At 39.7% G+C, this 72,089-nt stretch overlaps 3 protein-coding genes across 3 annotated transcripts in view; 1 reads left to right on the top strand and 2 right to left on the bottom strand.

Moving 5' to 3' along the window:
- igsf10 (immunoglobulin superfamily, member 10) overlaps nucleotides 1-7,751 on the bottom strand; it is an 11,943-nt gene extending 4,192 nt beyond the window's left edge. The window contains exons 1-6 of the mRNA XM_054604549.1: nucleotides 7,549-7,751; nucleotides 6,492-6,621; nucleotides 5,583-5,973; nucleotides 4,293-5,060; nucleotides 2,301-4,166; nucleotides 542-2,161 (exon numbers count right to left, since the gene is read on the bottom strand). Coding sequence (XP_054460524.1) covers nucleotides 542-2,161; nucleotides 2,301-4,166; nucleotides 4,293-5,060; nucleotides 5,583-5,973; nucleotides 6,492-6,621; nucleotides 7,549-7,751 — 4,978 coding nt within the window. The remainder of the gene's footprint in view (nucleotides 1-541; nucleotides 2,162-2,300; nucleotides 4,167-4,292; nucleotides 5,061-5,582; nucleotides 5,974-6,491; nucleotides 6,622-7,548) is intronic.
- A 20,367-nt stretch (nucleotides 7,752-28,118) lies between these two features.
- On the top strand, nucleotides 28,119-36,840 carry aadac (arylacetamide deacetylase). Its single transcript, XM_054601761.1, has 5 exons — nucleotides 28,119-28,259; nucleotides 30,341-30,569; nucleotides 31,102-31,171; nucleotides 32,219-32,390; nucleotides 36,138-36,840. Exons 1-5 carry the CDS (start codon nucleotides 28,119-28,121, stop codon nucleotides 36,756-36,758), a joined length of 1,233 nt encoding a protein of 410 aa, XP_054457736.1. The 3' UTR covers nucleotides 36,759-36,840.
- Nucleotides 36,841-42,095: 5,255 nt separating this feature from the next.
- On the bottom strand, nucleotides 42,096-43,370 carry LOC129095952 (succinate receptor 1-like). Its single transcript, XM_054604573.1, has 2 exons — nucleotides 43,295-43,370; nucleotides 42,096-43,046 (listed from the first exon to the last, which is right to left on the bottom strand). The coding sequence occupies exons 1-2, from the start codon at nucleotides 43,343-43,345 to the stop codon at nucleotides 42,096-42,098; spliced, it is 1,002 nt and encodes a 333-aa protein (XP_054460548.1). The 5' UTR covers nucleotides 43,346-43,370.
- Nucleotides 43,371-72,089: the final 28,719 nt, after the last annotated feature.

Below are 72,089 nucleotides of genomic sequence, written 5' to 3' on the forward strand. Positions count from 1 at the left end.
GCACATACTGCTGAGTACCTCTCAGTTGCTGTTCTGCAGCCAGAGACACAGTGGAGGAAAACAGTTTGCACACTTTTATTGTTTTGGACGGCTTGTTTGGCTAACAGCTAACAGCTAACTAAGTACACATACTTTTGGCTTAGCCAATTGTTGGTTGTATTCATTTAATCACATAATACATCACCGGTTGATGCAGATACACCTGGCGAAGATCTAAACTCTAGTCAGTGAACCTTTCTAGTTGTTTGTGTTGTTACTATGTTATTAAACACACACAATAAATGATTAAAGTTTATAATAACTCAGAAGAGTAAACAAAATAGCTCTAAGACAATGTCACAACGACATACAGTATTTCAGAACCTCTTTGTTAAATTAAAATCTGAAAAAACATAACAGTTGCCTCCCTGAAATTTCATTAACTTTACATAATCATTCCTATATTTTAATATAAAATGAAAAGATGCATTTTTCACAATGCTTTTGGGTTGTCTTTGTTTAGTTTTTCTAAATGATAAAAAAATTAAAAATGTTTTTTTACCTGTGGTTGATGAGAAGCGCTTCCAGGTTATAGCTGGCTGAGGGTTTCCAACAGCCTCACATGGCAGGAAAGCATCTGAGTTGGATAACACGGTGAAGCTGGCTGCATTGCCCCCAACTATCTTTGGTTTGCTTGTCATGGCCTTTGTGGTGAGTTCAAAGCCAGCAGTATTGGCACTTGTAGCTTCATTGCCAGCCTCATGGTTATATACACTAGAGATGGCATTGTGTGTGCCTATGTTGTTGTATGGGGCAGCGGTGTTGGTGTATCCCTGCACAGCTGTAACCATAGTCACTGTGTCAAGGCCTTTATCTGCACTGTCTGTGGCACCACTTATCTGCACAGTAGGTCTGATTCTCCTCACTGGTGGCCTACGAGTGGTGTGATCAGTGTTCCTCTGTGTTGGCGGTCTTATGTTGCTGTGGACTTTAGTCCGAGCTGTTTGGTAAGGCCCTTTTTTGGTGGTTGGCATGAATGTGGTGGTGGGGTAAAATGTGGTTGAAGAGATCAACGGTGTCTTGGTTGTGGCATAGGCTGGTAAACCGCTAGATGGGCTCCAGTCAAATTCCTCATTTATGTCAGTCTCCTCCTGTGACGTTTGGTCAGTGGCAACAACTATTGGAGTTCTGTCCTCTTGCCTAGATGATGTGTAAAGGGGCTTGTAGAGTAAAACAGTCCTTTGTGGTAGTGTGGTTATCGCCATTGTAGTTTCCATAGTTGTGGTTGAAGCCTCAGTTGTGGTAGCAGGCCGTAATCTATTGATTGCAGGTTTCTTGAAGGGTCTCCTGCCTCGTAAGGGCCTCCTTCTCCGCCCTTGTCGTCCTCTTGACCCATCAGGCCTCTGTCTGATTACCAACCAATTATCAGGTAGTCTCCCAGACCCAGATGATAAATCTTCATCTGGATTTTCAATTGAATGTGGTTTGACAGTAGGTGGGGAAGGTAGAGTCTGTGATTCTGGTGGTGTTTCAGCAGTGGTGGCAGACTTGGAGTAATAGGATGGGCTGCTCGTAGCTAATTGGTGAAAGCTGGGTCGCAGTGTTGTGAACTCAAAATCTGCAGAGGAAAAATATCCATTGTCATCATCTAATGAACCCTCTTTGCTCCCTGTGTGCCTCGATGGGGACAGAGTCTCAGGTTCAGAAAGTGAGTTTGCGGTGATGGTGGGCATAGCTGTCTTGGTGGTGGTTGGGGTCATTGTTGTTGGAGGGGTGGTGGTGATGGTGGGCTCCCTCAGCCTGCCTGGTATCTTTTCTTTATCTCTGCCACCAAACAGCCTATTCCATGGAATTCTTTCCCTAATAACCTTAGAGACGGTTGTAGTTGTGGTTGTGGTCGAGATTGATGGTTCTTTAGTTGTGGTCAAAAGTGGATCAATGGTAGGGTCAAACTCAGGGGCATCAGCAGAAGTTATGTAGCCACTGGAAACATCTTGCCTTGACTCTGTATGGGTGAAGGCGGCAGTTGAAGTGATGTAATATGTTGTGGTAGAAGTTGCAGTATTTGGTGTAGAGGCAGGTCTCTCTGTTTTGTGTAAAGATGAACTGGAGTAAGCTGTTGGTTTGACTGGCTGCAGATCAGTAGTTGCTGTCTTCTTTTTGTCTTCACCCCAGTCACAGTCTGAGGGGAAAAATGAGAAAAAAAGGAAAAAGGAAGCTCAGATGTACAAAAATATCATATAAGGTAGCACAAACTAAACAATGAAGCAACCAACCAAATTAGCAATGGATCTATTTGCTTACAAGACAAACTGGCTTACCTGTGGTCAGTTCAATTCTATAAGGCACCGTGGCATTCCCTTCCTTCTTTGATGAGGGCTGTTTAAGTTTATTGATGAAGGACTGTATGTCAGTGATCCTGTTGGGTTTAATGATTCTCCTGCGGCCTTGGAAGGTTCTCCTTCGGCCCCCTCCTCTGCTGTTTTTTCCCGGGATAATATGGATCTGCTGCTGGGAGATAATAGTCGATCCTGCAGGCAGACGTGGGGATTTGATTGTTTGGGTAGTGTGGAAGGTTATCTCATCTCGTTTTCTCTCTGTGGTGGTGACAGCTGTGAATGTGGTCTGGCTTTCTGAGTCTGTGGATGTGTGAACAACTAGCTCCACTGGGCTTGGGCCATCCCTCATTGGAGTGACATGGGGGTCCGTGGGAAATGATAGCGCCACCCCAGTGGACGTCTCTGGCTCTGCAGGTTGTTCTCCCGAGAACTGGAGCTGAGTTTCTTGTGATGTGTCTGTCACAGTAAGCTGGAGAGTGACTGGGCGACTGTTTGAGCCTGGCTTGGTAGTTCTTTCCAGCGCATAAAAATCTGTGGTCTCATCAAAACTAGAGAGGCCTGCGTTGCGTGAAATTGTGTGGTATGGTGTTACTGCATCACTTTGACTTTCCTTCCTTTCTGTTGGATGGTGTGTGAATGTGGACATTATTGGTGTTGAATCTGATTGCATAAATGACCCTGGTGTATATGGGTTTTCTGTCACTTTACTGAATTCAAAAAGTTTTCCGAATGTGGTTTCAAAGCCAACAGTTTGATCTGCCCCTGTTGTTGCTACGTTACTACCATGACCTGTCTGTGTGGTTGTTATAGTTTCAGGCTGCCTGTTCTCTTGTTTGAATAGTCTACCTTTTTGTAGATTGTCTGTTGTTGGTTTGACTATTATTGGCACAATGTGATGATCTTCAGGATGATCCTCACCAGAGCCGATTTCACTATCACCAGAAAGACCAGTGTTTGAGTGTTGATATTTTCCCCCCTCTTTCTCTGTGCCAGTCCTTATTCTTGATCCATCTTGAGCCTTTTTCATAAATTCAGCAAACCGCAGTGGGTCCACTTTCCTGGAAGCTTTATCAAACACCCTATTACTCCAGATGCGTCTGTTGGTGATTGGCCCCCTCCTTCTGTGTCCAAGTCTACCTCCAGCACCACCTCTACCCTGCGACCCGAGTCTGGGGTAAGGTCGATCCGAGGTGATGGTCCTAGATTCCTGTCTAGTTCTGTCAGAGAGGGTGACTGTCTTTTCAGTCAAGCTAGGTTCAAAATTGTCTTCCATTTCTACCCCTGATCCCTCACTGTCCAAATCTGTCACCTTCTCAGGTGTTTCGCCAGTCACTGTCACCTGAGACACAAGCAGATCGACTCCCAGGTAATTAGAGACCAAACACCTATAAAATCCTCTGTCCCTCGCTGTGAGACCCTGAATCAGCAACGTTCCATTCTCAAACACTTTCCTTTTCCCACGAGACTTGTCCAGTATAGAATGGTCAGGGAGTACCCACTGGATTGAGACCTCAGGACTTCCTGTGGCGCTACAATCAAAAAACAGATTTTCATCTAGTGGCTTTGAGAGTTGGACACCGTTGACTTCAGCTTCTTCCACATCAGGTGACAGGACTGTCACTCGAAAGGCAAGGATATCTGCATCCAGGTAGTTTGTGGTGATGCACCGGTAGAGACCAGTGTCTGAAGCATCCGCACCCCGTAAAGTGAGCTTCCCTTCAGCAGTGATTATTAGCCTCCTGTCCTCACTGGAGTAAGGAGCTCTGACCTTACTTCCATCTGGTAAAATCCACTCCAACAAAGGCTTTGGCTCACCCCGGATTTGACAGCTCAATTGCACCACACCACCTGTGTTAAAAATAAAATAAACATTTTATTACAGAAATTCTTGTCTTGTTAAGAGTTTAATTATAGGTACATGTAAACTGAAGTGAAGGTAAAATCAGCAATTAAGCCTTGATCTCTAATTCCTACCTGTAAGTACAGTGTGCTCAGTCTTGGTCTGATTATCGCGCTTGATCATCGTCCAGGAATAGCGACCTCTCTTAGGTGATGTGTTTTCCAAACGTAGGTTGACCACAGACTGGTACTTAATGTGCAGAGTAGAGAAAGTGGTAGTAGTGCGGTCAAGCTGGAAGCTTATCTCTCCCTGCATTAACCATTCAGGGGAGGCTTTAATCTCAGCCTCAATGTTTGTGTGAATTCCTTCCTCTCCTTCCTTTGTTTTTATCTGACTATACCTGTAAACCATTTCTGGGCTTCTAGACAGCATTAAGCCTCTTTCAAGTGTCATGGGAGAGTCACTGTAGGTGGCCAAGATCTGCCACAGCTGATGTATGTGCTCATGGTCAATATTACACACCAAATATGTAGTTATGCCAGAGGTTAGCACAGTAACATTGTTTCCCTCCTCCTTCTCCAAGGTTTGTGTAAGGTTTTCAAAAGAAGACGGCCTCTGGACAGTGCAGGATAGACTGGCATCACTGTGAAACTGGTCAGTCAGTTTAATTTCTATCGATCCTAAAGGGGCAATGAAGTCCTTAGGGGAAACTGGGGTAAAGTCGCCCTCATCCAGGCTGATGTTTTTCTGCTTTAGATGGGGTTGGATCCAGGGTTTGATACATGTGAAGGCATCACCGGAGAGGAGGGATAGAGGTTTCTTTTGGTAAGGGGCAGGGGTTTCACAAACAGGACACAGCTGGCCCCTCGGATATCGCCTGTCTCGCTTGCATTTCAGCACACCTGGAAACATTTAAACCAAGTGGTGTAGAGTTCAGTTGGTTGCATGTAAGAAAAGAGCATTTACAATTTCCACATTACGGGCCAGCCAAACCAAAACAGATCAGTAAAACCTGTGAACCAGAAAATATCATCGTCATCCAGAACTGTAATTTATGAGTTGTCTTTTACATTAGCCAAGTCATGAATGGAAGGTATAACTTTTGTTCTTCTGTGTCTCTAGTGTTTTCTGTAGCCCTCAAGATGAGAAGATTCCTGCCTCCAGTGATGTCTCTGCAAAGATTTGTATGTTTCCCTCATTGGGCATGCCTTTCTTGCTTTGGATTCAAATCCAAGCACTATTACCTCACAGGAGAAAAACATACCACTTAAGTACATTCCCCTTTCAAAGTACTATTACAGTTACCGACCAGTTACCAGATGTGTCGTATTAAAGCTTCTAACAAATGCAGCATTTATTTGCATGTACGCACACAAAAATGTTTATATTGAGAAATGGGTGGTTCTCTCACACACACTCCTCACCTGCGTTCCTCTGTGCCCACACTGAGAACCACTTCATACGACAATCACAGGTCCATGGGTTGCCATGAAGGAAGAGGTTCTCCAACTGGCTGCAGCCTGAGAAGATATCTTCAGGCAGAATGGTGAGAAGGTTTTCCGACAGGTGGATGTTTCTCACGGAGGACACCTTGAATACCTGGCTGTGTCTCAGTGTTATGAATGTGTCTGGGTGGAGCTGCTGGAGGTGGTTACCCTCCAGGTGGACCAGCTGTAGTTTGGTTAGACCGTAGAAAGCCTCTGGGCTGATGAACTCAATGTTGTTGTGGTCCATGTGGAGTCTCAGCAGATTGTCCAAGCCTTTGAATGTCTCTTTCTCGATTTCCTTTACTTTATTAAAGGACATCTTCAGGACCTGTGAGAAAGTGATTGAGAAGTTGGAGATGTTTTCAAAAGACTGTTGACTTGGGATTCTCAAAAATGATTTACTATATATTATTATAACACCAAACCTCGCATCATTTATACCATAAAATGTTGACAGGAGAATCATTTGAAAATGTTACTGGGATAAAATGCAACCCATTATTAAAGTCCACAATAATGCTCTCTTTGTGAAGCTTGTGGTGTTCGATTTATATGAGGATTGTGCAAGACAGAAGTAGAAGTAGCTCCAAAATTTTTGTAGCTTGTGGTGCTGATCTACCGTGATTGCTGTTATACTGTACTAATGTTTTGTCCATCAGTAAATGTTCAGTTATTTGAACATCAAATATCAGTGGAAGTAGAATTGCACATTTGTGTGTCATGCATGTGCAAGTATTGAACTGAACCATTGTGTACTCTATACGCTTTTGATATTCCCGTACAGGAAACTTAACAAAAGAGAGGCTGAAGTTTGGTTATAAGAGACAGACAAATACATGATTTTACCTGTAAGGACTTGAGGTCTTGGAAGGCTCTGTCGTAAATACTGTGGATGGTGTTGCTATGCAGCATCAACAACTCTAAATTCTCAAGTCCTGAAAGATCATTTTCTCTCAAGACAGTAATACTGTTGTACCTAAAGGCAGAGAAATAAAAAACAGACTTCAGTTTATCAGATCAAGTGTACCAGATACTATTTTATGGATTTTAAAAAAAATCTAGAGCACATTTAGATCCCTGTACACCGAAACAAGTGTTCCAGATTAGACCTCTGCTCAGGTTGAATATGAGAGAGCTATGCTGGTATATGACTGATGATGACAGGTGATGACACCTTAATGGATGTTCTTACACGAAACATTCACAACTTTAAGCTGTTCAGCCCTAACAGGTGAAAATGTTTGGGGGAACTCAACTAAGGGCATTCTATAAATGCAAATACATACAATCATGAGAGGTGAACAGTTGTGTATAACCTTTAATATTGGGTATCAGTGTGGGTTTTTACACTTGTTAATATTTAGTACTTTACTCTATTTATTAATCTTTTTTTCTGTATAAGGATCCATCATAACCAGTATCCAACTAGTAATTATGATAGTGTGTTAATTAAAAGTGCCTCTAAGAGGATTTGTTTTGGACTATGGAGCTGTTTGCACTCATTGCACTCCCACATAGGTGTTTTGAGATGAACTAACTGATTAGACATCTCCTCAGGTTTAACTTTACGATCGGATTTAGGCGAAGTCCCCACAGTTAAAGTACAAATAAAAATGATAAAAAAATGATATCACAGAAACAAGCTAAAGGTAAAAATCTAAAGTAAGGTTGGCCTATATGGTAATGGTCATTTAAATTTGTATTTCAATTTGGACAGTTACTTACTTATTTTACTACCAGTGATGGCTTGTAGCTTTGTTAGTTTAAACTCTGAAAAGGCAGTACCTGACATTAGTTTATTTGCAATGTTGTTCCTGCTTATACAGTCAGTGGTTTAAATCAATCAATACAATCCTCCCCTAGAGTAAATTACCTACACTATCCCATCAATTGAAAAGCTCACCCGAGGTTAATTCTTTCCACAGCTGGCTGGATGTGGTCAGGTATTGCGGTCAGGTATCTGAAGGTGCAATGCACTTCAGTGGGAACATTGCAGACGCATGATTTGGGGCAGTCACCGCTCGTCGGCAGCACAGCAGCCAAGAACAACAGAGCCTTAAACAGCCACCTCCGCTGGTGCGAGGCGCTGCAGACACACGCACTCATTGTGCACGGGGAAGGGGCTTCGCTGCACGGAGAGGGGGGGTAGATTTAGTCCTGAACCATTAATGAAACCCACATGGAAAGAGATGCAGATAGATAGATAGATAGATAGATAGATAGATAGATAGATAGATAGATAGATAGATAGATAGATAGATAGATAGATAGATAGATAGATAGATAGATAGATAGATAGATAGATAGATAGATAGATAGATAGATAGATAGATAGATAGATAGATAGATAGATAGATAGATAGATAGATAGATAGATAGATAGATAGATAGATAGATAGATAGATAGATAGATAGATAGATAGATAGATAGATAGATAGATAGATAGATAGATAGATAGATAGATAGATAGATGGATAGATAGATAGATAGATAGATAGATAGATAGATAGATAGATAGATAGATAGATAGATAGATAGATGGATAGATAGATAGATAGATAGATAGATAGATAGATAGATAGATAGATAGATAGATAGATAGATAGATAGATAGATAGATAGATAGATAGATATTTATATAGATAGATAGATAGATAGATAGATAGATAGATAGATAGATAGATAGATAGATAGATAGATAGATAGATAGATAGATAGATAGATAGATAGATAGAGATAATGAGATAGATAGATAGATAGATAGATAGATAGATAGATAGATAGATAGATAGATAGATAGATAGATAGATAGATAGATAGATAGATAGATAGATAGATAGATAGATAGATAGATAGATAGATAGATAGATAGATAGATAGATAGATAGATAGATAGATAGATAGATAGATAGATAGATAGATAGATAGATAGATAGATAGATAGATAGATAGATAGATAGATAGATAGATAGATAGATAGATAGATATTTATATAGATAGATAGATAGATAGATAGATAGATAGATAGATAGATAGATAGATAGATAGATAGATAGATAGATAGATAGATAGATAGATAGATAGATAGATAGATAGATAGAGATAATGAGATAGATAGATAGATAGATAGATAGATAGATAGATAGATAGATAGATAGATAGATAGATAGATAGATAGATAGATAGATAGATAGATAGATAGATAGATAGATATGGATAGATAGATAGATAGATAGATAGATAGATAGATAGATAGATAGATAGATAGATAGATAGATAGATAGATAGATAGATAGATAGATAGATAGATAGATAGATAGATAGATAGATAGATAGATAGATAGATAGATAGATAGATGGATAGATAGAATTATACAAAGTTGAATATCCCGATGAAGGCAACATTAGCACAATTTCTTTCTATAACTTTGCATCATGTCACTCAACCTTTGCATCATTTTTTTTTTTTTTTTTTTTACAGTTCGTATGTTTTCATATTCATATATATTCATATTTATATGAATTCAATAGGTATTTTGATACAGTGAGAACACACACAGTTAAAGTGGTAATTACGTGAAACAAGAAATGTGACATCCTAAATTTTATGGAAATATGAGAACATATTCTCTCTCTCTAGGCTATTGCAAATGTCCCCGCTGCGGGACTAATAAAGGATTATCTTATCTTATCTTATCTTATCTTACCAATTGTAGCGTATTGTATTGATAATACAAGGGGAGCAAAAAATATACCTACGGTTTCCTTCACTGCTCTTGAACATCTGTAGAAAACTGCTGCGCTGGCAACTGGTGTAAATATCCCGAGTGGAGTGTAAAAGGTGCCCATTCGGTTTACAGTAATTCTTCAGTGTGGTTCCACAGATGAGTGAGCTGTGTGTGAGCTGTGTGTGAGCTGTGTGTGTGAGCTGTGTGTGAGCTGTGTGTGAGCTGTGTGTGTGAGCTCTGTGTGTGTGAGCTGTGTGTGAGCTGTGCTGGGCAGGTTGAGCACTTTGGTCTCCTCCGCCCCCCCTCTGATCTGCTCCAATGTTCTCCCAGAGTAACTGCGACCATGAAATACTCAGAGAAGTGGTCTGATTGGAAAAACCTGTAAATATTCCATCCATATCGTTTTTCCACCTGTTCAAAAATACGCTGTCTTTATACTATAGGATAAGTTGTGCATCTCCATAATGACATCTGTATAATTATGTCTAATGACTTTATTACTTAATGATATCACTGCCATCAATTGCTTTTCTATAACCTATGACAGACTAATCCATATTCATGCTCTGTTTGAGTATGACATCCTGATTTTGTATGGCTTATTATTACATTACATCACATTACAGTCATTTAGAGACGCTTTTATCCAAAGCGACTTACAATAAGTGTATTCAACATAGGTATTCAAGAGAACTACTAGTCACAGAAGTCATAAGTGCATCTCCTTTCTTAAACAAGCATCTTAAAGCATAAACCAGAGCAAAAGTATAGTGCAGAGGCAGATTACTACGAAATTATTTCTTTTTTCTTTTCTTGTCATATTTTGTGTTGTTGTTGCACAACCAACTCTGCTCCCAGCAGACCACATGACCACATGACAATAATAACATGACAATAAAAACCTGTGCAATACATTACACATTACACATTACACTGTGCAATAATAGTTAAAAAAGTTAAAAAAGTTAAAATAGTTGTTGTTTTTTTCTCTGTCTGTAAATATAATATTTCAGTTATTGTTGTTTTTTCTACTGTTTTTTTTTTTATTTTTTATTGCTTATTTACAATACTTTTTTTTTTTTTTTTTTTTTTTTTTTTTAGCTTGTCTTCTTCTTCTTGTGTCTCTTTGTGTGCACTTTACGCTGTTGTAAGTCTGCAAATTTCCCCGCTGCGGGACTAATAAAGGATTATCTTATCTTATCTTATCTTATCTCTTTTTTTATTTTGTTAAATGTTTTGTCTTACTGTGCTTGTACTATATAATTGTCGTTGAGAACAAGATGGTACATCTCAAGGGGTATTCCTAAAAATACATTTCCATAAAAAAATAATTAAAAAAAAATACCACTAATCTGATTGACTGGTAAACATCATCAAAAAAACAAAGTCCTTCCTCAACTGAATGGCTGGGGAAAAGCCTATGAATGCAACTCTATTGATCTATGTAATGTGATCAAGTTTAAGAAGTAGTTCAGTAAATTGTTTTGTACAGAAGCATATTTCAGAAAAAAAATATGTATGCTTGATCTTAGCTGTTTTTGATAATAATACATGATTTAATTTGGACATGGAATTAAAAGTGCCACAAGATTGTCTACGCCACAAACTGTTAAACTCTTTGTGTCAGATGAAGGCACCATGTGTAACAGATTTGGTGAGTAAGCATTTTACTTTCTTCTTTGCCACAAAATGGGCCATTTGAATCTCTTGTTTTTATTTGTGTGTTTTGCTTATGATAAAAACAACAAATTAACCACCATTCCAGGAATACTGTGGTCAGTTTCTTTTTTGTCTTTTTTTAATATCCAATCCTTTTGACTGGTTTGCAGATTTCCAAGAGTCCCTCTGAGCCCGAGGCGAGGGCTTTTCCTTTGCATGCTTCTGTTAGTGGTATGTTCAGTAACGTCTCAGATATGTTAGAGGGCAAGTCTGTCTATTTTTGACTTTTACATCCAAGACCTTTAAGTTAATTTGTATAAATAATGGCAAATTCAAAGCCGTAAATCTGAATTATTTTGATATGGTGTCATAAAGCACCCCAAAATCTTAAATTTGCTGATAAAATGTTTAAATTTCAACAACTGACTGATATCCAGCTCAAATTCTGCATTTCTTTCTCTGTGGGTGAATCACATTGATTGCAGTTGCCATCAGCATTTCTGAGTCATTCACTTGTAAATAGTATTCATGAAACAAACAGCTCAAGCTCTTTAAATCATACAATGTGTGTTTTGACCGCAAAATACTACGTTCATTCTAGCAAAACTGCTGGTTCACCACACCCTGCATCCTTACCATTAAACATCAACAAACAAACACACAGTTTGGACACTGATGCATGCATACACAGACCCACGCACACAAGTGTTAATGGACCTAAACTTTGCATAGAATGGGGATTACTGGGATCCCTTTCATCAGTTATATCGGGTCACAGGCTTGTTTACTTGAACATCTGGACAACACACCAACACATGTGGAAAACAACACGTCTTCTCTTCCTCACTGATGCCTGAATCAGATTTTCGCCTCGACGTGTCATGGTTCTCAGCCAGAAACCAAGGAGTACAATTGGTTAGCTCTAGCCATTGCTACTCTTTTTTGTGAAGAGTAATGCAACAGTCCCTGGGGGTAAGACATTCTCCTAAACCTGGTACTCTTGATTTACCAACAGTGATGTCAGAAGACTATTAAGCCTATATTGTCAGAGGCTTGTTGACAGCCACACACATGATTCAGTTACCAACTTTCAGAACCGTTGGTGTCAGGGATTCTCTGTTCTCCTCACCAAGATAATCTTAATACAAACAAGATCTAATTCAATTATGCCGGATTTCATGCTTATTTTCTAAATCCCAATCAAAGTGGATTCGTTCTGCTATTAGAGCAGCGTCTTAGGACGGCACATACTAGAGTTCATTTTGTTCAGCCAAGTCATCATTAAAATTGAGGACTTACACCTCCTCTTAGAGTTGTCAAATTGGCAGTGACAAGAGGCTCAAAGGTACCAGGAGATGGTGGGACAAGCATAGCTTGCAAGAGGTTTTGTGTGATGAGTTTGCATGTGCATTTGCAGCCAGTTGAAAATGATTTGCTTGTTTGTGATTCTGCTGATCACAAAGTTGAATCAGGTCCAACATTCTTTCTTGCCAAGGAAACTGTTTCTCCCTTGGCTTTTGTTTACTCCAGATGATGGACTACTACAAGGGCAGCTGTGTTATTCTTCAAGCTACAATGCTGAAAAGTTTCTGGGGATAAAATTGGGATTTCCAGGTACTGCATCATGTTGTTTGATAGTGGGAAATGCTAAACTGACATTGCTCTCTTCTTCTCTACCGTCAGTGTTGTCTAAAGGGAGTGTGGAGGAACAGGGCGGCTGTTAAAAGTCACAGCTTGCTGGTAGGCTCTGAGGAATCTGTAGACACATACAGCATTGGCCTCAGCTCCTCACACTCACTACTGGGTTATGACTGGGGGCCCACTTCTGTGGGAGGCAAATGACAGGAATAGTGTGGTTTGGAAAAATATCGCCTTACATGAGACCCTCTTTCAACATCCTCGACATGTTTTTCCTCATGTGTGGAATTCTCTCTTAATATTTCAGCACATCTAATGTTCTTCTCTTTCTTTCCTTCACATTTATTAATATTTCTGATCCGACACATATAAGTATTTGTAATCTACAGAAACTAGTTTTTCTTTATATTCAAAGTACTTTTGTGGATGTTGTGAAAAAAAAAGTAACTAAGTAACAAAACTGACACGTCATTGAAGTTTAAGCATCTAAACATCCATTTTAGGGAAGCAGCAGTGGTAAAAACAGAGAATAAATATTTAACAGTTTGGATAGGGGAAGAATAAGCATCAAACTTAATAAACAGTACATGAAGGGTGTTTATTTTGTAAGACCACATTTAGTTGCGAAACAAGTCCTTGTAACATGAACGATGCAGGAGAAAATGGCAGCAACAGTTTGGTTTGTCATCTTTTCAGTAAACCATTCTAGGCCTGGGCTGGAAGCTGTCCATCCACCATTTCATCCAAATGACAAGAGTTTATTTGCCTTTTCTCTACACTTTGCAGCATACATTGGCGAGGTAACTATTTCTTTTGATGATGTAACATCTGATTTGGTAGAGACAAAAATAGATGCAAAATTCCATGTCTGTGTGATTTCGGGAGTTGTTCAATAGATTCAACTGTTGTTCAACATGTGCTACTCTCACTGCAGTAGACTAATATACTACAATAGCATGGAAAAGGTTTGTTGTTTGTGGTTATAGCCACGTGTCAAATCAATTATGTGGATTCACATCATCTTTGTCCGGAGGGTGGTTATGAAGTCCTAAACTTATAGAATGGCTCTCGATGACTCTGCATTCACAAAAAAAGTACTGCACGTGTTTATGTTTGGAAATAAAATCAGATATAGTCTGTCTTTGATTTTATCAGTAGTGTGTGTGAGTGTGTGAGTTCTAGAGCAATCTACTTCCTAGAATTCACTTCCAGTGACCTCACTCTGGCTCACACTCTGAATCAGGTTTCATAGACTTTCAACAGTACTGATGAAAAGGAGCCCAGGTCTCTTCACACGTCTGATCAATGTGACATTAGTCAAACATGTCAACAGCTGTTTGTCATGAGTCAGATGTGACCTTTGGCCTTTTAAGCTCATGCCATGACTATTGTGAGACAGGGAGGCAACAGAAGCTCACAATATATCAATCCCTGTCAAAGAGTTGAAAATGTTGTGTACTTCTTTTTGCCTTAGTCCGCTATCATTTTGCTTTCCTAAAACTTCACTTAATGAAAAAATAATACTATTAATGCAATTTTTGCCGATAGGTGCCAAGATTAATGATACGATGTTAAGTCTTGCAACATTAAACAAGGTCACATTTGGTTTCTGAAGCAGTTCAGGCTTAGTGGCTTGAGCAAAGATACCTCAACAGCTGCATTTCGTTTGTTTGCATTACTCATCTCAAAAACATATGCCTCATATTATTTATTGACAAACAATACGCAGATCCCAACTTAATAAGTTGCTTAATAAGCAAATTAATAAGAACTTATTCACACCAATGACTGTGAAAAGTGAAATGATGTTTTAAATAACTTGCAATTTCCATTGATTGTTACCCTCACAGATTTAAAAATAACTTAACAGTAGTTAAAATAATTCCAAACAGAGCAAGTGAACTTCAGTTTTATCTAAGAAATGCTTTGATATACCAGTTTGGAATCAAACAAACAAACAACCAAATGACAATCATAGTCTGTTCCAGTTAACACATCCTTATTCCTCTTGTGAATATGTGAGTGTGTGTGTGTGTGTGTGTTTGTGCATGCTTTTGCATGATGAGGCTTTGCAATCAAAATCAATCGAAAAATGTATGTGCCCTCTTGGTTTGTTTGCATGCATGTACTGTATATTTGTGCGTGTGTATGGCTTTGAGCCTCGGACTGCAGGCCAGAAACGTTGACGTGAAGTTTGCTTTATAGTGTTAAACAAATTACAGTACTGAGGAAGCTGCTCATTCTATTAATATTTTATTATGTATGTGAGAACAAGTTAATTTCAAAAAGGACTTTCTCACAATCATTTTACCCATACATTCTAGTGATTGATTGATTAAATGATCAGCCAGTATCTCCAGGCTATATATATATATATCCCCTTAGATTACTTTATGAGTCTCATATCTATCTTTGTATCATGGACTCACAAATCCGTCAATGGCCATGGTACTGCAGTATGTCATGCAGAGTGTATGGATACCATTTTACAGCTTGAGTCTAACTCAGGGATATCTGCTGAGCCATAGTTCCACATGGCTGTTTGGCATTGAACTAGTCATTGCTGATTTACAAACATATCACTGACTGCCATCTGTGTCAGCGAGCATTTAAATCACAGTTATGGTGGGAAATAGTTTTGGCTACACAGAGGATGCTCATGAAATCGAACAAATGCTGGAGATTCTGTGCAGGCTGCTCGATGAGTTTAACATGGATCTTTGGAGTTTTCCAGCTCTGAGATCAGCGGGATATTCTCATTTTAATGACTGTAATGTCAATGTCGACTGTGTGTTACAGGGTATATTTTGGTCTACAAGACTAAGACAAAACAAAAGCATATGATTGGATTTTGGCTTTGGGACTATACAAAAGAACAGATGTTACCAAAGACTACAATGAGAACAACAAAAGTAATTTATTTCCTATACGGACTTGTAAAATCTCAGTTTGGCTCTGGCTTCAGTTATCAGCGTCTTTAGCTTTCTGTTTTTCAGATTAAACAACCTTTTGCTACTCAGTGTTGAGGTGAATTACTACTGCTCTGCTGAACTGTGATGAACTTTATCATGTTTCTTATATCCCTCACCCAACCTTTCCTTAATCTGGATTTGAGTCTGCAGCATTGACTAATTACAGTTTGCATGTATGTGTGTGTATTTATCAGTCAGGGCAGATAATAATCCAGCGTGCTGTTATTAACGACACGGAAAGATGTAAACAATACTTTTTTCCCGGTATGCCATGCTTAACTATCAATTTGCCTTCCACTTAAAGTCTGCTTATAAACCTACACAGTGTAAGACCTGTGTTTGTTATTCCTACTTGTAAACCTGAGAAACATAGTCAGTGTATTAAGATGTAACTGTTATAGGTGCCCATGATTGTTTGTGGGATTTATACTATGTCCACAGTGGAATGATAAACTGAGAAATTTACATGTTTTTAATGGGTAAATATGTTTTTGGTTGAATGCAGATCAACATCAAAGATAGCTGACAATTCTCATTACATCAGTCTTTTAATATTTCGGCCACATTGCAAATCTCTACAGATTGCATAAATGTAGTCAGCTCACTGGCTAAACCAGAACTACTCCAAGACTAAAAGCTTTCTGAAGAGGCTCTGCATCTTACATTTGAACTTTGAACTCACTATGATAAGCATTTCATGGTTATTGAGTGCAGTGAAAACCTTCTGTTACTCAGATATATTGGTTACTGGCATCGAATGCTGCACTTTGGTTTCACACAGACTGGCCTCAACTCTGGAGTAGGTCCAGTCTGATCTGTTTGAGGTTGTCTAAAATAGACAATATGGTCTTTGTGTGAGAAAATAAAAAGAGAGTAAAGGAAAACCAGACAGAGTGAGAAAAGTTTTTGCTAAGCCAAACATTTCAGGGATGTTAAAGACATTAAATAGCACATTTAGACATTCAAATTCTTTTTTTTTCTGTCATGCCAAGAAGGTGTTTGATCAGTCACACATTATTAGTGAGGTTGTGAGCCATTTGCTTGATTTGATCAGCGAATGTGATAATGAGATCAGATCAGAACACTCAGATCAATATGTGTTGTGTGTAGTGTGTGTGCACAAATAGCCTGTATTTCCTAATAAAGATTGGAGAGGTTATAACTTCTGCACACAATACAGTTGAACATATCAAGTCACTTAAGCATTCAGCATCAATGCACCCTCTGCTCTGTATGTATTTTCCGTGCATGCATGCTGATCTGTGCTCATCATCTTTAGATCTAGCTCGTAAATAATGCACTTGCTTAACATGCTCAACCGACTCTCTTTAGGGTCCACATTCAGCAAAGCACAGGAGGACACAGTGCGAGGCTCAAACTTACTCACGTAGCAACTGTTTGTTCTCTCCCCCTTCTTTTTCCCTCTGTCTTTTTTCATGTATCCCTTATTTACTGCTGCCTGGAACTTGTGAGTCAGTTTCTGTTCAACTGCAAGTTATTTTGACTGCCAGGGAGAAGAAAGCAGACCAGCAACTCTTTCATATTTTCCATCCACTTTCTTTTCTTTATCTTTGACCATTGTTTTACCCTTGTATGTCATCATTTTGATGTTGTTGTTTGAGACTCGTGAAAGAGGACTGCTGTATTTGTGTCTGTGCCCATTAGTTGAGGTGCAGTTGTAAGCACGAGCATGTAAGTGCATGTGAATCTGACCTCACTCTTGATATGTTCAAACATGCCAGGAAAAAAACGTGTCATTCTAGAGAGTTGTAAACTCATTTGTTGACTGTTTTGTTTACCCCCCTGATTACATTGATCAGGTTACCATGGTAACCATATTCAACAGCGCAACAATTTTTGCCATGACAACCAAAAACACATGCAGTGATACAAGTTGAAAATCTATTGATACAAATATCATTGACATGTGCCAGATGTGAAATTTGGCTGTAAATATACATTTTCAGAGCAATTGAGCCATTCGGTTGTGTAACATTGTTTACTAGAATCATTTAGCATCAATCTAAAGCAAGACAGAATAAAGAATAAATTGTTCTAATATCAATAAGAGAAACCTGCAGACCAAAACATAATTTCAGTTTGAGGTACTAATTTCAATCACTTGATTGGATGAAGATATTGCTTTACAACTGTAATTACCCAGCAGGCTTGTGATCTGGCTGGTGTAGCAGGTCTCAGCGGTGCACATTATCTGCCTCTTTCTGTAAGGGCTGAGTTATTCTGACATACAGAAGCACCGAGCACATCTGTGTGCTCTGAGCTTCCTGTCATATTTAGTGATTCTAGAGGTTACAGCCATGGGCCTCACTCACTGAACACGAAGAAAACATGACAACATATGTTTCTGATCAGGAAGACCCAGGACCCTGAAAATAAAAGGATCCCCTGCTGCCTTTCTTTATACCAACCCAGTGGTATAAAGACCCAGTGGTCCTCTGGGCCCTAATGGCCCCAATAAAAACAGTACATTCCAGTAGAGCCTTAAGAGGATATCAAGGTCCTGCTGGAAGTCCTGGAAGTCCTGCTCTCAGTTTATCACCATTCTCTTTCATCTGCACATACATAAAATCACCATATTGAACACATGTGTAGATCATTTGTTGTAGTAGAATGAAACTAATGAAAAATGGCTTTCTCTTAGTTGCATGAAATAATGAAAATGATTGTGTGAGAATGTCATAAACATGAATAAGTATTTATTAACTCATAGTAGTAAAAGTAGATAATTAAAAGAATGCTACAGGACGAATATTGAGTTGAAAAAACGTTTTGGAACAATTCCATCGTGATAATCATTTCATTGCTAATGGAATAACAAAGACGATGTGGACTTCCCGACCAACATAAATTATAGGCTTTAATGACAGAAGATATGTGACTGATCTCTCTTGTAGCACCACAACAGTAAATGAATTCCAGGACATTCCAATCAACCCCTGCTGTACATATGCAAGCATGATGTGTGTAAAATGAGGCAGCAGGTGAAAGTAACAGGAAAATGGCAGGATTGTATTCTTCTTATCGATGTCCAAGCTAAATCAAATTTGAAGCATGTGTCATTATACATCAACCTTTGTGTAGTTGCCACACGGTTCTTCAAAGTCAGAAACACAGGTGAAATACATTTCAAAAGGGCCCAAAACAGACATTTATCATGATGTTTAGTTGTGAAAACTGTTGAATCATGTTAATATTTTCACTAATTTTACAACAAAATAACTTGCAAAAGGCCCCAAGAGCCCTTGAAAAATCAATAACAACAATCCCATCAGCATGATTACAAGTTTTAGACTGTTCACTGTTAAAAAATGAAATATTTTCTGTCTACGGGGATCTGGTAATCAAATCATCCTTCCACAGTCAGTGACACTGGGATGATCTCAATGTCTCAGATGAAGCCAAAAGGCGGTCAAAATCAAACATGTGGCTCATTCATCTCAATCAGACCCAGTAGGTCTTCCAGTTTCTCTGTGTCCTCAGAGCAGGCCAAGATTTCTGTTACAGGAACAAATCTGAGATCTTTACAAATCTTTCTATCATCCGTCCAGAAACCTCTAAATTTAAGAGTCACAGAAGTCTAACAGGAGGAGGAGACGAGTCAGCCTCTTATCCTCTATGACCTTATATCTTACTGAACATAAACAGTATATCTCTGCTAATATTGCTCAACTCAACCAGTAATACAAAAGACAGCAATGAAAAGCAACAGCAGGCTTTCATGTTTCCACCCTCACATGCAAAGTCAAAACATCCCCTTTTTTGACTCATTAGTTTCGGGGGCATTTCCGATAAAGGAAAATGCCATATTATACTGAACTTGACCTAGTAAAGACATAGGTGGTATATTAAAGAGCAGAAAATAACGAAAACAAAACAAGAAAAGAAAAACAACCTTAAAGTCTGAGAGCAGCCATCAACAGGAGTCTCATCAGAGCAGTCTCAGTGGTGTCTGTAAGAGTTGCATGGATGTTGCATCATGTTTTGGCTTGAAATATTGGAGATCCTTAACCTCCTAGGCCTCAAACTGAAGTCACCCACTGCTGTGGAAATTCCTTGTTAAAACCTGGTGACTAAAGAAGAGAGATTAGGAAAGGTTGCACGCAGGAAGCATGCTATGGGGTTGAATATGCACAGTTTTTCTTTCCATATACCGTGAGCAGAGGAAGGATGGTAAGTTGTCTCAAGGGAGTGATTATCTAAATCACTGTGTTTCAACTCGTCTGTTATGGTTGCATGTCGACTCATACAAGCCCAATTGGCCGCCCTAGCGCAAGGCTATAGTACATTTTAAGTGTAATAGTGGAAAACATGGACCTATCAAATTACATTATTCATAGTTTTTTTTTTTTTTTTTTTTCCAGTAAATACTATACAGCACTTATACTTTCCAATGATTTGGTCAATTATTTTTGAAAGAAAATGAAAATAAGAAAATGATCAAGCTAAAAGTGATTACGCCATCAATAGCCACAGTTGTGTTACACATGTGGGTGTGTCTGATTCAATTCGTCTCAGCTCTCAAGTATCATGACTTTTTTTTTTTTTTTTTCCATCTGTTCAACTCAGACAAAGAACCAGACTGTGGAAGTCTACTGCCTAGTAAGCAACATTTAAAGGTGAACATTTAAAGGTGAAACAGAAGTGACAGGGGGGGAAATGTACGTTACATGGTGTGGTATAGTCATTAATGGTGACCAACCTGTGTGTCACTGAATCTATCCTGCATGACTCCTTCCACTCATACTATACTTCATCTGTTTCTCATTTGGGACCAATTCCTGTGCTTTATATTTGTGTATTGTATGAATATGTGTGATTACTCTTTTTAAATCTCTGCACAGTTTCCCAACCATCTGACCACTACTGCTCATAGTACATTTCTGAGACCTTTACAATTGTTTGTGTGGATCTGTGATACATAAGCCCCATTGTTTGGGGGTGATTTACATACCTTTGACCTTTCACCGCTAGGTGTCAGCAAAGCAACACATGCCACCTCACACCAAAGCAACTTTAGGGACCTTTTTAAGGTCCTTTCAACAGAGGGAAGCTAAAGACAAGGACATCTGGATGAGTTGGTGTGTGTAATAAAAATTACAAAAATATCTAACTTCTGCTCTATCTGTAGGCTGACTAATGTAGACGCTCCAACATTTCTACATAGTGAAATTATGACATTACATTAGCTGGGTTAGCTTTCCTATTTGGGTATAAATGTGTGATTGTCATTGAGCCTAACATTTTGTGAAGATTATATGTTTTGGGGAATTAAATACAGGAGACATAATTTTCAGGTAGGTAGAGATGTTATGAAATGACCTTTTTCATCATTCTAAGCGTATGATCCCCCTCCGGAGAATTTTGAAAAATGAATTATCATCTAGCGAAAGCATGATTATGGTTGTCTACCTAATTCTGAAGATACAAGGTTTTGACCAGAAAACTAATATTTTGTAAAGCAGATGCATTGAAGTCTTGTAGCAGTTGATTTAGGTCATAGCGCCATCTGCTGGAATGTAGAGTTCAACAGCTACAGATGGACTGATTGAACTGGACTGTCTTTTTTCCTAATAGAAAACAGTTTGTACTCTACCATATATGTTTAGCACATCTCACTGTAAATTGGGAAAATGTGATGAAATTCTTTACCAGAACTGATTTATGAGATTGAAGATTTGTATCTATTTTTTAAAAACAAAATAACATACAGTACAAGCAAACAATATTGGGACATACAAGAGTCAGAAAATTATACAATTATGTAGGTGTTGTACAGGTAGATAAAGATGGAATGTCCTGCCCAGGCATTTGAACATTCATCCATGATGAAAGCCTGTCTCAATTAATGGATTCCTGTTAAATAATGGCATTATAATTTCCAAAACAAATAATATATTTTGGAATAGTGTTGTCCTTTTATTGTTTTGCTCATGCAAGCAGAGGCAGAGGGTTGATAATAACAGAAGGTAGATTAATTTTAAAACATTAAAATAATGAACATACACATTTCTAAAACAGAATAGAGTAAAATATAACACATTCAGGTAAAAATCCGTGGTGGAATGGAAATCAGTACATTTATTCAAGTAGAGTTTTAAGGTACTTGTGCGTGATTATTTCCATTTTATGATACTTATACCTCTATTACATTTCAGAAGAAAATATTGAACTCTACTCCACAACATTTATTTGACACTTATAATATTTTCTTTTTTAATAAAAAGATAAACATATAATATGTTTATGTAGTATAATGCAGTACTACACTACTAATATACCAAGGAGTACGTACAAAGTATCAAAAACTGGTCCCACACTGGTGAACTACAACATTCAAATGCTCCTACATGTATTCATTGGAGATAAAAAAAAAAAGAATAATATAATATTGTATAATAATATAACACTTAAAAGGAGCCATTCTTACTTTTGATACTTTACGTGCTATTTGCTAATAATACGTACATATTTGCTTAAGTAATATTACAATTTGTACTACTTATTCAGAAGTAGGTTTAGACTATGGCATTTCTACTTTTATTTAATAATTTGTGTTCTGACTCCACTCCACTCCACAAAAAATTCTAAGGACTGAATTTAAAAGGATATGACGAAGTAATATGATTTAGTTTCATGGTATAGTGTCAGAACAAAAAATAAATACAAAAACAGTTTCATAACTGAGCAGCAAAAACGTATTTTTTAACAAAATCTCTGGAGTTGCCAAAAATGGAAGCACTTGTGTTGGGTTTTCAGTATGTTATTGTCTAAATTTTAATTTAGAGGTAAAAGAGCAAACTTTTGCACACCTGTAGGTTGACAGGCGCATAGAAGAATGGTCGACAATATAAAACCAGACTCCCAGACAAAGTAACCTGATGGACTCTATTGAACTAAATATTATTACAAAATATCTTTGTCTTGTTGCACAACTGCAGGATGACATTTTAGGGAGGTGAACAAAGCTTTCCATGGGATCAAGGCAGAATACACATAATTATGTATAAATTATGTAAATGTCTCTGCAACTATTGGATAAACTGTCATGTAGTTTGGTTCAGATATCATCTGCCAACATTTTAGCATGCTGACGTTAGCTTTTACCATAAAGCACTGCTGTGGTTAATCACAGCCTCACAGAGCAGCAGACTCTTGTTTGTATAAGTTTTAAATAATGTCAACATCACCAAACCATTTTATGCTAAGTCCATAGTCAAGTATTGCCACATACAATTCATGTGGAATGGGGTGAGGGGCCAACATTCCTCATGACTAAAGTATTGCATAGGCGACTACTGATAAAGAGCTTATCCACTGCGTTTCCTACACCCAGTCCCATGATCATGACGCACAGGGTGGAAATAATAAACCTCAGGATCTTTCTTGCTGCTTTGGTTACTAATCAGAGAGAAGATCTGGTGAAGAAACGTGGTGAAAACTATGGGGGAATGTCAAGCTGTATCTGAGCCACAGGTTTTAAGTCCTTCATGAATATCGTTATTGTTTCATGCACTCTTATCTGTTCAGGGACTGATGCCAAACAACATGTTAAGGTCTTTTTGTGCATCGTCTGTAGTGATTTAATGTGTTGATGTAGGTCTAAAATGGTGTTAAAGAAGAGTTTGTTATATTATGGCATACGATAATTGCAGTTAAATCTAATACATTACTTTGGATATTTGGTGATATATCATTCATTTATATAAATATGTTATGTCAAATGGAAGTTGTGATGGTTTGGGGATCTGTTGGCACTTTTAAGGATACGGATGGTGTCCTTCTATATGTTTGTTTTTAGTTCTATAGTTAATTGTCAGTAAATCCATGAAAAGACTAAAACCAAGAACGTGTTTGTCTGTGTATACGCTTTTCTCACTCACTTGTGTACCTCTGTGAGATTGATTTGAAATAAACTACAGTGCACATGTTTGTTTTAAGGAAGAGACATGTCACGCAGTGCAACATTGGTGCTTATTTACATTATATGTGTTTTAGGTTGTGGACAGATATTAAGGCTACTTCTAGAATAAATCCATTGCTGTTTTCATTCTTTGCTTCTAGGAGCTTAGTCTTCAAGATAGAAACACTTCAGTAATCATATTACCTCTAGACTTGGTACAAATTGTGATTTCCATGGCTGACGAGGCTTACTCTTTCAAGCTCTATCCTTTCTTTCATCGGGTTTTACATCAATTAGCAATTTTCTTTACTATTCATTCATGTTTTTCTTGATATGATATATTTATATCTCAGTTAATTTAGTAGTCAATTATTTGCTCAGTGGCACAATTGGTGCCCATACTAACCCACACAAAGTTACCATGACAGATGAACCAAAATGTTGAAAAACAAGCACAGGCATGGGAGCACGGAGTAGGATGAGAAGCACCATTGCACGGTATTTTTGTTGGACAAGTGACAAGAGGACGGAGCAACAACACTAGGCCACCTGCCAGGCTCATAATTACAAATGGACAGGTTGTGGCTCTGTTTCTGGCCTACAGCAGGACATGAAAGCCAGTTGGTTTACCCAGCTCAGCCACACAGGATTACTGTAAACAGACACATAGATAAATAGATCAGTCAACAATTTCCATTCCATCTCCCTACTGTATTTTGAATAATCTGGCACAAGTCACTGTAACAGATATGCAGGGAACTTGCCCAGACTGGATGTATTTGACTCCTCTGCATTTCTTGTTCAACACAGATACTGTTTTGTAATCATCTCTGGATGGACCGAGGTGCAACAGTTTGATGGAATAAACATATATATATACAGTACCAGTCAAAAGTTTGGACACACCTTCTCATTCAACTACTTTGAAGAATCTAAAATATAAAACATATTCTGGTTTGTTGAGCATTTGTTTGTTTACCACATAATTCCTTCATAGTTTGGATGTCTTCAATATTAATCTACAATGTAGAAAAAAATAAAAATATATATAAAGAAAAACCATTGAATGAGAAGGTGTGTCCAAACTTTTGACTGGTACTGTGTATATATATATATATATGTTATGTTAACTACGAGTATTCTTTATAAAGTAGAGTTAGGTTTGTGTACATCTCGCTCATACAGCCGCATGTTTTGAACTTGTAAAATCTGTAAAGACTGACTTCTCATGCATTGCTATTTTGGTGGGTTTGGTAAACTTTTTTATTTATTTTTAACACAAAAGTCGGACATGTTTTCTTATTGCTTGACTTTGATTTGAACAAGCACAATAATCATGTTGATGTTTTTTCTCCATTCATATGGAGCGAATCCTGCAAGGTAGTTTAGAAAGATGATATGTGTGTGCTGCCATACTCTCACATTATATTCTACTTGCTGCAACACATACTCAGTGTTTCAGTGTAAGATGGGGGGTGTAGTTTAGGCTTCCTCTTTTCCTGCTTCACTTTTACCACTTACTTTATCACATCAGCACTCCTCAGTCTCAGCTGTTCTGAGCTCAGTGTATGCTTGTTGCTCATTGGGGATGACAAGGTCAAAGCTGAAATTCCAAATATAGCCTCTATACATAATTTAAATTAATTCCATTTGCTGTCCAGACAATTAAGATGTGGACTGATTTTTTGATTCTTTGTGGGATTTACACTTCTAGGAATTGTATGATGCCATATTGAAAAATGATGTAAAAACAATTTACGGCAATTTATCAGACTCAGATGGCACATGTGGCAAGATTTAAATGTAGGCCATTGCTGCATTTACTTATTTGGAATAAATAACTTAATAGGGTTATAAAGGTTTTTGGAAAGTTTTTCCTCCAAATCAAGAAGCGGGGGACAAAGAACCGAGGGTGTTGCCGTACAGATTGTAAAGCCCCTATGAGGCTGATTTGTAATACTGTCTATGTATTTGAATTGATTTGAATTGATATGCTTTTGGTATTCATGAGTATGTATCTATACATATCTCTATTTTTTTTGCTGCAGATACTTTGATAAATTTTGTATTAAAACAAGTAACTCACAAAAGCTTTGCATGAATGCACATTTATCCACGTGTTCAATGGCAATCCTCCCTTGTTCCCACCAGACAGGAATGCAGTCAGCCTGAATACGTTTTAGATGGAAATCAGTGGGATTAAAACACATGTAGGTCAAGAGTTGTAATTTGTTTAATAAGAGTTTTGAATGCAAAGGGAGCCAGAGAAAGTACATATTTAATATATCTGGAAATGTCAAGCTCATGAGATTGTTTTGCTGGAGATTGTCAGAAGTCTTATATCAGTTGGCAGAAGTAAACAATGTACCCAACATTTTTTGGGGATTATTGCATTAAAAAAATGTTTCTTCTACTCATTTTAGCCTGACCTCACCAGCAAGTGCCTTAAAACACCTCTTGTCATACTGCCAATCTACTTTGCCTCAGCAAAGCTCTACAAATGAAAAGGTTTGCACTCATATGCATCACTGGCCGTGGAGGTCTGGTTTGTGATCCTTCATTATAAGAATTTGTGTTGCCTCTGTAGATGTGTTAAACTCAAGAATGTTCATGCACAAAGGTTATGAAACATGGCCAAGCACTCTCACTTTAACACATTCACACAGTACTCAAGCTCCTTGTTTGAGACATTTTTTCATCTGCTTCAGCTACCCCCACAAGCAGCAGGGTGCTGGGAGGCCACGTGGCACAGCACTGCACAGCATGGCTCTACCTAGATGAAGACAACATCTTCACCCACGCACCCTCTGACACCCGTGCTCCCCACTGACATGACGCAAAGAGTGAAGCGAGCTCCATGAAAGATTTAGTAACCTACTGAGGTAGTCTCCCTCAGTAGCTGAGTGGAGGCCGGTGGTTGGAGGCGAAAAGGAGGGAATTCCAGGGAGACCCCCGGAGTGTCTGAAGTGTAATTTCGTATTCAGAGAAGAGATTTAGTATTCTACTGCTCAGCAGTGATCCGTCTCTCAGATGCATTTACCAGGCCTCCGTCACACCCTGAATCCTGCAGATTGCATCTCGATAGAGTTTGATGGCTGATGGAAGGAGACACTTGCCTGCTCCTAAACACCAGCTGATTACAAATTCCAGCTTGACTGAGAGAAATGATTATAACAGGGAGGTTAACACAAAGTCACAAGGAGGCTTTTGGTTCAGGTTCAGTACAACACACTGTAAAACGTACTCACTTTCAAACTAGAGAATGTGAGTCCTCGCTCATTTCTCCATATAAAAAAATGATATATTTTAACCCCTCTGCTTTAAGAGAATTAACTTATAATTGTCCTTTATTCTATTTGACAGTGTGAATAGACTTTGAGGGAAAGTTTCGTAGTATGCGTCAGAGTTAATCTCTGTGAATACATTGATGTCATCTATGAAAGTACTCCATGTGTATACAGTTGTTCTAAGAAGCTTTTCTTTTTGTAAACTCTGGTATGAGGGGGTTTGTCAGTACTGGTCGACACCACCCATGTGAGACTGAATTCTGCTAGAAATAATACTAGGCTCCGTGTGGACCTGTATCCTGGTTTCCCACACAAATGTCGTGTTTTCATGAATGTTGTACTCCTTGCATGAATATATATATATATGTGCAGCAAATATGTAAAAAATGATATGCCGTATTCGGAGGGGAAAAACTCTCCTGGACTTACAATTTATTTGTCAAACTCCTGTAGCACTAAATCAGTTCCTCCTGCAGGGTCCTTTCAAAAAGTGAGTGCATGAGAGAGAGTCATATTGCTTTGACACTCTGTCCTGGCTGGAAACGAGACATCTCATCTGGCTCTGTCACAGATAATATAATTAGCTCAGGCTGCCTTGCAACCCTAGCTGTTTGGCCGTCTGTTTGACAGCCACTTCTTTCCATAGATATGGATTTCTCTCGTTATTAGGAGACTTGGATGAACACATAGCACACAGCTGATAACACAGAAATCTGGAGCCATCCCCTTTAAAAAATAATAATATTTATGACTTGCTGTTTTTGCAAACTATGACAATTATGTCGCATCTTGGTAGTTTTAAAGTTTAAGCTACACCTCCACGCTATAAGGAGGCACCTGAAGAACCCGGGCCAAGGTGGGACTGTGCGGGCCAAGGTGGGACAGGGTGCGCGCTCCTGTCTCTAGCTCTATCATTGACACTTCATTTTTTTTTTATTCCACTGCTCCACCAGACGGACATGCATGACGGGGACGCGCACGAACAGCGAAGAGAGAGAGAGAGAGAGAGAAAAAAAAAAAAAAAAAAGAAAAAAGCTCCGAACATGCACGATATCCATCAAATGACACCAAACACGTGCTGTCATATTTAGCAGGTCCAGGATCCAAAAAATTAAAATTCCGAGCGTAAAGCTTTGTGTCGCGCACCAGAGTGACTCGCTAACCAGCCCCGTGCGTGCGTGCGTGTGTGTGTGCGTGCGTGCGCGTGTGCGTGTGTGTGTGTGTTTGCACCCTGCAGTCAGTTTGCTGGGCACGCACGTTCCTAAAAATGAGGTTTGGAAGCATCGTTTTATTCGTGGCGCTCTGCTCTTTTAGCGCTTATTATATTTATGAGCCCGTTCCCGAGGAGATCGAGGAGAGATGGAAACTCATGCTCACCAACTCCTTCTTCAGAAGTCTCAGCCACCTGGTAAGGAAAGAGAAAAAAAAACAACAACAACTGTATTCTTGCAGGCTATTTGGACATTAGGTCGGCTGGTAGTGTTTTGATCATTTCTTTGGACATAGATCCCTATAGAAAAACACTACCCAGCACCGTGCGTATTTCAGTTTAATACATGATTAAGTTATTTTAAAGCATAAATACGCTAATTGTCTTGTTTTTTTTTTGTGTTTGTTCTCTCTGGAGCTAAACAGACAGGTTAAACGTTTATTGTATTTTTGCTGATGTGGATATAAATGCTTGTTACACCAGATTATGTCAGATGCTAATCCATGTGTTGTATCCATGTGCTCACCTGTTCTAATAATAGACCTTATTAAGGGAACTCCACTCTGGTAATGAGCGTTAGACGCCCGTGGTTGACTGTAGCCCATAGGACTCTACACGTTTACAATACTATATAAGTAAGTACTGTTACATGGCTGTAACGCAAGTGTAAACATGTGTAGTAGCGTTGTTTGGCCACACCTTTGGCACTCAATTCAACAACTAGAAAGGTGTTGCAGTAGTTTGATTATGTGTGAAGAAATAGTTAGTGCAGAAAAGCAACTGCCTCTAATTAAACAGGACATGTAATTGGTTAAAGAGTCTTTTATTAAGTCAATTCTATTTAATCATTAAAATGCATCACAGTCAAATATTTCATTTGAGCTTGCATTGTTGCTCCTGGACCAGGCATATGGCACACATTTTGGCAAGGATGTGAGTTTTTTGTTTTCTTTCCGAGTGTTAGAAGTTCAACCTCAGTTCCTATAATAAATCCATAATAAAAAAAGTTTGACGAAATACAGACACTCAGACCCGTGCAAGTATACGAATGTCCACAATGAAACCCATTATAATCACAATGTTTTGATCCCAAGGCCATAAAAGCATAATATGACATAACATGATAGCATGCATGTTATTATAGCAGGCATTTCAATCTAGAGCCCTGGCTTCAAAATAGTCTAGTTTTTACTATTTTCCAACAGATCGAGTCATTTTCTCATGTTTGCCCTATGGAGCAAACACATACTGTTTTCCACAAGGGTTATTGCTGCTGTATTATGGAGCACTGCAGTGTTTGATGCAATGCATCAGATGCTGCGTTGTTGCTAATCAGTTACATAGCCCAGACTATGAAAGGCAGTTGGCAGTTAGTATACAGAAAGTAATCACAATTTTGGCATTGCTCACAAACTGAGATTTAGAGGGTTAAAATTCTATGAAATATTTTTTTATATTCAATGATAAGGGCAGAAGTTAGTTCAAACGTGTTTGTGCCTAAGGACATCAAATCAATGTTTTAAAGGAATGCACAGGGGTTAAATGATTGATTACCCGATCATGGTGTCATTAGATTAAGTGTTACACAATGTGATTAGGTGCAACTCTTGGAGCATATAGACACTGATAGTATGTGACTTATATCTCTTTCTTTTACAAACCAAATATTCAATTTGATAGGATTTCACTAGAACTTGTTTTATAAGGCTTTTTCTTTTATTTTTAACTTTAGCAAATGACCCGTGACAAACGCTTTTCTCAACTGTGCTTCACTGTATGCAGCTGTACTCAGCTTGCAGTGGGTGGCTCTTTGAGTGCGTTGCGATCATAGTAGAAGAGCGTCACCTGATTAGCCTCATGCCAGACGCTGACTGCCTGCCTCATCACACATAATGGAGTCATGCTTGAATAACTTCACATGAAGTTTCGGCTTTTCAAGACAGATTACTGCAGGGGGCTGTTGACATTTTACCAGGCAACATTCACATGACTATAGTCTCCCTCTCTGCCTCTGTAATATGGCCACGTAGGGTAGCCTCTTAAACCTTTGGGCTTTTAATATCATGAGCTTCGTTCAAGGCAATTGTTTACTTAGGATAAACAGCCTGCAAATAGTTTTACTGTGCTTGTAAATTTCCCCGCTGTGGGACTAATAAAGGATTATCTTATCTCTGTAAGTATCAGACGTAACAATAATGGCCCAGGATTGATGAACAATGATCAATTATGTATTGGTTCTCTCTCTGAATCTCATGCTGTCTTTCTGCTTAACTTTCCAGGCAGACCTCAGTGAATTACTGGGGCTGAAGGACTACATGGGGGTAATGTACTTCATCACTCTGGCTGAAAAGGTTGTGCCTGTGTCTGACAAGCATGTCAAGGTGACAGAGGAGAAATTTGATGGAGTGGAGGTGGTGCTGTACCAGCCCAAGCAGAGAGGCGGTGACGCTGAGCTCAGGAGAGCTGTCATATACCTGCATGGTGGAGGATGGTGTCTGGGTAGCTCCAGTAAGTTGATAGGCTGGCCTGTCTGCTCCGTCATCACACAGAATTACGACTGTAGGGACGATGGATAGATGCATGGATTGGTTAATGGTTAATGGGTAATAAATATTCTTGTGTTCCTCACACATTCATTTTACAATTTTATTGAGGAAGTATTCTGAAGTTGATGTGACAAACGACTTAAAAGCTTAACATAGACTCCCTGTGACTTTTCTATTTTTGTTATAAATTATGAAAAAAGTACACAAGGCACAAAGCTTTCCAAGATTCCTGAGAAAATAACACACCGTCTGCTGGAGCGGTGGGAACCTCAGAGGGTGGTTACCCTTGCTAATCCAAAACGTAAAGACATGAGTGTGCATGCAGTTTGACACGTCTCATGTTGTTGTTGCAATCTGTTGAATGGCTGTAACAATTAGAGTGACACAGATCTTGCCAGGAGGCAGGTTCATCACTGTAACTGAAGCGTTACCTTCATGTGTGGTTCGTGTTGCTTTAAAATCTCTGTTCTGATCTATGTTCTCTGTCCATGCAGGGATGAGTCCATATGATCTCCTGGCCAGAAAAATTGTCACCGAGCTAGATGCAGTGGTTCTTTCAGTAGAGTAAGTATTTAATAATTGATGGCCAGTTATTTGCAGCTACTGTAATATAGTGCACAAACTGCTGTTTTATTTGTATTATTCATAGTTCATACTGTTCCCCAAACTCAAACTCTCTCAGCCACTCACAACATTTTCTGTGCCTGTCCTCCCTCATTAGTCACAAGCTAGATGTAAGTGAGGATGCAGTAGAGTGAAGCTAACAGGTTTTCATTTTGGTCTCAACAGGCCTTGCCCTGTCACAGCTACACTCACAGTTGTTCTTTGGCTCATCCGGCTCTAACTCTGCCTGTTAGTACTGTGACTTTGACAATACTCCTTCTCTATCCTTTAATTCACTATTCACTATTCATTTTTAGCTTTAGCAATCAACATTTATGCTGAAAGTCCAGTACACAGTCATCAAGGGATACTTTCTTTTTAGGGAGTATAACGGGGTTGTGCTTGTTGCCACAGCATAGTTAACAGAGTAGAGTGGATCCATGTTTTAGTGTGTGGGGGTATTTCCTTTTCTGCCACATCCAAATTCCTGTCTGTAATTTGTTGATGGTTCAATGAGTAATTCCAGCATTTCACAATCTCGTAGTCAGCCAGGTGTCACATTTGGCTTTTAGATTGAAACACAAAACAATTCAGAACACACAGCTTTAAGCAAATTTATTTAATGGACCTTATTTCAGGACCATAGTTTGCAGTTATTGCAACACTTGAAGTCAGCAAGATTGTGAGGTATTCTTTTGAAACAATAAGTTAGTTACTTTATAAAAAAAAATCTGCTGTTTTATTTTTTTATAAATGTATTTCTTCTCCCAAACATGGACAAATGAGAGAGCTGATCTTTAAAACAGCTGCATGTGAATGTGGTAACAAACTATTTTAATAAAAAAATTAAAAAAAGGAAATTTGCCCTTAATCTGATGATCTAGTTATCCCCATAAAAATGTCTTAATGTTTATTTTCCATGGCTCAAAATGTTGTCTGTTCACATGACCTTGAACTATCATGTTTATTTATGCTTAGCTTTAATCTTCACCTTTTATGCTATTCCAGGTACAGACTTGCCCCTGCTCACCACTTCCCTGTCCCATATGAGGACGTATATAGTGTTGTCAAACACTTCCTCCAGAAGGGGGTGCTGGCCCGATACTCTGTGGACCCAGGACGCATTGCTGTGTCTGGGGATAGTGCTGGAGGGAACCTGGCAGCTGCTGTCTCGCAGCAGGTATTGAATCTGTATTTTTTTTCTAGTCTTTCTCTATATTTCTGGTTCACATGTGGAACCAGAAAGAACTGTATGAAGAGGAAGCATGAGGCAATATTAATGAGCCTGTTTATAATATATAGTATTGTATTACCCTGAACAAAAGAACATGGGCTCTGTGCTGGGTCTGAGGTGACTAGTAGGGACCGACTACTTTATAGCCTATCACCTATCCTTGTTTCAACTATTCAGAAGTTAATATCATTCATTTTAAGCAGATTTCTCTGATTCATATTCACTGATTTAAGTAAATTTGTTTTGTATAGCACAAAATCACAAATCACAAATTTGCTTCAGATGGCTTTACAATGTGTACACATAAGACATCTTCTGTCCAAGGAACATCCCAGCGGTACAGGAAAAAACTCCCCCCAAATTTTTTTTACTGGGGGAAAGAAAAGGAAGAAACCTATGGGAGAGCAACAGAGCAGGTATCCCTCTCCCAGGATGGACACTAATCTATCTGCACTAGGCACATTCTATGCATTTGAAATAAATGACTTACATAATGAGAGTAGTAAGCAGAATAATGATGGAGAAATTATGAATACTAATAATAACAACAGCAGTGGATATAGTAGAAAAAAAATGATAATCGATGCAGTAATGGCATCAGTAAAAGTAATGTGACTAATAATAACAACGATGATAGTATTACTACTAATAAAAAGTAGTACACTTTCACAATTATTCGTACTGTATGAATGCAAAAACATAACATTAAGCCCACTCCTAATAACATTAGGACTTTAGGGAACTGGCCATTTCAAATTACAGTAAGATAAAAAAGAAAAAACTAGGAAAAAGATATTGGGATACTGATTTACGAGGGCTGGGATTTCGTCACATATAAGAACCATGCTAGAAAAAGAAACTGTACATTTTTAAAGGCAGCTGAACGGATACAATGACGGTGCAGAGAATAAGCCTTAACAAGGTGAAGAGTTTAGCTCTCTTAAATTAATCTCTTTGGAATTTACTTTCGTAATAGTTACTTAGGTTTAGGTTATTGTGAATTCTCTAAAACTATCCTCTAGCTTAAGCACAGTTTCACACACAGTAAAAATAATTGGAATGACAAGGCTTTGTTTTGTTGAATGCTGTTGAAAGTTTAGTGACAATAAATGTAGGCTTTAAACACTAGTTTTATGGCACTGATTTTGCATCAATGCACACTGGATTTGCATGTATGCACTGAGCCAGGATAAACCAGACCAGCTACAGAGGAGTTGGCACTCTAAAGAGGACACTCTCCCAACTCTTATAAAACATTTCTCTAGCAACTGTGACATTAACCCAAAGAGACAATAATGGCTTAAAAGGACTCAGCATGAGCTTTCTTCTTGTGCACGTTAATGATCATTAGATTAGCCCTGCAGCAGGAGCCTGTGGCTGCTGGCAAGGAAGACAAATGCCAGCTATGGTCAGGTCAGGTTAATTTGCTTTGGTTTGCCTAAGTCCCCGTTGTGGGACTAATAAAGGAATATCTTATCTTATCTTAAAGTCCTTTGCTTCCTGTACCTCAGCTACCACGGATAATTATAATAGGGCACAGGATTGACATGGTTCAGGAAGGAAGGAACATAAAGAAAGGTATCCCCACGAACATAACAAATGTGTGAAAATATCAGAAAGGAAATTTTCCCTGCATTAGAGGGCTGATAAACACCAAACATGTTCAAGCTGGAAGATTGGGTAGTCACCATAGAACTGCAAACCTAATTTTTCATGTTCCCAGACGGTTCCCCTTTGTTTTTCTTTTAAAGGACTGGCTTTAGACTACTAGAGGTGCTCGTGTATTCAATATGTGTGCACGCAACCCAAGAACAATTTTAGCGCTGGGGAATGAGGGTCTAAAGCTGCACATAAGCGAACGTCCATGGATAGCTAGACGTTTGTCTGTGTGTCTGTGTGTCAAAGTGTGTTTGTATGTAGCTTTCATGATTGTACGGACTGGGGGTAAAGAGTTTGTGTCCACTAAGAAGCAGTGTCACTGTGCAAACCACAATGTAAAAGACACGTAGACATAATTTGAGGAAAGAAAACAATTAGCCGCAGTGACAGTGCATTGACCACTACATTGTGAAATAATTCAGATGTATTAATGTATATGGATGGGTCAGTGACAAGACCACTTGTGGCAGTACTATGCTGAAATGTTTGCCTAAGCTCTGAAAGAAAAAGTAAACTTCCCAACCGGATGTCGGATCAACAAGCTTGCATTGGTTGGTAAAGATGTTTGCGTGTAGGTCCACAGAAACATAATTGTAGCTTTTTTCTGCCTAGACACTCAATCTGATGACTCATTCCGCGCGATGGGCCTTGTTAAAAAGAGTCAAGTTGACACAGCTTTTACGCTGTAGGGGGTTGGATCAACTCAAAGAAAAGCATCTCATAACCTAGTCCTTAAACTTATGGTGTTGCACCATGGAAAGTAGCTTATCCCGTTGAGTGCTTCACTTTCTGGGCCTACAAGATTCTGGAGCACACTTCATGTCCCTGAGCACCCTATCAGTAGACATTTGGCAACAGCATCTGGCTGGTAGATTGGGATCTGTTTGCTTCGGGGCAAACACCCAGTCCACTCACTGGTTCACACTGTTATTAGGGTGATCCCATGATTCACCCATCGGCTGTATTTAAAAAGTGGACAAAGCCGCCCTGACATCCACCTTTTGTTTGTGGACTGCTGTTTTGAGTCTTGAGTTTTTTTGGCCATTGCCATCTTGTTTTTTTGGAGTGACACAAGAAAGAGGAGATAAATACAATCAAATATTGAACAAGATATTTTTGCGCAACCAAAATGGTACGATGAACTTCAATTAACTGCAAACACAACGGGAAAGGGTTAAAGTTCTAAGACAAAAACAAGGACAACTCACAGACAGGATGAACGGAGCAACCTGTCAATCACAAGGTAGCCACGCCCTAAAGCATACACTACTTTTTAGTCTATATTACTCTAAATGGGAGAGTCATTTACAAATGAGCATCATTCTGTATTGAAGAAGACTTGAAACTAGCATTTGAGACAGTACAATCATGTTTACTGAGGTAATAATTCAAGTGAGGAGTACGGTCATTTTCTCATAGATTTCTAAACAACTTCGTACTTCTTTTTGCAAACAAAAAGAGTCGCCCCCTGATGGCCGTTTGAAAGAATGCAAATATATGGCAAATTCGCCTTGGATTCACTTTTCAGACCTGGAGGTTGCAGCCTGGATCCACCCTCTTTGGACATGGCTGTTCCCTCAAAAGTGAATCAATGCCTTTTTCATCTTACCCAAAAAGTCAGCCAGAGGAGCTAAGAGGCGTGCAGATAGACACAAAACCGCTTGTCAACGCAGTGCATGGATAGATTAGATCCTGATTAAATGTGATAACGGAGGAACAGTATTCCATAAAAACAGGTTCAATTGCTTTCAGTTCAACACATTTTGTTTTATTATAGCACTGACCAAGTTATGTTCTAGAGGCCAGCTGTACCATTGCGCCATCCAGTTCTGTTTCTACATCCATGAGTCAGGAGTTCTTCTACAGCTCAGTAAAGAGAAAAACAGATACAGAACACTGGGGGTGATGCAATTATTCCTGTAAACAACTATGACTTGTATTTCTCTAAAAAATGCACATATTTAATTGCATTTAAAAATATTTGTTATAATTTATTTTTAATAAATACCAATATTTCACTGTCTCTCTTCCCAGTTACAAAAGGAGCCTGGACAGCAAGTTCATTTGAAGGCCCAAGCACTCATTTACCCCGTACTGCAGGCTCTGGATCTCAACACGCCTTCCTATCAGCAGAATCAGGACATGCCCATTTTGCCCCGCACCCTCATGGTGCGTTTCTGGAGTGAGTACTTCACTAGCGACAAGGCCCTTTTCAGAGCCATGATGGCCAACACTCACAACAACCCCGAGTCTTCCAGCCTGCTGAAGTTTGTCAACTGGAGCGCCTTTCTGCCAGAAACATATCATAGAAAATACAACTACAGTGCTCCCTCTGTGGTGCAAGAGGGAGAGGGAGTTGGGATGGACGGACCTTCTCGATCTATTGCCGACCCGAGGGCATCACCCCTGCTGGTTCCCGACTCAGCCTTACGCTCTCTGCCCAAGGCCTACATCCTGACATGTGAGTATGATGTTCTCCGAGATGACGGGATCATGTATGTCACACGGCTCCGTGCTGCTGGTGTTGAGGTGACGCATGAACACTACGACACAGGATTTCATGGAGGGCTGATGTTCACCGTGTGGCCAACTGACTTCCTGATCGCACGTCGCATGACAGACAACTATATCAAATGGCTGGAGGAAAACTTGTAAAAAACTCTGGACTATCAATATTCATTCCACATTCCAACATACAATGCACCAGTGTTTGGTTAGGTGCATTTTTTTCCCCTTCATGGGTTCAAGTTTTCTTTTTCTTTGGTCATGCTACTTTTCTGTAAATATATTGAGAAATAAGCAACTTCTTCTGGTTTTCGACTCATGGACCACATTAGATACCAGTAGATAACAGGATTTCGAAAGAATAGTGCTGATTTGTTCACACAATCTGTTGTGAATAGAACACAACACATATGACAGCAGTACTCAAGTATTGTACTTGATTGTACAGCATTGTGTTAATTGTCAACCAAACACAATACTAACTGACAGGGAGATCTGAAGGGGAAAATCTAACCTGGGGAATATCACAAAAGTTGTAACGTTATGAATTGTAATACTTTTTTTTAACTGGCCTTTTGTGGTGCTGCTTGTTCTTGTTTCCCATCACAAGACCTTCTACCTGATCTTATATAACTATTGCATCAATAATAATACTGTAAATTAGCAAGGCATTCCACAAGTGATATCGGAGCTATCCCATATGGGTTTCTAAGAATCCAGTGTAAGTCTTGGCAAAGGAGGAAAGGATTTTCACAACAGCAAAAAATGATATTCAGTCTGGCCAAAGTTAACATCGAGTGCAGCTGATACTGAAACCTAAGTTTTTTTTATACGTGTTTGCAAAAATATAACTAATGGTTCCTGACATTGCATCACAGATTGGTAAGTGATATGTTTAAATACAGCAACACTGTTTTCCACAAGGAAAGAACAAGCCTTTAGTTGTGTAACCCATCCAAATGAGGTACACAGGGAGGTGTTTACTGGTATAATCAAATATTTAGATTGAAGAGTTAATGTTATCTTCATCAGCACAACATCTAATTGCATCTAGTCTAATTTCCACATATATGATTTCAACTCTTTTTGCATTGTTATAATTACACATCAGGGCTACACAAAATTTCATGAGCCACATTCCATAAGTCAGGAGATCATGCTTTAACATTGTGCACATCTCTGAACATCCTCACACCTTGCACACACACATTTTGTAACTGAGCTTATCTGAGTGTGATGAAGAAATATGGCAAAGAGAGGGATAACGTCCAAGAGGGAATTTGGACAGGAAATTATTGGGACCCTTAATATTTACAGCACATCTCAATCCTCAAGTCAGCTCGATATTATAGTATATTAAGATTTATAGGGGTGTATGTGTGTATCCTCTTCTTTGTTCAAGTATGATTATATTGTCGTGCGAGTAAACAGCCTTGCATTTTGTAAATTTGACCTTCTAGATCAAGGGTATTCAACTAAAACTGAGGTCTAAAAAAGGTCTATAAAGATCTGAACATCATAATGTCCAAATTGCATTCTGTAGCCTACCGTTACATCTATTAAATAATTCAACAACATGCATTTCTATATCATTTCAGGTAGGATACTATTAACATACAGACACACTAAATATTTATGGCAGTTATCGACAATGAAAAGAAGACAGGATCTTCCGAATTAAATTTAAAAAAATGACTCTTTTTAGAATATGTGCAAACAAAACTTTGAGCAACTTTGAGCAACTTTTTTTATTTGCTTCATGCTGTCATTGCTCACATCTCTCTTACACAGTTTATCTCTCTAGCAAACTGTCTGTGCACAGCAAACGGTTGACTTGATCGGCTAAATTGAGTAAATCCATTGCCGTATTAATTCGATTAGCTGCGCTTGCTAGTGTCAAGGAACTAAACAATGCTCCGAGGAGATTATTGTTTATTCTCATTATTTTATCAGTGACAGGTCCAGATATAATTCTGTCATTCTGTTTGGTCCACTATTTAGTAATGCCCGTTCTTCAAATTAAAAATAAATAAGATACTATAGCTCCTAATATATATATCCTGTATATATGCCTTTATGTAATGTGTGTAGGCAATTCCACAAACGCTGCTTTTTTAAGGCAAGTTGCCAGTGTAAGATCAAGTGCATGAAATGTGTAACATTTAGCTGGCACTAAGACTGTACGCCTTTTTCTGTTTGTGGAGGTTTAACTTCAGTTGATTAATCGTTAGTCAACTTTTAGTCCCTAAACCTCTGCTCTAACAAATTGAGAGGAAATGTGGTTCTTAACAGTCATAGGAGAAGGCTTGAAACCATTCACATGTCTCTCCCTTTTATCTCCTTTATATTTCTGCCTGTGGGTGACATAAACCTTTGACTTCTCAGCACATGGGATGGCTAAATCAAACCTTCATATGACTGTTATCTAATGTTTCACTGTTCTTTAAGCTTTACTGAATAAAAAGAGTCACAGCTGACACCAATAACCCCAAAGTCACCATTTTCAGGCATATCATTGCTTCAGCCATTTTTTTTTTTTTTACCATTTTCTAATTTTTACAGAGAAAATACAGTATCATTATAATTAAGTTGCATAAGCACTGCTACATTCTCAACTGTAAATATGTATTTTTGGTTTGGATTTCCTCTTGATGAACTTATGATTTGGCTCATTTTTAATTTCAATGTTGTCTGTCAATAAATTAACTTGACCTGTAACTACTGATCACTTCAGCTTGTTTGTGTGTGAGTGTGAGTGTGTGTGTGTGTGTGTTGTGTGTGTGTGTGTGTGTGTGTGTGTGTGTGTGTGTGTGTGTGTGTGTGTGTGTGTGTGTGTGTGTGTGTGTGTTGTGTGTGTGTGTGTGTGTGTGTGTGTGTGTGTGTGTGTGTGTGTGTGTGTGTGTGTATGCAATCACATATCATGTAAAGAGAGCAAGACATGCTGTACAATAATAGAGAACAAAGAGGAACAGAAATGTCTTGTCATCCTACATGAGGTAACAGATATATTACACGTAACAAAAGTAAAAAAGTAAAATATACTATATTCTGTGTAGACTGACTCGGACACACCAAATCCACTTGGCTCCACTTAGGTGAAGCCGTACAGGTTGCATCAGTTGAGGGTTCATATAGTTGAGGGAGAGTACACAGTTGATCTGCAAACATACTGCAAGAATCCACAAATCTAACACGAAACACACCTACCCACGTTCTATCCATAAAAATATTTTTTTTGTTCTCTTTATAGCAGAGAGGATGATCCATGAGTGCGAACAATCCATTTATACAACAGGATGATTCAAATAGGTCAACCTCATTCATCAGAGCATGTTAAACAAAACACTCCACGCCTCTGAGGGAATGAGAGGACTGGTTATGTGCTACACTATGCTGGTCATATTCTTCTGTACGGTGGTCTTGTGTGCAGATGTGCGAATATGATGGCTAATAACAGTAACGTGAAATGGATTATGGCAGATTATTCCTCGAAATTGTAAATAATGTAGTGTTCTTGCACGGATTATACCAACATACAGTATGTAAAGTGCACAGGAATGTGAGTAAGCATTAGTAAGCATGCACATACTGCTAATGCAAATATGCACTTTATGTAACATGATTTTCTCTCAGGTTTGGTGCAACAATGTTCTACGTTGAGGCATCAATTTAGGCCAAAGCCAGTCAAGGTTGATTTATTTTCTTCATTAATGTTGAGTCTGAGACAAATAACTTTCATTGTTCACATACATTTATCACCACATTATCATTGCTCCGAGTAAGTGCTTTCTTTAAGAAACCACAAGTTTAACCTACCTAAAAACCTGTAGAAAGACCAAGTGCCCTGTAATGCCCTCATTGGCTCTATCTGTAACACTAAATTATCTTCCCAGAATGTAATATAGAGCTTTAGGTTTTGTAATTATCCTCAATGTACTTTTCTGCTGCTTTTTCCCCATCAACTTCATCACAGAACAACTCCTCTGGCTTTTATATTAGTAAAGTTGAAACATGCAGTCAGAACGCAGCCCAATGATTAACTGTTGCTTTTTCTTTTTTTTTGCTCAATCCAAGGGAGATGTGAATAAAATGAGGGATTAAGCATGGAGTGAATGGACATGAAAGCCCTATTAAGTTTGATGGGGATTCAGGGCCATAATAAGCTTCAAAGGTCACTGAGAGGTCACTTTTATGAGAGCTGAGACCTCCAGATGATTACAACTTTAGACAGAAACAAGAACGCTAATAGAATATATTATAGGGTTTCAATAAACAAACACTTGAAACAAGCCAAATGCAAACCCTTCAATTATCTTTTCTATCCTATTAAAACCCTGACACTACCAAAGAAATTACCTTGGTGCTATAAAACAATGAGTAGGAAAGAAAATATTTTTTTTTACTGAATCTGGAGAGAGACAGTGACCAAAGTCAACAAAGATTAAATCATAAAACTGTTTTCATTGGCTGATTTTCAGGATAGTCCTCTTTTAGTATGTGTTAAGGATAATAAATACTCTTTTTCAACATTTCCGTTGTTGAATGTCCCATTTAAAAAATGAAGATAGGAAATTTGTAGAGTCCTGAAATAACAGCTAAAGTTCTCTGAAATAATCACAGACAACCAGCTATACAACTTTCACATTATACAGGAAAAATTTGGGGAAAAATCCACCATAGCCAAGTATTGGTTGGCAATGTTGATTATCACTGGGATTTTTGATTAAAAGTGTTAAAGTATCAGGCATGAAGCCAAATACATGGAATGGATTATTATGTGATTGACAAACATGTACAAAACTGATATTTGGAAATCACTCTCTCAAAGAGTCACTCCCAGCTAAAAAAACAGTCGATCTTTTATAAAAAATCGATAACCTTCCAATGGAAATAATTAGTAGCAGTCAATTATTTTTAGATGACTTTGGTTATGCTTTATTACATTTAAAAATAATTCAATACAATGTTGACTGTATTTTACAAATATCCCAAATTAGAAGTGCAAATGACAAAACATGCACCACTGTTTTCATCCGACTACAAACATAAATGAAAATGCTTTTTCAAAATATACAGATACAAATACAAACAACAACCTATCTGCAGATACATACTTACATACATGCTTAAACAGATTGTTACTATAAAAATAGATAAGATAAGAGACAGATCATTTATTTATTTTACGTTACTTTGTCAACATGGATGGTAACTTGACCTGAGTTCCACTTGTTACCATGCAATATGTGTGGATATGGTCACCACGATCATCATTAATATGGATGACAAATATGTTCTGCTAAGACCAAATATCTCATGTGATACTTATGAAACAAACAGTTCGAAAATATTTAAATATTTTTCTAAAATGCAATAGAAGTAAAGAAAAGCATTACATTTAAACAATTTTTTTTTAAAGATGGAGCTCAGTATGGACGTACCATCTTGATGTGAGTCTCATATGAAGGTACCTTGTGTTGGATTTGGTCAGGCTGACTCTCTGCGAGGCTCCGTCTTCCCCACCAGCTTTCGGAGCTTAGCGAATAGGAGCTCTCTGAACTTGTCACCCATTAAGAAGTAGAAAACAGGGTTGATGACACTGTGCAAGAAGGCCAACGGTCTGGTCAAGATGTACAGGCCCTCTATGTACATCTTCGTGCACAGTTGCAGCCCTGCCCTGGCCTGCCCAGTCGCTATTCTGACATTTCTCAGCACATGATAGGGAGAGTAGAGAACCAGAAACAAGATCGCAGCCGATCGAGCAACCCTGAGAGGCCGCTTGTACGACGATTTCTTGCGCTGCACAGCCATTTCCTGGGCACGGAGCAGATGTGCAATTTGGTAGGAGAAACCGCAAAGTCCAAGCAGAGGGAGAAAGTAACCTGTAAAGGTTAGCCCCAGGCTGTAGCCCAAAGTATTCACGTCTCCTTTGAGGCTGGCAAAATCCTTGCACTGACTCCAGTTTCCTTGCTGAAGGTCGTGGACCATCAGTGATATCATTGGAGCCACTTCCACGTTGACTGCTAGCCAGCTCAAACACGTCACAATCAGGGCTGATCGCGGCCTCAGCAGGCAGTGGTTCTGTGTTGGATGTTTTATGAGCAGGAAGCGATCCATGCTAAGCCAAACCATAAACAGGATGGATGAGTAGAGGTTGACGTGGAGGACATAGCGGTTGATAACACAAGCATAGGGACTGGTCTCTGATTGGCCATTTGCATAAAGGTACGAGAGGCGTGGCAGCGTGCAGAGGAAAATAAGGTCGGAGACTGCCAGGCTGAAGAGGTAAATATTACAGCTCTGCCACTTCGGCAAACAAAATATGTAGCCAAGTATAACCAGAAGGTTGCCGGGGAAACCAATGCAGAACTCGATGCCATAAGACGGTGACAGGTAGTACCTCTCCAGCACGTCCTTAATCTTTGTACAATTAAGCATCTGGAGAGGAGAGGAGAAAACAGAGACAATGTCAGTAACATTGGACGGGAGGGGAGTAAGGGGGAAGGGAGGGAAGAGGAAACAAACGGGTGAGTATTGATATAAACTCCTTATATCAAACTCCATTGATATAAAAGTCCTATAAACTGTGATCTTTAAGGACAAGTTTCAACAGCAGATTCAATGTAAACTAATTTTAAATTCACACATTCAGAACAGCATTATCATTGTGTTAGTATATGACTTACCATGCTGTAGTTCTGGTAGTTGCTGGTAATGTGAGTAGGGAGTGCGACCATGAGCAGGTGCAGCCACTATCTGTACACTGGAAACAGTAAACAGTGAGTTCTGAGGGTACTGGCGCCTCTTCTATGACATGGCTGAGAAAAAACACACAGGCAGTTGGAATCCCATTTGCATATTAAATAGGGAAAGATTATATTAACCAACAAAGCCGCTTCGGGCTGCTGAATTCTTAGTTTTGAGCTATGCAATTTCCCTTACAGAGTCTACTTCTCTAAAAAAATTATTTAGATAATGACTTTATCATTTCGTCATCATGATTTCTCGAGAACTGTAATTTCCACAAGCCCTTCAAAGTTCCCTTAGTTATTTCAGTTGACGGAAACACATTCATTTCCTATCTTGTTTTCACACCTATTATTATTATACAGCACTGCGACTCATTTTTCGGTAGCAGTGCTGGAACATCACAAAGTTGCTAACCAACAACTTGTTGCTGTCTTTCCTGTTTAGTGTGGTGTGAACCTGAAGTGGATGTTCAAGTTTTTGAATTGCAGCAGTTTCTTTTTCAAGGGTTTGAAAGAAATCTTAGAATGTACTGCTTCTGTGAAAACAAGGGCACATTTTCTTTGTTGGTTCAATGCAAGAAGCTTGCTTTAAAAAAAAGGCTAGCTGTCATTCAAAGATTTCAATATTTTGTATCATGACATTTACATAAAACAGTAATTGATTTGTCAAAGAAAGGAGAAGTTTTGCATTGTGAGATTTTTATAAATGGGCATATTCATAAATACATACATACATTACATTGTGACAGCTACAAATATGGTGCACTGAGCAGTAAATCATTTTGTATAGAGCTAAAAAAAGCTACTAAATCGGACTTTAATATAGTTAGGAAAGAAAAGTGTTGCGTGATCTATATCAACTGCTTTACTATAAATAAATTGAGCGGGACATTATTCCTTTGCATAGAAAATATTTGTTCTGAGTGATATTCAAATGTGCAGAAAAAATGGAGCCAGGTCCAAGTCTAAAAGCCTAAATATGATAAACAGTTTTCTCATTACGCAGTCGATAGATGTTCCAGTATTTTGACTTTTCAGAAAGCCTGGAAATTGGCCTAACATTCTTCAGACCATGTGTAATACATCCCCTACTCAATAGTGCATGCATAATAGGCCAGACTTTCACTGGCTTATGAGCGGAATCTGTTAATGTGTTAATGACAAATGAGGGTGTAGCTTTCTTAACTAATCACATCCAACTGTTACCCAACTCGCAACGACGTAGGAGTATATCTCCTTGAGATGTCGCCAAAACCTGATCCCCTTCTTGACTGAGAAATCTTCAAATGTTCTCTCCACGTGAAAAAAGGAGTCTTAGAGCAATAATAATGGCGATTATGAGAAAAAAAAAATACATAACAATGTTCCTGTTTGTGATTTGATATGTCTTTATAATGGGGAACATAAACTATATTTCATTCACTTTGCTTTGGAATACAAAGGCAGTTCACAAAACAACACCACAATGTTGACTTTCATTTTCTATATGTGGTGTCCAGCGCCTTTCCCCTGGTTGGATAATACATCTTGATGATGTTTATTCTGACAGGGAGACTGCAGTATATTTTGGCAACAAAGCTTACAGTGTTGGTCAGCCTTTTGCAAAGCACATGATCTACTGCTGAGAGACATGTGAGACAAAGTCACGGTGGATTATTTTTAGAGACAGTAAGTTAGGTATAATAAAATGGACATATATCCTTAAAAAAAACAGCCTGGGATGACAGTGGTTTGTTTTGTTACATTACACTGGGATCAAGTGTAATCTTTCAGCATTCCTGTGCTTTAGTAGTTCAAGTATTTGTTTCTAGTGGAGGCCAACAGCGAGGTGATGGTACAAGTATTATTTTTGATACTGACTTGGTTTAGCGTATCCTTTGGTTTTTATGATTTACAAAAGGATGTGTGATCATCTGTGAAGCGTTAAATAAGATAAGATAAGATAAACTCTATTGGCCTTCCTCCACATTACACAAAACAAACGTTCGTCCAACATCAACCACGGATAATTCTCAGACCATCATGCAGTGCTCTCCTGGATGTGTCGTCTATCATTACAAAACAAGCAGGATTTATGTGGTTCAGACCAGGCAGTATAGTTTACCTGAGACGAGCCTCAAGGTTAGGCTGATTTAATGACACAGATCTAAAACATCACTTTTTGTTGTGCGATATACTCTACATCGGCTTAATGCTTGACACAAACAACATTTTCTTTGTGATATGTAAATAAAGTTTGCCTCCTCTTGTAATGTCTCACTTTGTTCACAGCAGAGCTCAGTGTTGTGGAAATTAAATGTATTGATTTCCCTGTGACAAATAAACGTCCAGAGAAAACTTGCAAATGTCTTTAAGAAATGTATTGAACAGACACTTAGAATAATTCAGCTGAATAGATAGAGCTCCTTCCCCACAGATGGTTCAGAGGTCTAACCCCGGTTAAAGAGTTTAGCAGTGTATACATATGTTTCACACAAAACTGAACTGATTCTTCCAGCTGCACATTATCTCGTCCGTGCAGGCAGACACTCTTCTTCGATGGAGCTAAGATGTCAAGGCAGGCCTTGTTTTGTCTGCTACGGAGAGAGGACGACAGTTGTGAGCTCAAAATGCAGTCAGTCAGTTAGATTACAGTAAGTCAGACATAATATACAGTAGTATGGTCTAAGAGTAAAACTCAAACAGAAGACATTGGAAAACAGTTAAGTGATAGTATGGTATGGATACAAGTTATATAGAGAATAAAATAATAAATTGCCACCACAATTCCCACTTTGGCCATTCCTATGGCCATTTAAGTATTTACAATTTATCGAGACATCAATAGATACTACCCAAAATGGTTTACATATGCACATCATTAATCGATAAGGTTAAAGCTGTTTTTGTGAGCTCTAAGCAACTCTGTGTTGTAGCAAGCTATGGAATGTTTAATATGGTATTTCAACAACAACCCATACCTGTGGATGAGGTGGAACACAGACCTCAGTTACTTAGATAGCCTAGTCTGTACACATATGATTCTGCCTCCTACCACAATACTTTCTGTATGACAGTTTTGCAGTTTCAGAAACTCCCTCCTTTCTCTCTCCAGCCACACAAAATGAGTGAGATGATTGGCTATGCCACTGTGTCAGGTGTGCTGGCGTCCAAGACTGTCAATTGTGTTTTAGGTGGGGGAGGAGGCTCTGGGATCCTTTTGCATTGGCTGGTGTGGATCCAAGTGACCTTACCCTCGACCTTCACTGCTGTTTCTGTTGTCAGCAGCACTTGGTATGGCCCTTGGTACCGTGGCGTCACCTGTGATCCTTGATGACCACCGAGGCTTCTGTCTTTAGGCTAAGGAGGACTCCTGTGGCTGCAGATGGCAAGGCGTTTTTTGTCCTGTGAATGAAGTGCTGCAAATTTTTTTGTCTGGGAGAGGGAATAGAATATGCCTTTGGTGGAGTTGGACAAATGATCTAATCTTATTTCCAATAATGAAAAAGTGTTTTTAATTACCATTTTATATAATGACAGTGCCCTCTGGTGGCACACCACACAAATATATCAGTCTGAGTGCTGCTAACACATTGCTGTCATTTCACACATCCTCATTACTAACTGTTATCTTTATGTGGCCATCACTTTGAGTGGAGGTTTATATAGGGTTCTGAGGTTTGAACAATTAAAAGTGACTGGTCTGTGGACTTTAGCCTTGAAAGTCAGAATTATCATCTTTGTAGAACTATATGTCAAATATATCTATAAACTGTATGCACATTTAAACCATTTGGCAGTTGAAAATGATAAAGAGAGACTAAAAACTGAGCAGTTCTCTCAGTATCTATGTTGTAGGTATTAAGGAGAAAAAATAACATGCAGTGCCAAGGGGCTGAACAGGATTTTAACCTCCCAGCCACCAAAGAATGTTTCTCTCATATATTTTTGATGGACTTCATATGACCTTCAATAATATTTGGCCCTGCAGAGGGAGTCTGGATACTAGCTAATACATCAACCCTATTCCACCCACTAGTGCCATATTTCTTCACATCACTATTTCAGACATGTATGGCATGACTACAGCAGGTGGGTTGACTTAAAACTAAAGGGTCCTAAGGCCTTTGTGTGTGTGTACATGTGTGGGTTTGAGCCATTCTTAAGAATTACAAGCTACGACCACAATGCAGTACAGAGTACACTAAACCAGTGTGACCTTATTGCCAGCTTCATATGTTAACTGCTTGTGACCAGTTCAACCAAAGGGATGTTTTTCTGTGTTTTATTCATGAGATAAAAAAAAAAGAAAAAAAGACTAAAGGGAAAGCTAAAAAGTTTTGGGCATCAGAAATTCTTTTGCTGCTTTTTTCTTTTGATATTCAGAAATCCCAAATATCATATTGGGAACCACTGCACTAAACTAACTTACAAATGTACCAATTTGAATGCAGTTACTGAAAAAAACAGTAGCCTCCTGCCAACTGTATGTGTTTGTGGAGTTGTAGGAAGGGGTTTAAAATGTGCCCATAGAACTTTACCAATTACAATCCTCATAAGTTAGACCCACAAGACAGGGAAATTGATGACAACTGTGTATGAATTATAAATAACAAAGGTATTCCAGCAGCACACATCATGTGAGACAAATATAATCCAGCAGTGGGCAGTATTAGCCCAAAACTCAGATAGTGGACTCAACTCTACAAGTGTCCTGCCTTATGTTGAAGGAACATTATATTGGGGAAGTTGTCTAGCTAAAAAAATGTACAATAAACACCTCTAAATTAGATGAACTGAAATATGAATTATTTTGATGGATTAATGTGGGGCAACGAGAGCAAGTCCTATTTAAATGGAAATGAAGTTGACAAAAAGGAGACAGACAGAGAACTAGTGAAATAATTGACAAAGCTTGGGATGGACTAGTTTGCAGAGGGTGGAGCTGTGCCACTTACTATGTGACAGTGCCCTCATCACTTGTGTGAGTGTGTGTGTAATGAAGAAATGAAAAGGTGATGGGGTGTATCTTCTAGTTCACTTGTGCTCATTCCTTCCTCCCCTCTTTAGATAAGTAATTTGTCCCAGATGTTCCCTGACGTGTGCTAACACACACACACACACACACACACACACACACACACACACACACACACACACACACACACACACACACACACACACACACACACACACACACACACCCCGCAGCCCCAAAACACACATACACAACACAGGTCCGCTGATAAGACAAGATTAAATGATTGGGCCTGACATCATTGGACATATTGGTATTATTTGAACTAGATTGTCATGTTAACACATGTGAGTGAGTGTGTATCTCCTGCTGTGAGTGAGTAAGTGTTCCCGTCAGCCCCTGTAGCTTAAAGTGTCCCAGTTCTGCAAGGTGACACACTTACAGCCTTATCACTACAACTCTGAGCTAATTATCAACGTAGTTCATTTGACAGTGAGTTAATTGGATCAAGGCTGATGTAGAGTGTGGGCTTATGAGTGTTTTAGTGTGTATCACATGAGATGAAGGCAGATAAAAATGAGGGACTGCATCGTTTTACTGCATAGGGCTGAGGTTGTTGAATTACTTGCAGCATTATATCCTCAAGCTCTCTGCATTATATGTGCTCTCTTCATTGGCTGTCTCCTCTGCTATTTTGAGTTCTTCGTTTTGACTCTTTTTAGATTTCTATTTCCCCCATGATCTCCTATCTCCCTTTATGATCATTTTAACCATCTTTCCACAATCTTCCACAAAAGAGACTTTTTTCTGTCTCCTTTATTTTCTTCCAAACTTCAAATTCCAGTATGTTCTCATAGGCTCGAGTCAGAGGGTGTTTCAATAATTCATCCAGTGTTTGTTTGAGCGGCAGTCAAACTAGCATGCCCAGACAGGGGTGAGATTGAGGGCTTCTCATCTCGTCCCTCTCTAGGGGTCACAGCCTGGACCGGTTATGCAAACTGGTTTAAATTTGTCCTTAAAAGCCCCAAAAACAGTCCTTGTTTTTAGGTTTAAGACGTGAATGGACATACTGTCCAGTGAAACATGATCATTAGTTGAGAATACCCAACTAGCTATTGCTTTTTTGGCCAATTTACAGTTTTACTTCAGTGAGAGAACAAGTGAGGTTCATGCTGTTTTATCTGTGTCAGAGACACAATGTCAAATGAAATCCCCCGTCCTCTTCCGCCTGACTACTGCAGACACAAAGTAAAACTCAACTCTAACGAGGTAAGTAATAGTCAGACTTTGGCATCAAGAAACATTTATGGAACCTTTTTTTTTTTTTTTTTACAGATATGACCAGATATTATCTATATCTGTACATAGTAGTCAAATGTTTATGTCAAATGTTTATGTTTACCTTGTTCAGCTTTGTTGTCCCTGTTTTTAGCCGCATGTCTATATGTATGCATGTAAGCTCTAATACTGGAGTCAAATTCCATGGAATTGTTCAAACTTACTAGGGCATTAAAGCTGATGCTGATTCTGATAACCGGTATTATTTTTCTTAATAACATATTTTACATTTGGCCCTTTAGCATGTTCAAAATATTTTGGGTAAAAACAAAAAAGGACCTGATTTGGAGAAATGATGAAAACTGACAAGGTGACAAGTCAGCTGACAAGGTGTTGAAACTAAGTCATGTCAGGGCATTCATTTTGACAGGAAATGTATTTAAATAGCCAGGACCCCCACGTTCTGCTATTTTTAGTCCTCCAGGTGGTGTGGAACATTCATTCCCCCTCAGTTTGAACCCTGTGCCTCCTACATGTCTTTTTCTTTGCCCTGCTGTGGATCTTTTTCATTTTCAGTCACGGCAGCTCCAGAGGCTTGTTTTACACACGCTGATGGCGTCTGCTGTGTCAGGCTTTCTCAGCGTTACTGATATGATTGCCTATGCTGTCTACTGGGAAATATAAATTCAAAACCACCGCCAGGTCAGCTAACCGTCAGCTAATCGCTACGCTAGTCACTGGACATGTTGCAGAGCAAAGACTTCCTGGCCTCAGCAGGGTCTAATATGTAACCCTGCCATGTTTTCACTTCAGCCCTCTGATAGCCAGCTCTCGGGGTCAGTGAAGCAACTAATATCATGCCGTGACTACATCCAGACGCTTAACATTTGTGCGTGAAGCTTGTACTAACTCTCTGCTTTAACGCTGCTCTGCATATAAAGCATGGCTAGCATGCATTTACTTTTCCATGCAGTGAACAGTCAGAAAGCAGCTGCCAGCTTTTCATTTTCTCAAACGGTAGCTTGAGTGAGTCTTTGTGGATTTTTGTTCACAAGCTATGAAACTTGTTTTACTGCATTAAACTGACAGCTGTGTGACACACAGGGCTGCGCTCCGAACTCGCAACATCTGTGTGTGATTTGCCAGTTGCGTCCTTGTCAGTATAGACGTGAATCACTACCATTCATTTAGGCAGGTGGCAGTTAGTAAGTTTTCTTTGCAGAAGTTGGTTTCCGAGCAAATACAAACACACACACACACACACACACACGCACGCACGCACGCACACGCACACACACACACACACACACACACACACACACCTCAGGGTCTTTTCAAAGTCTTCTCTTGTTTCATTACCGGCATCACCAGGTTTTTACAGATGAGAACATTACCAGACCGCTAAGAACATAATAGCCCTCCTGTTCTGTGTCTTGACTGGATGACATCATAGCACTGCTGTGGGGAACTTTGGAGCCGTAAAACAGGATATATTATGTAAAACACATTGTAATGATTTAGTAAGGTTTTGTGGAGACAGTGAGCGTCTTGTAAACCTCTGTGGTGATTGCAATACACTGTATGTATGGGAGTACTCTTTATATATTAGATTTTCAAGTACTCTTCGCAGCACATCAGCCCTCTAGTCACTCCTTTTCTACGAGGCCTGAATCGGCAGCTCTGTCAGTAGACAGTAAAGCGCGGGATGACAACAGAAAACGTCCCATGCAACACTGACATCAGCCGTTCGTTCCTCCCTTTCTCTTTTTTATTTTCCTTCATTTTAACTTCCTGTAAGGATTTTTTCCTCCCTCCCATCTCCTCATCATTGTATTATATTGACTTGCCTCTGTTTTGCTCCCTCTCATCCCAATATAATAGCAGACACAAAGAAACACAGCTAGATAGGTTTTTTTTTGTGGTTGTTTTCAGTAACAGCGTTCGGACCAATGGCTTGTCATATCCAAAGCCTCCTAATTGGTGTCACAAGGTGTCAGGGGGAAATCACGTAGCACCACAGGGTTGCCCTAAAATCCGTCTCCACCCTGCTGAAAAGAGAATTAACAATAAATTATTGGAGGAAAACAATGCAATGAACGGTGACATTAGTTTTTCACTGTAGATTTGGCAAAATAAAAAGTAGGATGATGACTTAAGAATTGTCACAAAAGTAGACACAATACAATTTAAATAACCCCTGACAACTTGTAAATATCTCTCTATATAATGTCTCTGTGTCAGATGTGGAGAATGATGAATTTCCCCTGTGGGGTGTTCAACTTCCTGGCTTGTTTGCATTGGCACCAAGCAGACAGGACACACTATGCCAGCCATTGTCGATGTGGTCAACAGTTCTCCTAAATAACACACCCACAGGAATTTGTCTCAGTCTGCTCGGTTTTAAAAAAATAAAGAGAGGAAATAAGGAGAGATGGTGTTTGGAGGTGCTCACAGCACTGGAACCACTAAGAGTTTAAATGTTTGTTCTGTGGTCGGGAAGGGTTAGCCTGTTGTTTCTCATATGGAGAGGGTTCTGCGAGAGGTCAAATAAAATTGAAATGCATGCATGCTTTGTGAGTGTACGTTGCTCTGTATTTGTGCATGTGGTGGAGGGCGTCAGGCACCTGTTCCAGTGTTTCTTCATCCTCATTTATCCATCTCTGCTTCTCCTTCTTTCCTCATTGGTCAGTCGCTCTGCCAACTCCTCCTCACTTACTCCTCCCCAGGTGGCGATTATACGTGGCATGATACTAATGTCTCAACTTCGTGCTCTGCTGCACACAGACATGGAAAACAACAAATACAAAAAGAAAACAGTTTCCCCCATCTCGTTTCCACTCCTGCTCCCTCTCGCAGCAGGTAGATGGGCTGGAGGCCTCGCCCTGTGACATCATAGCTCTCTGTTTGTCTCATGGCGGCTCAAGTTTCAGCAATACGGATATTGGTTGGCTGACTCACTGTCCTTGAATTATGTTGTGCTGTGAAGGGGAGGCGGCATGGGTGTGTGGTCAAGGAGGGGTGGATGTAAATTGGATTTTTGCTCAGATGGAGATAAATCTAAAATGAACCTGCATACATTCTCTGCTCTCTCCTCTCTTGCTGCAGTTCCTCATTTGCTTTGTAATTCAAAACACTGCTGTGTCTTTTCATAAAGTCTAACCACCTTTATGCCTATGCTTTAAACGCTTATATTTCCACATTTTTTTCCATACGAGCGGCATGGCTTTATGGATGGAAATAGGGATCAACCTCTCTGGTCCAGAATTTCTCAACAACTACAGGACTGATTGCCCAAACGCTGGTGGTCCTCTGACTTTTCCCTTTTAGCACAACCTACATTTTTTGCCTTTAGTAATATATTACAACAGCTAGTACATGGATTGCCTTGAAATAAGATTCCCCCAACAATATTATTAAAACATTGATGATCCCTTCACTTTTAATCTAGTGCCACCAAGAAGTCAAAATATGAATTTGTCCAGCACTTTGATTTATGTGTAATACCTCTAAAATGGATGACATTCAGCCTACACTTTACTTTCTATTTGGTGCTGATTGGCACATATGTTAGCATGCTAAACTCAGATGGTTAACATGGAAAGCGTTATTAATTGTGCCAGGGTTAGCAGTTGACCCTAAACATGGCCTCACAGAGCCAATTTTCTTTTGCCGTACAATTATCATTTTTCTATTAAAACTCTGTTGCCACCATCATGATTATATTACGCCTCCTTACTGACTCCTGAATTAACCTCTTTGAAATCTCTTTCCATGTATTCCTGTGAAGGCAACAGCCAACATTTCCTAAAACCTGAAACACTGTCCTCCGGAACCAGTGAACATCCAGGGACAGGACATTGAGATTGTGCAATCTTATAAGTACCTGGGTGTTCACTTGAACAATAAACTGGACTGGACTAATCATTCAAAGGCACTTTACAAAAAGTGTCAGAGCAGACTGTATCTGCTGAGGAGACTGAGGTCCTTTGGAGTGCAGGGAGCACTCCTGAGGACCTTTTTCAACTCTGTGGTGGCATCAGCCATCTTTTATGCAGTGGTCTGCTGGAGCAGCAGCATCTCAACAGCCGACAAGAAGAGACTGAACAAGCTTGTCAGGAAGGCCAGCAGTGTGCTGGGGTGTCCACTGGATACGGTGGAGGTGGTGGGAGACAGGAGGATGATGGCCAAGCTGTCATCCCTGATGAACAACACCTCCCACCCCATGCAGGACACCCTGGCAACTCTGTGCAGCTCCTTCAGCCACCGGCTGCTTCACCCCCGGTGTGTGAAGGAGAGGTACCGCAGGTCCTTCCTTCCTGCTGCTGTCAGGCTGCACAACCAACTCTGCTCCCAGCAGACCACATGACACATGACAATAAAAACCTGTGCAATACAATACACTGTGCAATAATAGTTATAATAGTTTTTCTGTCTGTAAATATAATATTTCAGTTATTGTTGATTTTCTACTGTTTCTTATTGCTTATTTATAATACTTGTTTTTTTATTTCATTTTTTATTTTTATCTTGTCTTTCTTCTACTATGTCTCTTGTGTGCACTTTACTCTATGCTGCTGTAAGCCTGCAAATTTCCCCGCTGCGGGACTAATAAAGGATTATCTTATCTTATCTTATCTTATCTTTTGCTCCATGTTTGGAGACAGTCTTATTATCAGAGTTTTGTTTACTTTATTTTTTTACTTCCTCTTACTGGGATAAGGAAATGTATATAACGTATATGGTCTTTCCCCTTTCTTCTATAGGTGGAAACTCACACATACACACACCTGGCCTGGATAGATGGATAGTGCTCAGGAACCACAGTGATGTGGGAAACAGATGTGCTGCTGAAAGGCAGCATGAAACAAAGAGGATGAAGAGGATGATGATGAATGCACTCTGCAGTGGAGATGGAAATAGTGGAAATGCTGCAGTAGGGCAAGGAGCACTTTGATTCAATTCTAAAGAGAGCTTCCCAGATTTCATTAAACCTGAGATTGCATTCTTATGGAGAGCGTAAAACTCTCCTCAATGGACACGGCACCTGAGATTTCTCTTTACGGATCCCATTCTTCTCTTATATTCCCATTCTCCCATTTACTTTCACTTCTTCATTTTTTCCCATCGATGCTTTGGCAGAACTCCAACACCTTAGCTTTTTTCATTGGCCTTCTGACTCTACACACAGCTTTACAACATTCCTGAGCAAGAATCATGCCTCCTCCTTCTCACCTCTGTGTACACACTACACCTTGACCCTCAAAAGCTCTGATAGCCCTTTACAAAGACCTCCCTGGAACATCGTCGCCCTCGTGTTGCTTCAATCCCATTCAGTATATAACCACAGCCTCACAGATTGCAGCCTTTACCTCCTGCTTTTGTAATATTCCTTTATCTGTTCTGTGTAAACACTACATACGCATACAAGTGTGCACATGGTCAGCCACATTCTGTGTTTATACGAGCGGGGATGGAGGCATGCTGGTGGTTTAAGCACTGTAAACACGTCTTAAACTGATGTCTGCTGCAGTGTGGGTGATGTCATCCCATGTGCGGCCTGAGCCAATTTCAACATTCTATGCATGCAAGCTGTGAAGAGGGTCGTCGCACACAGGAAAACATATGACCAAAAAAAGGCAATCCAGCATTGGCCGCGGCATCAACAGTCTGGAGCAAACATCATTTAGCTAAGAACTGTGACTAGCAGAGCAAAGAATTGAGTTAGCTCAGACAGTCAGCTTTCATCGAGACTCATTAGGTTACAGCTCATTCTTAGGCCCGGCACACAACTGCCTCTGCTGTTTTTCCTCATCTTTTCCCCCTCATTCCTTTGTAGCTTCCTATTTCCTTATTTGTATCTACGGAATTTTGTTTTCTGTCTCTCTCTCTCACACACAGAAAAAAAGAAAATAACAATATTGACTCTGTATAGCAGAGTGATTACTTTTAAGCTGATGCTGTGGCACTATGCAGCCTTTTCTCAAGTTAATGAGTCACTGTGAGCAAAGGGTAACGGCTGAGAGATGGAGAAGGAGTCAAGAAGTGTTGTGGATGGCAGGCAGGCTGGCTCGGTGTTGCTCTGCCTTAGAAGGCTGTATTTGGAAGCTAATGGAGCTAATGGACCATTCAGAGATGACTGCTCAAAATATCTACCTACCCACCTACCTACCTATCCATCCATCCATCCATCCATCCATCCATCAATCCATCTTTTCTTTCTCTTCAGCTTTGGAGAATCATACAACATGCTTCCAGGCACATGCAAACCCATTTACATACAAATGCTTGTCAGCTCTGGGTGTAAATGAATAATTCAGGCACAATGCAGCAAATTCCAAACACACATGGATGCTGTAGGGAATTACAATCTGAAATAATCATGTCACTGTTATATCTTTTCATGTTGTTTACTCATCCAAAACGCATGAATGTGTTTATTATAAGATTGGTCATGCATACACAAGCCCAGAGGAAGTAGGACACAGTGATTGGCAGAAATCCATCAAGTCTCAAATGTATGCCGAATCATGTGGTGAAACAATGACAATACATATTCAGGTTACTGTTAGTGAAGGAAACAAATAGGTGTACATTTTATACCTACCGTATGATCCATTATGCAGCACTAATAGGTTGAATATTGTATGGCCGGTTAATAAGAAATCAATGCAGTGATCACATTGTTATTACCAACACTGTAAGGTAATAATCTACTGGTTTATACTGTATATTTTACACAGCTTTCCTCCCAATACCCGATACCACGCTACAAAAAGCACTATGATGTAACTGTGTCTCAGTGATGATATTGATAAGCCACAGCACAATTTTCTTCTGTTCATTTCATCTTTGTTTTCGTTTACTTTAATCAATAATGAGCTGAGCAACGTGCACGGATTTCCTAAGGCAGCATGGGTAGTGTAGTCCCCCAGAGTGCCTGTCTCAGTGTAGGTCTGAGCTCCGTGCTCCCTGCCGGGGTACTAAGGGGATTGGATATGCTCTGCTAATGCTATTAGTGCTGCATCTTGGGATTACTGTCTCTAAAGGAAAGGGGAAAAGGGCATGAAAAGTGAAAATCCACCACGTTGGGGGGTACGTGTGTGACAAAGATTTGCATGTCTGTACATGTATACAGGAGGGCTTAAAAACGGGATATTCTTGCAGACTATTGCACACTAACATAATATTAAGTCACTGGCTCTAATGCAAAGTGTTGTGTGAGCTGTTTTTTTTAATTTAATTTGTCTGTTAAGGTACTCCTGGGATTTGAGTTAATTAGTCTATAAAGATAGCCAGACTCCTTTTTTTTTTGCCATAGGAAAGATTAATATTAATATTTTTTTTTCAAGAAGGCCAAAGTTGAAATTTGATCCAGAAGCAGAGGTCTGATCCATTTAAACTGTCCATTTTAGTATTGTGTGACATGTTGTCAAAGCAAAATCTAAATAAAACAATAAAATAAAATATATATTTTTTTCTTTTTTACATTTCGACCTGTGCGGCAACTGAGTCAGTGTAGGTGATATTACTGAGCTCAGAGGAGATCATGTTTGTATCGAGTAGCAGGAAAACTGTACAGCGGGTACATTGATTGAGATCAATAGCAATGTGAGAGTCAACCATACCTAAGATAAAGTACACTATCCAACACTCAGGATATCTAAGCCTTACAGCACGACAGAGTTTCAGAAACAGCATCTTGTTCTTTTTCTGATCTGAAGGTGTCTTTATACATCACCCCTGTTAAAGAACGCATGAAAGACAAGCAGAGTATTACAGTAGAAGTGGTGTACAGGCAGGACTCTGCTCTGCCCACCAGAATTTCACCAGCTTGCCTTCTAGGTTGATCTGCTCTGTGAATTGTGCATGTATAACCAGCTGCTGAAAAAGGCTGTGTGCCTTCAGGGAAAAACATTCTGACTTTGAATTATAAAATAAGAAATAAAGAAGTGTTCTAAATTATTAAATAACGAGTACATCATCTGGCGAAAAACATGGCCTTATGAATATGTACAGCGTGTGTCGAGGACTGACATTCACCACACGCAATATTATTTCACGAGGCATTTGTTTGTTCAATCAAACAGAAAATCTCAATTTCATATTGCCTCGGGGCTGCTGCAGGTGATGTTTTGAGGTTTTTCTTACCGCAACAAAAGTAACAGTTTGATTTTACCACTCAAATTTTGGTACAAGTACAAACAGTAGACAGGGGTCATGTACACTCGGAATATGTTTCAGATCTGTTCCACTGTCAGTGATCCAGTTAAGTGGCATATTCTTCTCTGATAGTTTTGTTCATGCATCTCTAATTAGTATGCAACCATACTTGCCGATTAGTTTCAAAAAGTATGTGCATATCTTCCGCCAAACATTTTCAGTTCTGTAGCTGTTTAAACTACCAAAACGAATATTAAAACCAATGTTTCTGTTTTCCACTGTTATCCCTCTCCCTCCCTCCGATAATCATTGTCTCCCCTTATCACACATTAACACATCCTTCGGCTAGATTGTCCTTATGAATATTTACCAACAGTAAGTCACCAAGGGCAACCTTTTGAGATTTGTTCTCTCCCACCCTGTTTCATGTGTGTGCATGCATTTGCCTGTGGACTTCTGACTGCATGTGTGTGCATATTATTTATTGGTACTCTCCTTTAGGCAGGGTCAGGCATTTGGATCAAACCCAAGAGTAACCTATGTTATCAGAGATGTCAACATATCTCCCACGTACAGAGCCTGACCTGCAGATTAATACACAAAGTGTTTTGGCATTCTCACATTATTATTCATTTTTTGTGGGGTTTTGAAAGAGAATGGAGTTGAGTTAGTTTTCCACATTTCCTGTTTTATGTACAGTACAAGCTCTTTCTGCCTTATAGGGTTACTGACAGTACTCACACAGCAATTATTCACTCTGTGTACACACAGCAGACTCTGCTACAAAACAGACAAGGTTGCAGCTACATTGCCCACTGTGAGTGGCGTTAACAAGGAATTTTCTTCTATCCAACACTTTTCAACAATTCACATTATTGTCGTGACAATGGAGTGGCATTCATCTGTGGAACGCAGTCAAGAGCAGCAGTGCTGAACTGGTTGTTAAGCTGACAGTCAGAGGACGGTAAGCATATTGGACTGAATGTCTTTAACTGAAAAGAAATAGAGGTTTTAGGATGTCTATAAAAAGTCTGAAGTCACAGTTGACCTATTATCTTACATTATCACAGCCTTTCAGTTACTGTATTGTTTGGTGGCCTGTGTGTTGACTAATAGGTCAAGGCTCTTTCCTTGCCCCACAGTAGTGGAAAAATTCCCCACTTTGTTATTGAAGGCAGGACAACGTAGTCGCTGTCCATCTTCCACCGCAGGCTGAAAACCCACCTTTTCAGACTACACCTCGACACACCATGCTGGCGTGTCTCAATTCTTAAACAGGCCCCATTATGCTATTTTCCGGGTGCATATTTTTATCTCAAGTTACAGTTACAACATGTTTACATGCGTTAATGCTCATAATCCGCCTTGTTTTTCTCATCCTGGCTGTCCTGCAACAATTTATCTCACCCTCTCTCTGAAATGCTCCGTTGTAGCGCTTGCTCCTCCCTCCAGAAAGCAAAGTCTGCCCTGATTGGTCAGCTAGTCCGCTCTGTTGTGATTTGTCAACGTTTTACATTTCAAAAAACTCTTCCTCTGGAGCTTCAGCTCCGTCTCTCTCTTTATGTTGTTTGAGGGCCAAACTAGCCGGAAGGAGTTTTACGTGACTTCCGTAACATTGTGACCTCAAAAGTTACGGAGGTGAAGGAGAGAATTCAATCGAGCTGTTTCAGGCAGCTCAGGAGCAGTGATTCTGATGGGGAGGGTAACTCCTTTTAGGCGTGGACTTCAGGTTTTACACTCTATGGACCTTTTACATGTAAAAAATATATATATAACACACTAAAGAAGATGAAAAATTGGAAAAGGACATGAAAAGTGAAGAATATGGAAAAAGTGGAAAAGGGCATGAAAAGTGAATAATATGGCCAATTTAAAGAAAAAAAATCAACACTTTAGCAATTAGTATTGTTGCACTCAACATTTTTAGTTTTGGGTGTTACTTTCAATTTTTGATGATATTTGGCAGATGTTTCTACAGAAGTTTATTAGACTTATTGTAAATCACTTTGGTGTAAAGTACCAGAAAAATGTAACGTGTCATTCAGTGTTGGCATTTCAAGGTTAAAAGTAAAATTTTCACATTTTTGGAGTGATTAAGTGTGTTAGCTTACTCCTGGCTACATTTTAAGGGCTGTCTTTTGTGTTGTGTTAATTTGGGAGGGGTTCCTGGTTTACTATTTATAGGTCAGTTGTTGCAGTTTGCTTCCATGACTTACAGAAGCTGCACTTAGCATTTCATTGGTGCTGTGTGGTGGAACTTTCTTAACCTCAAACACCACAAACTTTTAATTTAACGGTGACAGCAACATTTTGGCATTCTGTTTGGCTTGTTGCCTTAGCAAGAAAAAAGATTGCTTTATACTGTTTGTGATGGCCTCTCCTTAAAAGGTTATGGTAGGGTTTTATTTCTTGTTGTTGCACAGATTAAGCAAACAATCAAGCTTTTCTGTGTTTTTCCACTTACCATGATCAAAGAGGTGATGTGACCTTGAGGAAAGTATGATGCATTACCAATATTACTCTACAACAGCCCATATTGTTGGGTTGAAACAGAGAGCACTGTTACTAGTTTGCATATGAAGGAATATCAAAAATAATTCAACACTGATGTTTCCCCATTCTGTTTGGTGTGCGCCTCTCTCAGACTGATTATAACAGACTCAGACATCGAACCTCTCACCCATCCCCACTCCGTCTCTCAGATAGAGATGAGGGAAGATGTGTTTAAAAATAAATTGGTGAATATTATTTTGCTGTCAGATGCACCATTTGAAAAGCCTGTTCAATGTTACACCAACAACTGGAACTCAAGTCATTCATTTTGTAGTTCTGCTGTGTACAGATTAAACGCAAGATGCCACTCTTTAAATAGAGGTTTGAAATGCATGCTGCTTGGATGCTCAATGTAAAATGTGTGTGATATGGTACGGTGCTCGCAGCAACAAACTGAGACTTTAGAAATATTTTGTCCTAAATCAAAATTAGATAGGCAATACTTCAACGGCACCTTTTAGACTTCAGAATGCATAGCTGCATGTGATCATGAACAGGAAACTAATGATACCCATTGCAGCAGAATATTTCCTCTGTGTTGACTGCCCTTTATTTTATATGTAAACGAAATATCCTTCTTGCCACTACAGTCTTTGTATGTGGGTAAACTTAATTTGAACCCATTTCTGTGAGACAAACACAGATATCACTGGATCCCTTTGAATGGAACCTGACACATTTACTTGTCTAGACTGTGATTTCTGTGTTAACTATGAGCGCTACAAATAAAACAGAACTTCCAACTATTTCCAGCCCCATAAAATAAGATAAGATAAGATAAGATAATCCTTTATTAGTCCCGCAGCGGGGAAATTTGCAGGCTTACAGCAGCATAGAGTAAAGTGCACACAAGAGACATAGTAGAAGAAAGACAAGACAAAAAATAAAGAAAATATTATAGTATTATAAATAAGCAGTAAGAAACAACAATAACTGAAATATTATATTTACAGACAGAAAAAACTATTTTAACTATTTTAACTATTATTGCACAGTGTAATGTATTGCACAGGTTTTTATTGTCATGTTTTTAGTGTCATGTGTCATGTGGTCTGCTGGGAGCAGAGTTGGTTGTGCAGCCTGACAGCAGCTGGAAGGAAGGACCTGCGGTACCTCTCCTTCACACACCGGGGGTGAAGCAGCCGGTGGCTGAAGGAGCTGCACAATAATGGCCTATTGTAACATGCTAGAGAGTTGTTTTGAACCTTTAAAAATAACAGAATTCTTCATTTGGACCTTTTTTTATGGTAAGTAACAGCCATGAATCATAGTTCAACAGACAAAATGATAACTTTGCTTCTCATATAATCCGGTATGAAGTTATTATAACTAAGGTTCAGGAACCTTAGTTATAATAAAAACCACACTTCACTCCCCTACTAATTTGATTACCGGTGTCTTGTTAATTCCACCACATGTGCCTCATTAACTCATCGGCCATGTAGAACTAAATACAAGTTTCTAACCCTTTGCTAACATAGCCCCTGCGGCCATGCCTTCTCCTGCAAGTCCTCCTACTCTATTTCTCACGTCAGCCCCTACCAATGCTGCGGCATCCGCAACATCCTTCTCACTTCACAGGCTGCAGATTGCCTCCAACAATTCAACCAGGGCACCTACTGGGGGATCTTGACTTGGACTTCCAAGTCTGGAAGTCTGCCCTTAAGGACAATCTCGACCTTCAGTTTGCCCATTCAGCCTTACTTATGCAGGTTCTTTGGTGTTTCTTGGAAAGTTTCATTCTACTTCGCCGTCACTCTCACTTCGCTGCAAGAGAAGCCCCTAAATATTTGATTCCTTTTCTTAAGCCCTCTGCTGGATCGTACTCAACAACCACAACTTCCATACGTCATTCACTTTCTGGACAACTTCTTAACCGTCACACCATCAGTGTCCTTCCATCCTAAGGTTCCTCTGACCCCATTTATGCTTTCCCTCAGCCTGGCATTGTCTTTTCCCCCAAGAAAACAGTGGGACCAAGCACATCCTCCTAGGTTCCTCGGCATCACCCTATAGATTCACTCTTCTTTCAAGCCCCCCTTCCAATACAGAAACTCCATTGTATCTCATACATCTCTAACTACCTCCTTGCCCATTGTTAAACCAAGCTACAGCTTCTTTACATGCTCAGACCCCTGCATTTCGCCATATGCATTATCCCTCAAGGTTGATCCTTCCTCCCCCAATTACTGTCCCTGTCTGCTGCCAACCTATCCCTCCACGATTTTATTATCTTGGACGATGCCTGAAAAATGTAGCTGAGACCGTGGTGTGACTTCCTTTCCACTTTTTTTCCTTGACATCCACATCACTCAGCCTGAAGACATCCAATTGCACACCGACACAGAACCCTCCATCGGAATCGGATGTTACTACTGTGGTTGATGGTTTACCTCCACTTGGCCTCCAGAATTGTCCTCGCTTTTTCTTTCCTCCGCCCTCAACGAACTGCACCCCGTACTCATTGCCGCCCTACTTTGGGGGAATGAGTGGTCTAAAAATGTCAACGTCATCCACTCAGACAACTGCACCACCGTCGCACCCATCTCATCATTCACCTCGACAACCACTCATTCGTCACAAACCTTCTCCCTTCCATCCTTCTCCTCCACCCTTTCATATCCGTCATCAAAGCCCCCATCATCCCACCGTACATGAACCTCATCCTATTATCCCACAGATCACGACCATCAACCATCAATCTTTCCCGCATCTTTAAGCCATTCCACATAGAACTTGTTGTCACCAGTAAGGACATTTTGTTCCTTACTCGTGGTGTGGTCTTTGTTAGTGAAGCAGGCAATATTTTAATGTCACAGTGGTTGTGGTTGTTTTTGAACTACTGAAATGAACAAGTAGAAGTCATTGTTTCTAGCAGGCTACTTTCTTACTGCACAGATTGAGAACCAGAGGGCACAGTTTACAAATCCATTCGCACAGATAGAAGTTTTTTCCGCCATGTGACCACAGAGGGAACCATAGAAGGCTATTGGTTTTGGTGAGAATACAATGGAAGATACAATATTACATAAAGAGTGGTTCTGAAAGGAACTGTAGAATAACTATTATTATTTTAAGACCAAACAAATGATGTATTAGCAAAATAACAGCCTTACGTTCTCTGTAGTGATGTTGCTACTATTATATGAGCATGGTTCATATTTTTGCATGTTGGTGTTTGAAAATGACACCCAGTAAAATATGCAAGTAAGCAAATATGTATGCTAAGTATTTGCAAGTTAATATTTGCCAATATCTTAGATCTCACAGACTCCCACTAAGAAAAGCAGGAGTGTTTTTTATTCTATGGCTCAAGACCCCCTCTCCTGTAATGCAAGATGCACACAGTAATATTGTATGTAGGACTAAAATTAATGAACAGTATCAGAAACAGGCAGGTGCCTACAGTACAGGTGTGAAGTCCAAATCCAAACTCATGTGAACAAAAGTCTGAGGGTAGCAATAATTACACCAGCAGTTGAACCACCATCATTATACATCAGACTAATCAATGGTCATTGCGCTTAAGGGGAGCTGCGAATATGTTAATGAATAGTTCCAATGAGTGGTGAGCTCCTTGTGTGTGTGTGTGTGTGTGTGTGTGTGTGTGTGTGTGTGTGTGTGTGTGTGTGTGTGTGTGTGTGTGTGTGTGTGTGTGTGTGTGTGTGTGTGTGTGCGCAAGTGGCTAGTTTTAATGTCTCTAATGAATAAAAGCCTGTGGACACCTGCTGTTGCCATTAGTCCCAAAGTGCACACTAATCACAGTGGCTTTCAAATCTGAGCAGGTTATTCAGTGTCCCTAAAACTCAAGCACCCTTCATTACATGGAGCACATGAGGGTGCAATGATAGCTGGTTGAGTTATATGCTTCTTCCAGAAAATTCACTTTTATTGATTGAATGCAGTTTTCTCTCACGCAGAGCACTGGACGCATGGAGGAGTAGCTTTAACTTAATGGCAAATTCTCTGGAGATCTAAAGAATAAAGTAGTACAGCAAGTATGAATTGGCAACCTGCATGGACAAACAAGCCATTAACCACCATCTGTTGCCTCCCACCTCGTCCATACCTTACTCTGCTCCCTTAATCTTATGTTGACAAGCTGACTGATTAAATCATCCTTGGAAGAATTTCAACAATCAATGTTCAGTGAATCCCAGTTCCTACCTGTTCCCATGGCTACTGGGAGGACAGAGAACTGAACTGTGGGAAATGCAGTTTTTTTCTTAAACTGGTCTGACTACTTAAATTCTTTCTGGATCCAGTGGCAGGGTGGTACCACTCATCTTGGTGTAAATATGAACATGAGAGGATTCTTGTAGGCTCAGGTAGGGATGTTAGCAGAATGGGGCAGTGGAAGACTGAGAGACAGAGGCGATGACAGCTGCGAGACAAAAAAACAGGAAGAGTAGATGTTGAAAGATTGAGTGTTGGGGGTTACCAGTGTGAGGGTTGCGCTTCAGGACTCAGCTGTGAGCTGCTGATTTACAGGGCCTGAAGGAAAGCCACGGCCTTCCACCCACTCTGTCGCCATGGGAGACGGTCGAGAGGAGGTCTCATCTCCTTTTCTTCCTCACCGTCATTCTCTCTCCATTATAGTACTCATCCCTCTATCTCTCTCTCCCTCTGCCCGTCTCTGTTCATTTTCTACCTGTCAACTGAGCTTCTGAATCAGCCACTAAAAAACAGTTAAAACAACCTCCAGGAAGGTGAATAATGATGAAAATGGAAGAAATTACACACGTGGGCACAGTCAGTTTCTCTGTGTTTCCTTCTGCATGCATGCATGCATGCACACTTCCCATTCATTTCATTGGTCAGTCCAGCTGTACTTCCCTTGTTGGTAATGTGACTGAAAGGTGTGTTATCAAAGGGTTGCAGGCCTCAGTGCACTGGCAGTAGTAATGGAGAATAGGAAAGAAACCACAAACAGGAACCACCACATCAACCCACACACTCAAAACCCCCGCACACCCTCAAAGACATACACAAGCATAGAGATGCATGTGCAAACACACACAGTCAGTATCTGTGTCTGTATCTTTTCCCTCTGACGGTACACCACCCTCTCTTTATCTCAGAGGGCTGGAGCAACAGTTTGTACGTGACTGCAAGTGTCTCTCGAAATGTTTTTGTTAGCTAATTAGCTTTGGCTAAAATAAAAATGCTAAAAAGAAGTAGAGGAGTAGAATGCATGCAGTTAGTTCACTTTTTCACTATTTAAACAGAATACATTGGGAAAGAGCCTGTGGAGCTACAGGAGCGGGAGGCTTCGGGGAGGGGGAGGCTGTTGCTAAGGCAACCAGAGTCGCGGTGCTCGTCATCATGAGGCTTCTTCTGCATTGTGTGTGTGTGTGTGTGTGTGTGTGGACACAGCTCTTGTGAGTTCACCCTCCTCTCTCCAGACAGGAGGCGAGGACATCCCTCTCTAACACTGTGCCAACAGAGAGAGGATCGAGAGACACACAGCAGGAGGGAGAGAGAGAAAAAGAGGGAGATAGAGAGAGAGAGAGAGGCTGAAACCCCATAATGCACTGCACGCTGCAGGGCTGGAGTCGTGCAGATTCATCAGTTCCTGTTCGGAGGGATTGTGTGTGAGCTCACACACACACTTGTACACCCAGACCGAGTGCAAGTGAAACACACAGACAACCAGGCAGGTAAGGCAGCTTTTCTCTGACCGAGCGGACAGCCACTGGCTTTACAAGATGATCTGTGCATCCGTCCGTTACTGCCTCTTGAGAGGAGGAGATTTGCTCCGTAGAGATGACAGGCTATCATTAATATTTGACATGTTATGATTCTGACAACTTCCCTGCCTGTTGCTAGTGATTTTTCTTACTTGGAAATGTCTGAGTTTTGGATTTTTCAAATGCAAAGATATGTCTTAGAGAGTTGAAATATCTGATATGCATGTGTGTTTTTGTCTGCCAGCTTGCAAATAGTGTTTAACTGTGGCTGATCTGAATATACAGGGAAGGTTTTGCATGGACTTATTTTATGGGATCACACTTTCTCATTCTGATGACTGTTTACCTTTTTATGTACATTGGGTATAGTCCAGCAAATTTGGTTATAGGATAGTAAACACACAAACAAAAAAAATCAAACAAAAGCATAAGGAATTAAACAGTAACATGGAAAGTTTGGCTTTAAAAGGTTTAATCTCTATCTAGTTATCTAAAAATCTAGTTAATGTTGCATTACTTGGTCTGATAGGCTTCATGTAACACTAAAGTAAGATAAATGATGTTATTTAAATGTATGTATGTAAGCCCAATGTAGCTGTCAAAAACAATTTGACCCAATGATGCATTATAAATTGCACTTTTATTATGACGATCAGTGATGAGGCGTTTTTGGATTAAGTTTTCAATGGTCTTTGTAATTAAAAATAAATATACAGTAGTTGTTCCCACATTACTTTAAATACTTTGATTTATATACTGCATGTTGTGCCCAGTGACACCAGTGCAAGCTGATTGGTGGTTAAAAGCGTGGCTTCTCCTTTACGGGTCAGTTTGTGGTTTAACGACCACTGAGGCTTGTGACCGTATCTGTGGTGCCAGAGACACAGACAGGCTGGAAAGTACTATTGCAGGAGATTAGAGCAGGGACTCTTAAACTTTATTACCCCAGGTCTCCAACAGGAAATTTCCGTCCTCCACCCATGGGACCCCATCATGAAATCCTGTTTCAACAATTATGTGGAGTCACAACAAAAGATTGAAGCTTGAAAAGTGAGAAATTAATTGGAAGTTAAACTTAAGGATTTCTTAATTAAACCTTAATTTCAAAAGGTCATAATTTTCAAGCCGGTTGTACATAAAGATCCCTGAAGAAATGTATTTATTGTAATTGTATTGTCTTTTAAAGAAAATACAGTTATTTATATTACATCTAATCAAAGTCTCACAAGAGCTTTGAGACTCTTTTACTCGTCTGTCTTGCACCTTTGACAATGTTTATATTAGAGGATGTGTGAAGCTGTTTATGCTGAACACTAACGAACTATGCAAAGTGCTTTTGCAGTTTCGGGAAATGAGAGAGCACAGCTTCTATCTGCACGTCCCTGCACAAATCCACCTGTCAAAACTCAAAATGGAGAGGCTCCTCTTTTTCATTATGGCTCCTTTCATTAAGAGCCACCCTTCAATATCGGTGTTGAAGAATTATCCACCAGACACCTATACGACAGTAGCATCTATATCTCTGCCTCTGCTTTGTAATAATTCAGCGTTGGTGTTCAGGAGACTGAAAGCTGTGTCTATATACTGTGGTCATCTGGGTATATAAGGTCTTCTTTAAAGTGAGGGTTTTAGTTCAGGATGCAGCCGGAAAAAATACACTGAGCAAGAAACAGAAAAGCAGAAGGATGTCAATGTTGTTGAAAAAAAAAACTGTGGTTTTACCAGAGCTATTTTAGTGGTGAGTTTGTGAGCTTTTTAACCAATTGCCATTCATATACCCAAGTACTGGTCTGTTATAGAGCTCTGTGTTGACCGATTCCCACACTTTCCACTGAGGTCACATTTGGGGCTCCAGAATTGGTACCAGAACATAGAAATGTTCAGACCGAGAAGAAAGACATCAGAGACTCTGCAATCATGCAGTTTAAGCAGACTAATATACTTCTACTACTTATAATGCATCCGTTGTTTGAAGATCATTTGTTTAATTATTGTACCTTGAATACTCAACAATAGAGCAAAGGTCTGTCATGAATGTTGAAAACCTCTCTGACTCACACCGGGTCGCCCTGCTGGATTTTCCATTCGGTAAGATCCTTCTCCAGGTTATAGATATTCTTTACTCACTGTCCAGCTCTGGCTTTGTTTGGCAACATGTATCAAAGGTGATATATTGATCCAGATGACCTTGTCCAGCTTTAACTCCTCATGTCTTTGTACTTTTTCCTCAAATAGTTTCCTCATCCCTGTCATTAAAGACCTGGAACACAAGAGACACATGTTCATGGATCTGTGGCCTAGTTTTGATACGTCCAAAATGAGTGAGGACGTGAGAGACACTGGCTTGTGCTAGAAAGCAGTGCCTGGAAAGTCCTTTTCGCTCTCTCCATTCTTTGTACACAGACATCAGCAGAGCAGTGAGCAGGAACCTTAGTGTGCATTTAATTATCTGCAATTGCAGCAATTATCTGCAAGTCCAAAACCTTTCACTGTGCCTAGTTTCTTCATGCGTCTCTCCTTTTAGACTGGAAGGCTGCCGGTGGAAAGTAAATTTACTCAACTACTTAGGTATGATTCTGAAGTAGGCCTACTTGTTATTTACTTAAGTATTTCCATTTCATACTACTCTGCACTTCTGCTTCACTCGTCTCAAGGGGAACATTTGATACTAAGTACACTTAACTTTTCGCAGCTTTTTACATAAACCTTTACTGTTTTGATTCGCGTTGATAATATCTTAATGTTGTGTTAACAGCTTGTTTCTGCTGTCCTTAGTAGTAGCCAGGGCATCTGTAAACGCAGGTTTAAGTATATTTTACTTAAAGTGTTTGATATCACTAACGTTACATTTTAAACATGCAATTTTGGAAGTATTTGTGGTTTTGCTACTGTTATAAAGGTAAAAGGATCTTCTGCTGTTACTTTTTGGATTGGTAAAAGACGTCATGTATTGTATGTCTGAATTCAGCTGGCCTATTGAAGTTTCCATGAGCAAATCACTAAATATGGTGACAGTTGAGCTTTGAGTGAGGCAAGTGAAATAAGTATTTCCTTATAGAGAAAAACTCAGACAGAACTTTATGGACAAAGCTTTTTCCAGAGAAGAGTGCTATCGGATCCTGCAGTAATAAGGCCCATGAATATTCAAATCCCATCATAATACAACATTCACACACATGGAGACACGGCATCCCATTCCCAATTCAGCGTAATCCTTGAAGACAACTGGAGGGCCTTTTTTGGGCATACGCCGGTGACTTGTCAGCTCTAAAATCTAAATTCCATATTACCGGCGTCTGTAGTGCGTTGCTTTCACTCTATGAACGAATTGATAAATATTTATAGAAGCTGGAGCTAAACATTAACACTTAGAGTAGCATGGAGATCCATCATAGGTGCTTTTGAGGGCAGGCTGCAGGCTGCCATTCAATCAGCACCTTTTCCTTTACAACACCCCCCCCAATACAGTGATAAATTCCAAACACCCTGATATATTGCAGCCACAAGTCAGTGATGTGGCTCTGAGTCACTTGGTAACACCCACATGACACATACACACACGCCTCTGCAAAAACACACACACACACACACACACACACACACAACACCACGCACTCACACATGCTCACATAGACAGACACGCACCTGACGTAGTGTTTGATGGAGTTAGACGCCATGGCAACAGAGCTGTGACTCTTGCTGTCCTGTGAGTGGACTGAAGCTGTGGAGGAGGGAGGAGAAAGCTACCAGCTAGCACGGCTACACAAGTGCAGCTATTATTATTCCCAATCTCTCCCTCACTATTCTCTGCTTTTCTTTTTTATTTCTCTTCACCTCAACTGCTAACCACATGCTGCCTTTCTAGTTTTTTTCACCCAAAGTGAAATATAACTGGCTGTTAGTTAAGGGGAAAAAAAACAACCCTAACCAGCGGAAGTAGAGGGGGAAGAGTAGAGGCAAGCGTGTTTGTTGTACAGGCATGTATTTTCATCGATTGTGCAAAACCTGGGACATCAAAAGGGAATCGCGCTGATTCTCACAGCCGCAACCAGACAGCGCTCTGGATGGCGTGTTATTTGATGAAAAATTTGAAAAACAGACTAGGAACACAGACAAACTGAGAAACAGGCTGGACAAGGTAAGAGATGAACTGACAAGGAAACAGTGGAAGCACATAGATTAAATATACAAGGAGAGCAGGGTGATTACACACAGCTGGAATAAATCAGAGCGGGAAAAGACACAAGGGCAAGGAAGTAAAACCAGACATGACATGAGGGGAGAGTGAACTTACAAAATAAAACAGGAAACTAAACAAGAAACCCAAGACCATGACACTCTTCTTTTTCATCTCACATTCCTTGCTCTCTCACTTGCTGCATCACCCTGTTTCAATCACAAAACAAAACCCTTTAACTCCCCTCTCTCTTTGTCTACCTCCCTATAACCCTTATTTTATGTTTTCTTTTCTTGGCCTCACAGTTAGTTAGTTTTCGCACTCTCTGTTAAAGGTATAAAGGTAGCATCACAGATAAGGAGAGCAGGAAGAAGGGCGGGGGCTGCAGGTGGACAGGTCTCACAAACCGCATCTGTAGGAGATTTACTGCCTGCAGATACAGATGGTGGAGAGACTGCGCGGAAGAACAAGGGGGAGAGGGAGTTGTTGGAATGGTTGCAGGTGAATTGCATTTGGGTTCCGGGTAGCATTTTCACGGTCTGATTGTCAGCATTTGTTAACATAGCCACATGCACGCAGACCGGCACGCACACACACTCATGCAGTGTGAAATTGTAGGAACGTAGCCGTTGACAGTGGAAGTTTGTCTGAGTTAAGTTCCCCTGCGTTTCTCTCCTCCCTCTTTTGCGTACGATCCAAGCGCGAGCTGTGAAAGGTGAACTTGCAGCCTGCTGTGGATAAATTATGTGTGACATGTTTGGCTGTGCTGCCTTTTATGGAGAGCGGTGTATCTGAATACAGTAGGGCAGTGCCAAGAGGGAAGGGAAGGAGAGAGAGAGAGAGAGAGAGAGAAGGAGAGAAGGAGTAAGGAAGTGAAGGACAGGGAGGGAAGGAGGAATAAGGGTAGAAAGCAAAGGAAGGGGGAAAAAAGAAAAGGAGAGAGGAGGGGGAAGTGACAGAGGGCGTGAAAGGGAGGAGAGTCGCGAAGCAAGCATGAGGTTTTCACTTTTCACTCTCCCCTCAGCAGCAGTCAGATGAGTCCTTGCAGAGATACAGTAAGTCTTTGCTGTTTACTCTGTGCATGTGTGTTACTTTTGCATTTGTTTAGTCACAAGACTGAGTTGTCCCTGCTTACATTTTCTGCTTCGTTTTGCCATTTCACTCATGGATTTTTTTTTAATTCACCATCTGGATGTTGACTCTGATGTGTTTGAGTGAGTGAGTGAGTGAGTGAGTGAGTTATAGGTCTGTATGAGCGTGTGTGTACATATGCAGACAGCGTGCTTCACTGCTAATGTGAGGTAGTTTGAGGCGGGACAGTTTTAATGTGGAAAAGAGCTGAGCAGACAGAAGTATGGGTAAGGTTGGTGTTTAATGTTCCGCAGAGTAGTTTGGTTAGCACACACTTATGCACAGAGACACACACACTGACACATTCCCTTTTCTGGCAGACTACCTTGTCTGTCTCTCTCTCTCTCTCTCTCTCTCTCTCTCGGACTACACTGAAATCCATGTTGTGTGACTCCTACTGTTAACACTAAAGATATGCATGTTTATGGATGAATGAATCAAAACACACTCCGAGTCTCTCAGACACACACACACACATACATGAACAACCCCCACTCCTCCCGTGTAATGACTGCACTACTGGTGTTTACACTACAGCTGCCCTCAGGAAATGATTAAACTCCTGCTTTACCCAGGCCGTCTGTACCAGTCTGACACACAAACGCATTAACAGATGGGCTACACGTGCACACACAAAATCAACACCGCAATTTGCATATTACGGAAAGGCCTGAAAAAAAGTAGTTTGGTTAAAATGGCTTATTATTCTTTAATAAAGTTTATCCTTTAAAAAGGCTCCATTAAGAAAGTAGATCTATAATGATATATGCTTATGTGTTTCATGGA

The sequence above is a fragment of the Anoplopoma fimbria genome, chromosome 1 (assembly GCF_027596085.1).
Source record: "Anoplopoma fimbria isolate UVic2021 breed Golden Eagle Sablefish chromosome 1, Afim_UVic_2022, whole genome shotgun sequence".
Classification (NCBI taxonomy): domain Eukaryota; kingdom Metazoa; phylum Chordata; class Actinopteri; order Perciformes; family Anoplopomatidae; genus Anoplopoma; species Anoplopoma fimbria.

What these genes read in the sequence shown, in the direction of transcription:
- LOC129095952 (XM_054604573.1), bottom strand. Translation starts at nt 43,345, where the DNA reads ATGGTCGCACTCCCTACTCACATTACCAGCAACTACCAGAACTACAGC. An exon ending in ACTACCAGAACTACAGCATG is followed by an intron (nt 43,047 to 43,294) that starts GTAAGTCATATA and finishes TCTCCTCTCCAG; the next exon opens with ATGCTTAATTGTACAAAGAT.
- aadac (XM_054601761.1), top strand. Translation starts at nt 28,119, where the DNA reads ATGAGGTTTGGAAGCATCGTTTTATTCGTGGCGCTCTGCTCTTTTAGC. An exon ending in TCAGAAGTCTCAGCCACCTG is followed by an intron (nt 28,260 to 30,340) that starts GTAAGGAAAGAG and finishes TTAACTTTCCAG; the next exon opens with GCAGACCTCAGTGAATTACT. An exon ending in GCAGTGGTTCTTTCAGTAGA is followed by an intron (nt 31,172 to 32,218) that starts GTAAGTATTTAA and finishes ATGCTATTCCAG; the next exon opens with GTACAGACTTGCCCCTGCTC.